General features: G+C 44.2%; 1 long non-coding RNA gene and 1 other non-coding gene across 2 annotated transcripts; both read left to right on the top strand.

The window, feature by feature from the left end:
* The first annotated feature begins 5203 nt into the window (after positions 1-5203).
* Positions 5204-29465, top strand: LOC148139538 (uncharacterized). The gene is made up of 6 exons (XR_015753645.1): positions 5204-5326; positions 5435-5541; positions 8252-8334; positions 10036-10127; positions 11021-11107; positions 29140-29465. It is a non-coding gene; the product is annotated as an uncharacterized LOC148139538 (long non-coding RNA).
* Positions 29466-60679: 31214 nt separating this feature from the next.
* trnah-gug (transfer RNA histidin (anticodon GUG)) lies at positions 60680-60751 on the top strand. The gene has a single exon. It is a non-coding gene; the product is annotated as a tRNA-His (tRNA).
* The last annotated feature ends 11338 nt before the right edge of the window (positions 60752-72089 follow it).

Here is a 72089-nt window from a genome sequence, read left to right on the forward strand (position 1 = left end):
GGTTCCCTTTGGCGACCCAAACCCTAGGGTCTATCTCTGTCAATCGGACTCACTAAGGTATGACATGGTAACGGCTAATTCTTCCTCTTCTCCCACTTCTATTCGTAATCCGAAACGGACTACCAAATCCCGTCCCAACAACCCATAGGGAAGATGGGGGAGGTGACGGAGTTCCACCTGGAGCTCCTCCTCCTCCAGCCGCAAGGGTTGTGGTTCGAATATTTTCGCACTAAAAACCCCACCCTTAACTCCTGAAATGTTTAATGTTTTAGCTTGGAAGCCAACCTCCCTATGATGGAGGGGAATTGAGGACCTCCCGGCGCCTGTGTCAACTAAGAAGGTAACATCTTGTCTAAATGGGTCCACCCGTAAATTTACCAGGGGTTCTTGGTAGGCCCGTGTTCCGATCCTCCCCTGACTTCCCTAATCCATTTGTTCGCGCTCCATTTCATACATCCCTTCTTTTTCCCTTTTAAACTCGGGACAATCCCTTTTGAAGTGTCCCAGTTTCCCGCAATGGTAACATCCGGCCATCTGAGGCCGCTCAATTCCATAAGATCCTCCTCTCTCACTTCTGCCCCGTCTCGCTTCTCTCCCTCTCCAACTTTTCTTCGACGTTCCTCTTTCCACCCCATAACCTCCCTCCCCCATTCCGGTGGACTTACAAGCTTCCCGTACGGCTGCCACCATCATTTTTGTCTTATGTTTCTCCCTTATTACATCCCTCTGAACGTACACCTTTGTGCTTCCCGTAATAATTCTACAACATCTTTTTCAGCCCAATCCTCCACTTTCTGTAATTTCTTTTGAATGTCAGGCCATGACTTAGTCACAAAGTGCACCTTAAGCATGCCCTTGCCTATTTCCCCATCGGGATCTAAACCTGAATACTTCCGCATGGACTCCCGCAAACGGTCTAAAAACTCACTCGGGGATTCATCCTTTTTCTGTCCAACTTCGAATACTTTCGCTAAATTCCGCTGTTTGGGCACGCAGGTTTGGATCCCCCTGATTATAAGGCTTCTGAGATCTGTCATACTGACCCGTCCCCCCGCGTCGTTATGATCCCACCGGGGGTCCTCTAAGGGGTACTTCTGCTCTCCACGCTGAGGGCCGTCCTGATGCTCCCTATCCCAAATGACCATTGCACTATTCCGGATCATAACAATTTCATCGTAATTAAATAGTATTCTCATCATGGCCTGCAGTTCAGCCCATGTGTATATACTGGGACCCAGAAATTAGTCCAGTTGTATTCCCACACTGACGGGGTCGTCCAGTAGACGGGGTAGTTCGTTACGGAGTTGCTGGATATCCCCAGAATTTAAAGGTTGTACTACGAACCCGGTCCGTTCGTTCCCAAACGGCACCTCTCGTAAGGGGTTCAGCTGTTCAATATTGTCACTCCTCCCAGCTCTCAATTCCTCTTCTCGGCCTTTCCGCATCTCGAGTCGGACTGATTTCCTAGTGCCTGGGGTGGGTTCTGCGCCCCCTCCTGTGCCCCCCCCCAGCAGTCCCTTCCTCACTGGTCGTAGCCTGCTGGGAATCGGATTTATCCGTCGCATGAGGGAGGTCCGCGCTGGACGCCTGGTCGTGCGCGGGTGGTATATACGGGGGCGGGGCAGACGGTGGCAAACCGTCGGTGAGGATGTCCCAAGACTTCTGGGGCTTCCTCGGGTCTGTTTGGGGAACCAGAGGATAGAGACGCGTGGGACTCTCGCCGTCGCCCGCCAACCAGGCGGCGGCGTATTTGCTCTCTTCTGGGTCAAACGGTTGTTTTCTGTTAACATATACATTTAGGATTTGACACACCCAGTCTTCATCAGACCCATACTCGGGCCAAACTACCGAGGGGGCGCGGATAGGTTCTTTGGTCCATATAAAACAACAATATTTTATCATGGTCTCTTTCTTTAAGTCCTTCGTTCTACTACTGTCCGTCCATAGACTTAACTTCCGAACTAATGGACTATCGGGGGGTATTTCTTTCCCATTTGCTGTCTTCCCTGACTTCTCCTTAGTAAGTCTAGAAGTCTGATTTCCCATGGTCTATCTTCGGTCCTGGTCTTAAACGCCTAAAACGTTTTCACAGATGACCGTCAAAACCACAATTTCCCGTGGTTTATCTTTGGTCCTGGTCTTAAACGCCCCAAGCGTTTTCACAGATGACCGTCAAAACCACGCGGCCAACAAGGAAGAACAAAAGAAACTCTCTTACCTTGATCCATGCACGGAGTTGTCTGGCCTTTTTAAATGTGTGTACCCCCATGTATAGTCACTAACCGGTCGTCCCAGCACTCGTCCGTGTGTTCCTTTTTCCAGGATTCAAAATTATTTTTAAATGAGCCGGGTCACATCCTCTCTTGGCCGACGGCCGACGGACCAAGCTGATCAGTGAGAAGTATAAATATATACTAGACGCATCTTTGTTGTGATCAGGCATGATCCGTGAGCCGAAGAGACTTCCCCCCCCGGCAATAATTATTTCATCCCGGACGAGCCCCCAATTGTGCAAGATATGCGGCTGTCCGGCCCCATCTCCGGCACTTTTATTTCCCTTCCCAGGAACAAAGACACGGAGGAGTCTGTCCAAAACTTTTCATTCAACTTTGCAAAGTCGGGTGTTGTTCCCGTGGGTACACACACAAGCATAGTAATCTCCACGCATTATATACACGTATATGTGGGCTGGGTCTCCTACTGCTGTCTTGACCAATGAGTGCTAGGGTTTCCCACTGTTTTCCTTATTTGGGTCCTGGCGCCTGCGATTATTTTGTTATTCACCTGGCCAATCAGTGTTCGAGCTCCCCGTTCTTTCCTTATATGGATGATGTTGCACAACTGTGGTTAAGGGCGGTCTCTCAACTATCGAGGAAAGCTGTTACAATTGTTTCATTCATTAAAAACATGGGGAAGGGGAGGTCCGGCAACAGTTTCGAGTGTCTGCTTGTGTTTACTATAAGGTAGAAAAGACTAAAATGCAGCTAACCGTTTAAAAATTACACTACCCCCTACAACCTGCAGTCTGGCTAAATTGCAGCAAACATCTGTCCAATTTTATCTGCAAACTATTGAATGCAAAATCCTCCTTGAACAATAATGAGGCAGCATTTTGGCATGTCATTTTTAAAATATATTATTTTCAAAGTTACTCACAATTAAGACTGATCGCTTGGCGCTGTTTGCATAACACAGTACGTAAAGGAATTAACAGAAAAAAACATTGTAGCCCAAATTCAGAGTCACTAATTTATTGATATTGCATGGGTCCAGCATTGATAAGTAATCGATTTTTAAAAATAAATATAGATACATTTACTAACTACATTGAAATACAGTCAAGTTTCTTACTGAACAGTGACAGGATTGGACAGAGTCCGCATGGATTTAAGAGAGGGGAATCATACTTAGCAAATCTACTGAAAGAATCTACAGAGTCAAATATTAAAGTAAGAAATGGCAGGACATTTAGAAAAGCTTATCATTAAACATGGTAGACTGGGTTTTGTGAAAGAGAAACTATATTTGACAAATTTGCAACAGTTCATTGAGGAGATAACAAGCAGGGCTGATAAAGGGCAATCCAATGATGTTCTGTATTTGGATTTTAAAAATGCAAATGAGAAGGTGCTACATAAAAGTCAATTGCTCAATTTAGGGGCTCATGGTATCGGCGTAATGTATTAGCATGGATTGAGGATTGGTTTACCACATTGGCTGTTGCTGAGTCGTCAATTGCAGTGCTGTATACAATGTTAGCTCCCATATTTAATAAAGGATAAACCAACATTGGAGACCATTCAAAAAAGATTCAATTAGGTGCTTCGAGGACGAAAGTGTTGACCTATCAAGAATAGATAAGCAGGAGTGATCTTATGGAAACAAGATTCTGAGGAGCTTGACAGAGTAGATGTTGACTAGATCTTCTAGCACCAGTGAAGTCTCAAACCAAGGGACATTACATAAGGGAACATTCATTTTAGAAAAAGTAAAGAACTTTTTCTCTGTGAATGGCTAGAATTTCCGCACCCAAACAATTGTGAAAGTTAAATGTGGGAGGGGAATGGTTGGGTTACTCTTCAGAGGGTTGTTCTGGCTTGTTGGGCTGAAGAGCCTGTTTGTTTCCACACAGTAGGGAATCTGTGATTCAATCACAAATTATTTTAAAAGAGGGCAGATAGATTTTTGAAATATTGAGCAGTTGAGGGCTATGCGGATCAGCATAAAAGAGGTGTTGAGGTCTGGTTTGGCCAAGCCATGATCTGATGGAATGGGGGAACAAGCTGAATGCGATGAATACATTACTCCTGCTCCGATTCCTTGAGGCTCTATTTCATTTGTTTTTTTTGTTTCCAAAGAAGAATGTGATACAATGTGCTAAAGATCTCTGATGTTGTGTAAAGGAGTGAAAATGGGGTGTTTATGTACTGATTCAGATGGCATTGATTCATCAATCACAGCTATACAGTCATGAGTAGGAAGGCAATTCCCTCCATGAATAAAGGAAATCTACTGCAGAGCTCACACAAAGGGAATTCTTACCCTCAGTAAACTCTCCCATCACATTACCCAACATATCAGATAAAGCAGGACGCACTGCGCATGTTCTCGCCAACAAAGGGACTCCGGGTGATTGATGGCAGCACCGGACCAATGAAAGGACGGCGGGCGGAGCTGGATGACCTAGCGGGATGTTGGTCCTCCAACCAATCAACGTGAATGAAAGGCGGAGCTAAACTAAACCATGTGATCATCCTCGCGCGCGGCGCAGAGTCGCTTTAATGAATGCTCGGGAAGTTATGGAAAGAAAGGATACGGTAAGGAAAGAAATAAACAGGGAAACAGGAGAAAAACTGTGTTTCTATGAGCGGAGAGGTTTTACAAACAAATTGTCCACGTCAGAAAACACAAATTTGAACGTCCCAGTCCCGTGTTTGCAGTAAATGAGGAATTGCCTCAGCGCGGCTGCAGGCCTGAGTGAGCGCCGCCATCTTTATTCGGGACGATGACTCACTGTACACGTGCGGAGCCGCCATCTTTGTAGGGTCAAGGTGCAGCCAGGCGTATAGAGTCATTGTGATCATAGCAGCCCATACTGCTCTGATTCACCTCTGGGCTCCCTCATGGCCACTTTGTCAATATCTAGCTTCCTTAGTGTCGAACCATGAGTGTATTTTTGGTCTGTTTACTACTGTATTATGACTTTTATAGACCCTTTGCAAATGAGTTTTTCATTGCGGCCCAGCCCCTGACCATGTGCTGCTCGATTATCAGATTACTTTTTTCTTGAATATTTTTGACAGTCAAGAATTCTTTTTTCCAACAAGCAAGTGTATTTTTCTTCCATTTCTGACTATCAAATTCTGCACCATTTTCATTCCCTGTAATCCATTTTGCACTGCATGAAACATCAACTGCGTTTCTCCTTCCACAGATACCAGTGATTAATGCCAAAGCCCTGTTGCCTGTAGAGAGGGTGATGTTTGACTTTCTTGTACAGCTGCAGTTTGTGTGGTGAAGGTGCTCCTACAATGAGGTTGGGTAAGTGGCATTATAGATTATTCATTCAGCAACAATGATGATTTGAAAATAATGTCAAATCAACAACAGTTTGTATTTTTATTATCATGCTTATAATTTCACAAAAATACTATTGAGAACTTTAGACATAAGGCCAGAGATGGAGATATTAGGTCAGGTGACCAAAAGCAGGTTTTGAGGGATGTCTTAAAGGTGGAAAGCAGACCTGTGAGATTTTGGCTGCGAATTTCAGACCATGCTGCTTCAGCAACTGTAGAAACAGCCACACAGATGAAGTAATGAATTAACAAATGGTTGGGAGTCTCAAAGAAAATGGGTTGTCGAGGTCTCAAAGTGTGTGTGGTGCAGGGAGCTAGGGATTATCACAGTCAGGAATTAAATCAAGTGTGAGAAATTTAAATTGAGGGATATTGGCCACATGCTGGTAGGTGAGACTAGATTGGGTTGGGATATCTGGTTGGCATGGACGGGTTGGACCGAAGGGTCTGTTTCCATGCTGTACATCTCTATGACTCTATGTTGTTGCTTATGAATAGGAGGCTTTTGATGAATCAACAAGCAGATAGTTAGATGTTCTTGAGATTACAGGGAAGTTGAATGTGGGAAGCTGGCCAGGGAGTGAGTTTGGATAATGAAGTCTAGAGATAACACAATGTGGATGAAAGTATATGAGCTGAGACAAGGGTGAAATCAGCTAGAAATAGTGATCTTGGAGTGGGACTGAGCTATCACCCTCACCTCACCTCTGGGATTCAGCTGGTTGTCAGGTTGTGAATGAGGGCGGTGACACAATCGGGAGCTGAGTGGCCCTGGTGGAGCCTAAAGTGAGTGTCGCTCAGCTGACTGTTGCAGAGCAGCTGCTGCTTGGTAGCCCTGGTGATGACATCTTCCATCACTTTACTGCTGATCGAGTGTGGACTGATAGATGGAAATTGCCTGGGTTGGATTGTCCTGTGTTTTTGTGTTGAACATCCCTGGGCAATGTTTCGCATTTTTGGTCGATGCCAGTGCTGGAGCGGTACATGGCTCGGTGGGTGGCAAGTTCTGGAGCACAAGCCATCAGTATTATTGCCAGAATATTGGCAGGGCCCGTAACCTTTGCACTACTTAACCATTTCTTGATGTTATTCAAACTGAATCGAACTGCTTAAAACTCACATCTGTGATGTTGGAAACCACTGGAGAAGACTGAGATGGATCATCCCGCTTTGCACGTCTGGCTGAAGATTGCTGCAAATGCTGTCATCTTATCTGGTGCATGGATGTGTGAGGCCCCTCCATCAGTAAAGGTGGGGATATCTGTGATGCTTCCTCCAGTGAGTTGTTTAATTGTCCATCACCGTTCACAACTGGGTGTGGCAGAACTGCAGAGCTCCGATCTGTTCCATTGGATGTTGGATCACTTAGCTCTGTTGCTTGCTGCTGATGCTGTTTGATATGCAGGTAATTCTGTTTGATAGCTTCACTAGATTAGCACTTCACTTTTAGGTCTGCCTGGTGCTGCTCTTGGCAAGCCCTCCTTTACTGTCCATTGTGATGGGTGAGAGCAGGATTTACAACCCCATGAGATTACAGATTGTGCTGGAGTACAGTTCTGCTGCTGTTGATGTCCCACAGTACCTCATAGATACCCTGTTTGAGATCCTACATCTCTTTGAAGTCTGTCCCATTTAGAACGGTGATAGTGCCACTCAACACAGTGGAGGTTTTCTCAACTTTAAGGCAAGGCATTGTCTCCAAAAGGAACATGTGATGGTCGTTCTTACCGATAACTGTCATGGCCAGGCGTATCTGCAGCTTGTCAATTCATAACAATAAGATCAAGTATGTTTTTTTCCCTCTTGTTGGTTCCTTCACCACCCGCTGCAGACTCAGTTGAGCAGCTATGTCCTTTAGGACCTGGCCAGCTCAGTCAGTAATTCTGTTGCAGAGCTAGTCTCGATTGTGGACATTGAAATCCTGTACCCAGAGTACGTTTGACACCATTTTGTTGCCTCAGTGCTTCCTCCAAATGTTGTTCAGCACGAAGGAGAACTGATTCATCAGCCAAGGGAGGACAGTACGTGGTAATCAGCAGGAGCCATGAGACTCCCGGGGCGAATCCTCCCTGTCTGTACACCACTGTGCCACCACCTCTGCCTGGTCTGTGCTGCCGGTGGGACAGGACATATCCAGAGATTTTAGGAGAAATTGAAGACTGCAGATGCTGGAGGTCAGAGTCGAGAGTGTGGTGCTGGAAAAGCACACCAGATCAGACTGATGAAGGGCTGAGGCTCAAAACGTCGATTCTCCTGCTCCTCTGATGCTGCCTGACTGTTGTGCTTTTCCAGCACCACACTCTCAATATCTAAGATGGTGATGGTGGTGTCAGGTCATTGTCTGTAAGGGATGATTCCGTGAATATGACTATGTCAGGCTGCTTCTTGATTAGTCTGAGGTACAGCTCTCCACATTTTGGTACCAAAAACTAGATGTTAGTGAGGAGGACGTTGCACCATCGAGAGGGCTGATTCTGTGGTTGTAATTTCTGGTGCCTTGTTAGATGCCACATGGTCCATCCAGTTTCATTCCTGTGTTGAGACTTTGCAGTGATTAGTACAGTGAATAGCTGGATGGGCTGCTGTCAGGTTGGCAGGATTTTTTTACCATTGACAATGGTTTCATGGAAATCAGGAGATTCCTAATTCCAGTTATTTTTTCGTGAATTCAGATTCCACCATCTGCCAAGACGGGATTCGAACCAGGACTTCAGTCGTTTGTTTTAATATTCTGGATAAAAGCTAAATACATCAGGTTTGTTCACTCATTTTAAATATCACTAACCCTGGATTTGTTTCTTGTAAAACACTGTCCATCATCCTGTCTCCTCTATCCTCCCCTCCAATAACATGAGTGAGGAGCACATGGAGTTTCTCTGTCACCATGACTGAGATAATCCGATCTGCTGCTTCCCTCCCTCCCACTAGCCCACTGAGCCAAACTGCCTCACGTGGTGTTCCTGGTTTTTGTCCTAAACCTACATCGTTCTCCAGTCTCTTGTTAAGCCTTATCAGAGCTCATCTTCACAATTTACCCAAAGCTTGCTAAATCACAGACTTTCCAACACTCTGTCTCCTCCTCCTCCTCACCGATTCACAGATATTGTTCCTTGTTCTGTCTGTCTGTCTTTTCTGGTTATGCCCTTCTCTCCCCTTCTTTGAAAAACTTCCTTTTGACCTCACGGTTTTTGGAAAATCCTGCTCCATTTCCACTCTCTCTTTCCTTTCTGAATTCCTTGCATTTGGTGTCCCTCCAGTATCTATCCTTGCTCTCCCCTGTATCTCAACTACATACTGCCAGGAGTTGACATTGTGAAAAAGCACCATGTTAGGTTTCACATGTACACTGACACTGTCCAGCTCTCCCTCCCCACCATCCCTCTCCATTGTTCCACTGTTACTCAGTTACCAAACTGCTTATCACATTCCCACTACTTGATTAGCTGCAGTTTCCTCCAATGAAACATTGTAACGGTTAAACCCATTGTCTTCAGTTGTTATTCCAAATTCCTTTCTATTAATGCTGAGCCTCTCCCTCTCCCTGGTAACTGTCTGAGGCAGAAATACGTTCTTCACAATATTGCTGTTATATCTGACCCCAAGGTGACCTTCTGATCAGACATCTGCACAATCCCAAACACCAGGAATTCCAATCTCTTAAACATTGTTTGTCTCCTCCTCACCCCAGCTCCATTGCTACTGAAACCCCTTACCCGCCTCTGTGTCGCCTAAAACTTGACGAATCTGAAGGAGAGCCCTTGATTCCGCGACTGACCCGGAATCTGGTTCCAGACTTCCCTCCCAGTATTTACCCTCAGACACATCCATTCAGTATTTATCCTGTCAAACCCCTTAAGAATCCCATCTGTCTCAATGAGATCACCTCTCTTTCTCCAAAATCCAGTGAGTAGAGTCCCAACCTGTTCAGCCTTTATTTAAAAGATAACCTCTCCAAACCAGGGATCATCCCAGTGAATCTTCCCTGCTGAAAAATGTGTTGCTAGAAAAGCACAGCAGGAGAATCAATGTTTCGGGCATAAGCCCTTCTTCAGCTTATGCCCAAAACGTTGATTCTCCTTCAGCTTGGATGCTGCCTGACCTGCTGCGCTTTTCCAGCAACACATTTTTCAGCTCTGATCTCCAGCATCTGCAGTCCGCACTTTCTACTAGTGAATCTTCCCTGAAATGCCTCCAATAAAGTGACACATTTCCTTATCTAAAGGGACCAAAACTGCTCACTTTACTCCAGATATGGTGGTCTCACCACCACTTCCTCACGTTACTCTCAGGTATATACTCCAAACTCTCATACTGAAAACCCTCTAAACAAAACATTCCATTCCCCTTCCTGATGACCTATTGTAACTATGTACAGTAATCCTGCGAAACGAGGAGGGGATGGTGTGAGTTTCTCACTTGAACTGAGAGTGACAGATTTTATAAACTTGTATTACAGGATATTACAGGTGGACATTCAGATGGTAATCTCAGTAAATGTTCTGCCAAACTCTGAATTAATCAGTACATCAGGACCTGGATATTCGCATTGTGAGTATTGCGTTCCAGATCAATCCCATTTGCTGCTTAAAAATTCTCCTTTGAATAATCACATTCTCTCAAAAGGTCTCCCCAAGCCATCATGTGTTATGTAATCCTTTTATAATGATGTGATGAGTGTAAGGTTTATTATTCGAATGTGTAATTTTTGTATAAGGATGCCTCAGAGAGGGAGCAGAATATTCTTAAAGGGGAGAGTAACCATTTTGAGGGGAGGCTGTTGTTTATTGGTATCAATGACATAGGAATAGAAGAGTTCACATTGTTGGATCATTCGAATCTCTTGTGGGGTAGAATTGACCTCCATCAGAAGGATGGATTGTACCTGCACTGAAAGGGAAGAGTTGCTAGTGCTATTCAGGGGGCATTAAACCAGTGAAGGAATGTGGGTAAACCCAGAGAGAGAGTGAGGAAGAGTGAAGTCTGACGCTGGTACAGTTCAGAAGTCAAACAGTCAAGGCAGGCAAGGGCAAGGCACAGAATGAGCAGTTACACTGCATTTATTTCAATGTAGGAGGCCCGATAGGTCGGGCAGAGGAGCTCAGCGTATGGTTTTGAACATGGCACTGGGATATTACAGCAATTACAGAGGTATGACTTAGGAATGGTTAGGACTAGCAGCTTAATGTTCCAAGGTATAGATGCTATAGCAAGGATAGAAAGGGGGCAACAGAGCAGGGGGGTGAGATGGTTTTGATGAGGGGTAACATTATGGCTGGGCTTCAGGAGGATATTCCTGGAAGTACATCCAGGCAAGTTGTGCAGGTGGAACTGAGAAATAAATAGTCAGCGGGGAATTGAGAAGCAAATTTACTAACAGATCACTTATCTGTAAGAATAGTATGATTGTATACAAGACTTGACCTTTTTTAATTCATTCACAGGATGAGGGTGTCACTGGCTGGGCCTCAAGGGCAGTTAAGATTCAACCACATTGCTGTGGGTCTGGAGTCACATGTAGGTCAGACCAGGTAAGGATTGCAGATTCCTTCCCTGAAGGATATTAGTGAATCTCATGGGCTTTTTTTTTTGGCAACAATCAACAATGGATTCATGATCTTTAATAGATTCTTACTTCCACATTTTTATTGAATTCACATTCCACTGTCTGCTGTGACGGGATCCAAACTCTAGGCCCCAGAACGTTATCTGGTTGTCTGGATTATCCATCTAGCGATAGTATCACTAGACCATTGGGCAGGGTGAGTGACTGAGGTATCAGTGGGGCAGCACATCAGTACCAAATATCCCATGGTCTCTGTGGAACATAGAAAGGGCTGGGGAGGGAAATATATCCCTGGTGGTGGGGTCTGACTGTAGGTAGCGGAAATTGCAGAGGTTAATGCGCTGTATCTGGAGATTCGTGGGGTGGCAGGTGAGGACCGGTGGATTATATTCTTATTGTGGTTGGAGGGGTGGGGGGAAGGCGGAGGTACGGGAATGGAGGATATGCATTGGAGGGCATTGTTGATCACGTGGGAGGGAAATGCAGTCCTTGAAATAGGAATCCTTTCTGGGATGTCCTGGAGTAGAATTGCTTCTACTGGGAGCAGATATGGCAGAGGCGGAGGAATTGGGAGTACAGGTTCATGTTTTTACAGGGATATACTCAAGGGAAATCAGATGAGCAAAAAGGGAACATGAAATATCTCTAGGAAATGGTTTAAGTAGAATCCAAAGCGATTCTACAAATATATCAAGGATAAAAGAAAAAACAGACAAAGAATACAACTTCTTAAAGACCAAGAAGGCCATCTGTGGAACAACAGGAGGTGGGAGAGATACTATGCTACTCTTTTCTGGAGAGTTTGGAGAACTTGATAGTTAACAACAGTGATAACTTGAAAAGTGTCCATGTTACAGAGGAGGTGGTACTGGATGTCTTAAATGGCATCAAGGTGGATAAATCCCTGGGTCCTGATCAGGTGTATCCCAGAAATTTGTGGAAAGCTAGGAAAGCAGTGCCCCTCCCTGAGGTATTTATATCATCGTTTGTGACAGGTGAGGTGCTGGAAGACAGGTGTTGTTATTTTAAAAAGGTGGTAAGGAAAGGCCAGGGAACAAGAGAACAGGCAGCCTGAAGTCAGTGGTAGGCAAGTTATTGGAAGGGATTCTGAGGGATAGGATTTACATGTATTTGGAAAGACCAGGAAAGATTAAGGATAGTCAACATGACTTTGTGTGAGTAATTCTCTCTTTCTAACTTGATTGAGTTTTTTTTGAAGATATGACAAAGATGATTGATGAAGGCAGACTGTGGACGTTGTCTATGTGGACACTGAACGATGTTCCACAAAGCAGACTGGTTAGCAAGGTTAGATAACATGGAATGTTGGGAGAACTAGCCATTTGGATACAAAACTGGCTTGAAGGTAGGAGGCAGAGGGTGGTGATGGAGGGTTGCTTTGCGACTGGAGGCGTATGAGCAGCAGTATGCTGCAGGAATGGATATTCGGTCCTCAAATAAATGACTTGGATGTGAATATATGAGATATAGTCAGTGGGTTTACAGAAGACACCAAAATTGGAGGTGTAGTGGACAGCGAAGAAGGTTAGTTCAGAATACAACAGGATCTTGTTCAGATGGAACGAAAAATGGCAGACTGAGTTCAATTTAGATAAATGTGAGCTATTGTATTTTGGAAAGGCAAATCAGGGCAGGACTTATACACGTAATGGTAAAGTCCTTCGCAGTATTGCTGAACAAAGAGACCATGGCGTTCAGATTCATTGTTCATTGAAAGTAGAGTCGCAGATAGGCAGACTAGTGAAGGTGGTGTTTGGTATGCTTATATTTATTGGTCGATGCATTGAATACAGAAGCTGGGACATCATATTGTGGCTGGACAGGACATTGATTAAGCCATTTCAGGAATTCTGTTTTAATTCAAAATCCCCTGTTCTGGGAAGGATGTTCTGAATCTTGAAAGAGTTCAGACAAGATTGACAAAGACTTTGCCAGGGTTGGAGGATTTGGGCAACAGGGAGAGGCTGGGGGTAATTTCCCTGAAGAGTCAAAGACGGAGGTGACTTTATGGAGATTTATAAATCGTGAGGGGCATGGATACGGTGAACAGCCGGGGTCTTCCCCCCCCCCCCCGCCAGGTGAGGTGGGTCCAAAACAAGAGCACATGGGCTTAAGTTGAGAGGGCAAAGATTTAAAAGGGATCTAAGGGGCAACGTTTTGAAGCTGAGTGTGGTGTGTGTGTGGAATGAGCTGCCAGATGAAGAAGTGGAGGCTGATACCATTACAACATTTGAAAGGCATCCGTGAATGGGATGGGTTTTGAGGGATAGGGCCCAATAGCTGGCAAATGGGACTCCAGTAGTTTAGGATTCCGAGTCGGCATGAACGAATTGGACCGAAGGTCTGTTTCTGTGCCGTCCATCTCTATGACACTAATAAATTAAGATGCGTTCCTCCTTTGTGGAGAGCTAGCAGAAGCACAAATAATTGTCCTTGGAGCTGAGACGGTTAAGCAGTGATTTGGACCAGGTGCAGATTTGTTTCCAAACAATTAATTTGCAGAGAGAGAGGAATTGTTAGCACGATCACAATTTTTCGTAACTACTTTCAGGTAACTGGCAAATAATGCAGAGTGAAAATGGGAACATTATTTCACTCAGTAAGTTCTGCACACCTGGAATAGGCTGAACGGCAGCTGGACACAGATTCAGCAGGTGTTCTCAAACAGATTTATAATTTTACTTTTTAAGGAAGGACTTAGTGGGCTTTGGGCAAGTGAGAGGGGAGTTGAGACAGATTTGCAGCATCTCCAGAGGGAGAGAGTACAGCCCCAATGGGCTGAATAGCCCCCAGCCCCTGTGCTCTGTGATACTGCCCCATTCACTGTGAATGATGAAACTCATCACAGGGAAGAGAGAGAGGATCCCACCACTTACCTCACAATGGGGCCCGGCTGATTGATCTCAAACAAGTACACTGTTTCGGAAAACGTCGGAGGTCACACTCTCAGGGGCATATCGCACTGACAAGCAAGGTACTGGTACAGAGACTGGCTCCAGTGTAATGTGAGGTATATGAGGTTCCTGGTCATCGATGGTGATAGGGGATTCTCTGGTATAGGGCACAGACTGCCGTTTCTGCAGCTGACAGTGAGACATCAGAATGGGTGGTACCTCCCTGGTGCCAGGGACAAGGATGTCTCGGAGAGGGAGCAGAGTATTCTCAAAAGGGAGTATGATCAGTGGGAGCTCATTGTACATTAGTACCAATGACATCGGAAGAGGAAAGGATGAGGTCCTGACGAGAGAATATAGCAAATTATCCTGGAGGATAAAAAGTAGGTCTTCGTGGGTAGTAATATCTGGATTACTCTTTGTGCCGCATGCTAGTGAGAGTAGGAACAGCAGGATAGAGCAGATGAATGTGTGGCTAAGGATCTGGTGCAGGGAGAAGGATTGCTATGTTTGGATCATTGGAATCTCTGCTGGGGTAGAATTGACGTGCATAAGAAGGATGGATTGTACCTGAATTGGAAGGTGTCTAATATCCAGGCAGGGAGATTTGCTAGTCCTACTCAGGAGGCATTAAACCAGTGAGGGAGTGGGGGGTAAACCTAAAGAGATAGTGAGAGAAGAGGTATTCTGAGGCTGGTACAGTTGAGAAGTTAGACAGTCAAGGCAGGCAAGGGCAAGGCACAGAACGAGGTGGGACAGAGCAGTTTCACTGCATTTATTTCAGTGCAAGAGGCCCGACAGGGAAGGCAGATGAGCTGAGGATTTGGTTTTGAACATGGGACTTGGATATCATGGATATTACAGAAACGTGGCTCAGTGATGGATGGGTATAGATGCAATGGGAAGGATAGAAAGGGGGACGAGAGGATGCAAAATGGCATTTTGGATTAGGGATACCTTTATGGTTGTGCTCAGGGAGGATATTATTGGGAGTATTTCCAGTGAAGTTATTTGGATGGAACTGGGAAATAAGGAAGGGATGATCACCTTGTTGTGGTTGTCTGCTTGGGTTTCGTCTGGTTGCTCGGGTTTCCTCCCACAGTCCAAAGATGTGTCGGATGGGTGGGTTATCCAGGCTGAATTGCCCATAGTGTTCAGGGGTGTGCTGGCCAGGTGGATTGCTCATTGGAATTGCAACGTTATAGGGGTAGGGTAGAAGGCTCTGATGTTCAGTGTGGATGTGATGGGCTGAATGGTCCGCTTCCACGCTGTCTGGATTCTCTGATAATTCTACTAGCTTTAAAATAGTTACAGAAAATAATAGACTAGATCTAATAGGTAGCCTTCTAAATTGGACAATTTCGATGGCACAAGGTAAGAACTTGCAAAGTTTGTTTGCGGGAGGTTATTTCCAGGGAAAGGGATGGCTGGAAAGGGGGAACATAAGAACATAAGGAAGAGGAGCAGGAGTAAGCAATCTGGCCCCTCAAGCCTGCTCTGCCATTCAGTAAGACCAGAGCTGATCTTTTCATGGCCTCAGCTCCACTTTCCTGCTCTTACTTGTAACCCTTAATTGCTTTCCTGTTCTGAAATCTACCTTTTGCCTTAAAGACATTCAAGATGAAAGCCTCAGCTGCTTTACTCAGCAGCAAATTCCACAGATTCACAACCCTTTAGCTGCAGACGTTGCTCCTGAACTCAGTCCTAAATCTCTCCACATACACTAACCCTCTCAATTCCAGGCCCAAACTAGTGACCCTCATCTGCACTCCCTCCAGTGCCAGTACATCCTTGCAGAAGTAAGGAGACCAAACCTGTACACAGTACTCCAGGTGTGACCTCACCAGCACCCGATGCATTTTTTTTAGAATAAGTGGCATCACGTTTGCAGCTTGCCAATCTGTCGGAACTGTCCCAGAGTCGAACAAATTTTAGTGAATAATCACAAGAGCATTTGCTATTCCCCCCCCCCCCCCCCCATCTCTGGGATGCTTTCTATCAGGGCCAGGAGACCCATCCATCTTTGGGCTCTTAGCTTTTTCAACAGTACCTCTTTACTGAGAATGATTGATTGTTTTGATGTCCACATCTGCCAATGCCTCCATAGGCCTGTGATAATGTGAGTACAGACACAGTATTTTCCTGTTAAGGCCAAGGCTGGTAGGTGTAGAGAATGCTGCATGACTAGAGAAATTGAGACTCTGGTCAAGAAAATGAAGGAGGGATATGGCAGGTATGGAGAGCTGTGTTTGTGTGACTCCCTAGAGGAGTATATTCTCGGGAAACCAGGAGAGCAAAAAGAGGACATGAGATAGCTTGGGAAATTGGTTTCAGGAGAATCCAAAGAGATTCGACAAATATACTATGGACAAAAGAGTAACCAGGCAGAGAATAGCAACCCTCAAAAATCAGTAAGGCTGTCTATGGAACCGCAGGCGGTGGGAGAGATTCTGTAAGTATTTCACATCAGTTTTTACTGAAAAATGATATGGAAGCTAGAGAGTTTGGAGAAATAAACAGTGATAACATGGCAATTGTTCATATTACAGTGGAGGAGGTACTGGATGTCTTAAAAAGCAGAAAGGTGGATAAATCCCAGGAATCTGAGCAGGTGTATCCCAGAACTTTGTGGGAAGCCAGGGAAGTGATTGCTGGGCCCCTCGCTGAGATATTTGTATCATCGATTACCACAGACAAGGTGCTGGAAGATGGGTGCCATTATTTGAGAAAGTTAAAAATCACACACCAGGTTATAGTCAAACAGGTTTATTTGGAAGTGTGCTTCCAATTAAACCGATTGGACTATAACCTGGTGTTGTGTGATTTCTAACTTTGTACACCCCAGTCCAACACAGGCATCTCCAAATCATTATTTGAGAAAGTTAGTAAGGAAAAGCCAGGGAACTATAGACCGGTGAGCCTGAAGTCAGTGGCAGGCAAGTTGTTGGAAGGGATTCTCAGGGACAGAATTTACATGTCATTGGAAAGGCAAGAAAAGATTAGGGATAGTCAGCATGGCTTTGTGCATGGAAGTCATTAACTTGGACTTGAGAAAGACACAAGGTTCCACATAACAGACTGGTTAGCAAGTTCAACACCATAGAATACAGGCGGAACTAGCTATTTGGATACAAAATTGGCTGGAAGATCAAAGAGTCATAGATGTACAACACAGAAGCAGAGACCCTTCGGTCCAACCAGTACATGCTGACCAGATATCCCAACGCAATGTAGTCCCACCTGCCTGCACCCGGCCCATATCCTTCCTATTCATATACCCATCAAGATGCCTTATAAATGTTGCATTCGTCCAACCTCCACCACTTCCTCTGGCAGCTCATTCCATACACGTACCACCCTCTGTGAAAACGTTGCCCCACAAGTCTCTTTAAAGTCTTTCCCCTCTCACCCTAAACTTATGCCCTCTAGTGCTGGGATCCACCACCCCAGGGAAGAGACTTTGTCTATTTATCCTGTCCATGCCCCTCATGATTTTATATACCTCTATAAGCTCACCTCTCAGCTTCCGACGCTCCAGGGAAAATAGCCCCAGTCTAGTCAAAATCTATTCAACCCCCAGCTGAGCGCAAATCCTCCAATCCTGGTAACTTTCTTGTAAATCTTTTCTGAACCCTTTCAAGTTTCACAACAGCCTTCCGATAGGAAGGAGACCAGATTTGTACGCAATATTCCAATAGTGGCCTCACCAATGCCCTGTACAGCCGCAACATGACCTCCCAACTCCTATACTTCATGTTCTAACCATATGCCGCCTTCACTATCCTATCTACCTGTGGCTACACTTTCAAGGAGCTATGAACCCGCACTCCAAGGTCTCTTTGTTCAGTAACACTCCTCAGGACATTACCATTAAGTGTATAAGTCCTGCTAAGATTTGATTTCCCCAAATGCCACTCCTCAGCTCATTCACTCATCTGATCAAGATCCCGTTGTACTCTGAGGTAATTGTTTTCACTGTCCACTACACCTCCAACTTTGGTGTCATCTCACTAACTATGCCTGCTATGTTCACATCCAAGTCATTCATATAAATGACGAAAAGTAGTGGATCCAGCACCGACCCTTGTGGCACTCCACTGGTCACAGGCCTCCAGTCTGAAAATCAATCCTCCACCACCACCCTCTGTCTTCTGCCTTTGAGCGAGTTCTGGATCCCAATTGGCTAGTTCTCCCTGTATTCCATGAGCTCTAACCTTGCTGAGCAGTCAGTGTCTTGGTGGAGGGTGCTTTTAGGACTGGAAACCTGTGGTGAGCAAAATGCTGTCAGGCTGGGTGCTGGGTCCACTGCTTTTTGTCATTTATATCAATGATTGCCATGTGAATATAGGAGCTATGGTTAGTAGGTTTACAGTAGACACCAAAATTTGAGGTGCAGTGGACAGTAAAGTTACCTCAGAGTACAATGAGACTCCGATCAAATGGGCTGAGGAGTGGCAGATGAAGTTTAATTTTGATAAATGTGAGGTTCTGCATTTTGGAAAAGCAAATCAGGGCCGGACTTCTACACTTAATGGGAAGGTCCTGGGCAGTGTTGCTGAACTAAGAGATCTTGGAGTACAGGTTCATAGTTCCTTGAAAGTGGAATCATAGGCAGGGTAGTGAAGAAGGTGTTTAGTATTCTTGCCTTTATCGGTCAGTGTATTGAGTACAGGAGTTGTGATGTCATTTTGCGGCTGTACAGGACATTGATTCAGTCACTTCTGGAATTCTGCTTTCAGTCCTGGTCTCCCCACTATCGGAATGATATTGTGAAACTTGAAAGGATTCAGAAAAGATGTGCAAAGATGTTTCCAGGGTTGAGAGATTGAGCTATAGGGAGAGGCTGAATAGGCTGAGGCTGTTTTCACTGGAGAATCGGATGCTGAGGGGTGACCATAGAGGTTGATAAAATCGTGAGGGGCATGGATAAGGTAAACAGCTCGGGTCTTATTCCTGTTTAGGTGAATCCAAAACTAGAAAGCACAGGCGTGAGGGAAAAGATTGAAAAGGGATATTAGGGGCAGAGTTTCAAGCTGAACGTGATACGAGTATGGAATAAGCTGCCAGAGAAAGTGTGGACGCTGGTATAGTTACAACATTTTAAATTGATCTCATTGGATATGTGATTGGGAAAGGTTTAGAAGGTTATGGGCCAAGTGCTGGCATATGGGACGAGATTAATTTAGGATATCTGGTCGGCATGGACAATTTGGACTGAAGGGTTTGTTTCTGTGTTGTACATCTCTACGACACTAATAAATTAAAATTAAGATGGGTTTCTCTTTTATGGAGAGTTAGCAGAAGGTCAGACAATTCTCCTTGGAGCTGGGAAGGTTAAGCAGTGATTTCGACCAGTAGTTGATATGTTTCCAGGGTATTTCATTTATAGAGAGACAGAGTGAGAAATTTTTAACGTCACAATTTTTAGTAACTACTTTCAGGTAACTGGCAAATAATGCAGGTTAAAAATGTGAAGATTATTTTACTCACTAAGTTCTGAGCATCTGGAACAGTTTGAAAGACCGCTGAATGCAGATTCAGTAGCTATTGTCAAAACAAATTTGAAATTTAACTTTTTAAGGAAGGATTTGGAAGGCTATGTCCAAATGGGAGGTGAGTTGGAACTGACTGGCACTATCTCCAGAGGGAGAGAGTACAGCCCCAATGGGCTGAATAGCTCCCAGCCCCTGTGCTCTGTGATGCTGCCTCATTCACTGTGAATGATGAAGCTCATCACAGGGCAGAGCCGTAGAGGTGTACAGCATGAAAATAAACCCTTTGGTTAAACTGGTCCATGCTGACCAGATATCCCAACCTAATCTAAGTCCCATTTGCCAACACTTGGCACATACACCCTTCCTATTCATATACCCATCCAGATGCCAAATGGTATAATTGTACCAACATCCTCCACTTCCCGACAGAAGATTCCATACACGCACCAACCTCGGTGGGAAAAAAAATTGCCCCTCTGATCCATTTTAAATTCTTCCCCTCTCATCTTAAACCTATGCCCTCTCATTCTGGACTCCCCCACCCCAGGGAAACGACCTTGTCTATTTATCCTACCCATGCCCCTCCTGATTTTATAAACCTCTGTGAGGTCACCCCTCAGCCTCTGATGCACCTGGGAGGATACCACCACTCAGGTCACAATGGGGCCTGGCTGACTGACACAGCTTCAGACCAATAGGAGAGTTGGCGTGATCCTCCAGCCAATGGGAGTGAATGAGGGGTGGGTCCAGCAGGCCAACACATGACCATCAGCTTTGCAGGCGCAGTGTCACTGTGAGGGGGAACTGAATGTGAAGGAGTGGGAGAGGCAGCAGAGACTGGGAGAGAGATGGAGGTGGTGTGGACTGGGAAGGTTGATAAACACTGTTTCAGTCTGCTAGACCTGAATTAGATACTCCGGGTAAATTGAAAGAACTGTGGATGCTGTAAATCACACATAACAACTGAAAGTACTGGAAAATCTCAGCAGATTGTAGGGTTCCCGACTGGGAGATGAGGTGTTGTTCTTCCAGCTTGTGGTGCTGGAAAAGCACAGAAGGTCAGGCAGCATCCAAGGAGCAGGAGAATTGACATATTGGGCATGAAAGCACTTCATCAGAAATGTGGGAGGTGGGAGAAGAGGGCTGAGAGATAAATAGGGAGGGGTGTTTGGGGTTGGGGGGAAGGGAGCTACGAAGAGACTAGGTAGATGTAGATGGGGTAGTGGTGAGAGGGTGGAATGGATAATTGGGAAGGAAGATGGACAGGTGGGACAGTTCAAGAGGCCAGTGCCGAGTTGGAGGGTTGACTCTGTGATAAGGTGGGGGAGAGGAGATGAGGAAACCTTGATGCCGTGTGGTTGAAAGGTTCCAAGGTCGAGGATGAGGTGTTCTTCCTCCAGGCGTCAGGTGGCTTGGATTTGGGGGTGGAGGACACCCAGGACTTGCATGTCCTTGGCAGCGTGGCGGCGGAGGGGATGTAGCTGAAGTGGTCGGCCACAGGGCGGTGGGGTTGGTTGGTGCATGTGTCCCAGAAATATTCCCTGAAATATTCCACAAGTTGGTGTCCTGACTCCCCAGTGTAGAGGAGACCACGTTGAGAGCAAAGGACACAACAGTTGAGGTGTTTGGGTGGGCAGGGAATTCTCTGCTGGATGTGGGAGGATCCTTTGGTGCCTTGGATGGAGGTGAGGGGGAGGTGTGGGCGCAGGTTTTACTCCACATGCAGTGGCAAGCGAAGGTGCTGGGAGTGGAGGATGGGTTGGTGGGGAGCTTGGACCTAACGAGGAAGTCACAGAGGGAATGGTCTCTGTGGAATGCTGAAAGGGGAGGGGAGGGAAACATATCTCTAGTGGGGTCTGATTGTAGGTGGTGGAAATGGCAGAGGATGATGTGTTGTATCTGGGTGGAAGGTGAGGATTGGGGGGATCCCATCCTTGTTGGGGTTGGAAGGGTGGGGTTCAAGGGCAGTGGTGTGGGAAGGGGAGGAGATACACTGGAGGGCATTGTTGACCACATGGGAGGGGAAATTGCAGTCCTTGAAATAGGAAGCCATTTGGTATGTTCTGGAGTGTTCTGCCAGCTTGTATCAAGCTTCACTGGAACACTGCAGTAAGCATGAGACAGAGATGTTGGACAGGGAACAGTCTTGTGTGTTAAAGTGACAGGCAACTTGAAGCTCCGGGACCTTTTTGCAGCCACAATGTAACTCATCAGTCACCATTTCCACCACCGCCACTCAGATGCTACCAGGTTCCTGTCTCCTCCACTAACAGCTTTCCACCCTCCCACCAGATTGTTATTCACTCCTTTGTCTTTCCAAATGTTCCTATCTCTCTTTGCGCTCTGTCCCCACCTATTATTTACTCTTTAACCCCTATCTCCTGTAGTCCAAAGATGTGCAGGTTCGGTGAATTGGCCCAGCTAAGTTTCCCGTAGTGTTCAGGGATGTGCATTAGTCCGGGGAAATGGAGAGTAATAGGGAGGGGAATGGGTCTGGGTGGGATGAACTTCAGAGGGTGGGTGTGGAATTGTTGGGCCGAAGAGCCCGTTTCCACGCTGTCGGGATTCTACTTTTCCCAGCTGTCACTGGTTCCGAGGAAGGGTCACGGAACCCGTGATCACCCTAGGTGTTTGCAGGAGGTGGAAAGGGGAGAGTGGCAGCACAGTGTATCTGTGTAGACTGGGAGGGTTTAGTCATACTCTGTGCAGGTCGTTAATCTGAATTAGAAAATCTTGGTCCCACATTTGCAGCAAAGTGGAAAACAGCTGTGGGCCTCAGGCAGTGAGAGATCCTGGGTTATGGCCGCCATCTATATTTGGGGCAGGGTACAGCAAGGCGCATGCACATGTCCTCATTTGGGGGGGGGGCGATTTGAAGATGAGCGTTTACACATCAAACACATACCAAGAGAAGTGTTCGCCTTCACTATTCACCTTGCACTGATTGTGAGCTTTGTTTTGCGAATTCATTTTCTAGGATATTAATTGAGAATAATTGAGACTGGGATCTCAAAAACAAGTTTCTACAGTCAGCGGAGTCATCAGGATCTGAATATCATTGGCATTTAACTGTGGAATGAGAAAGGTTTGTCTGTTCAGTCTGGGAAAATATCACCAATAGTTTTGTCAAGCAAAAAGCAGAAAGATGTTCAAGTTCATGGTCAGATCACCCTTTGGGTATGTGTTCATTTCTTGGCCCTGCAGCTGTGGAAGGAGGTATTGGCCTGAGAGAGAGCACAGATTTATCCAAATGCCAGATTTAGTCCCAATCACCCACTTCATGATGTTAACCTGTAAACCCCCTACTTCCAATTCCCTGCAAGCTTCTCATTGAAATTCCTTGTGGACTCAAATTCCAGCACTATTTCAGCAGAATCTGGAACATTCCAGATTCTGACAACTGTCTGTTCATTCAGAAACTGCTGAAGTCCATGTTGACTCAGGGGTTACAAAGGGCTGAATTGAAAGATGAGATGCTGTTCCTGAGCTCCCATTGAGATGCATTGGAACTGTACAGGAGGCTGAGGGCAGTGTAGGTGTGAGCAGACAATGAAAATGACAAGGCTGTACTGAGAGTGCTGTTTGGCTCAATGAGAATGTTTTGGAGTTGGGTGTAAATAGTGAGGTGAGACAGGGAGAAGGTGAAGCTGAAACTCAGTTTTAGTTCAGGCCATTCAGTAATTCACGTGGTCCCAATGGGAACAGCCAATTTGTCAGTGATACCTGCAGAGTATTTAAGGTGTTAAAGTATGACATATCTGCTGAAGTAAAGATTTTTTTAATTATAATGTACATGTTTGAAGTGAAGGAAGGTTGCTCACTCGTTTGAATTTTCTTAATGGGAGTAACGAGATGAATGTAGAGAGATGTTGTGATAGGAGACCTCAGACCCGTGGTGTGGTCCTCTTGTACAATGTGGGAAATAAGGGACGCTTCCTGTGTGCCTGACGGCTATGTGTGCTGCAAGTGTGTCCATCTGCAGTTACTGGGAAACTGCTTTTCAGACCTGGAGCTGTGAGTGGACTCACTGTGGAGCATCTGCAATACTGAGAATGTTATGGACAGCACATTTAGTGAGTTAGTCACACTGCAGGTGAGGGCTACACAGGCAGAAAGGGAATGGGTGACCATCAGATCAAGTAAAAGGCTCAGGAAGGGAGTGCAGGAGTCCCCAGTGGTCATCCCCATCTCATACAGATACTGTATCCCGCTTGGGATTCTATTAGGGCGGGAATGGGTGGGGTAGCTTCTCGGGAAATCAGCACCAGCCAGGGTCATGCCACCACAGATAGCTCCGCTGCACAGAGTGGGAGGAAAGAGAGGAAACACGGCTATAGTGACAGGAGATTCAGTGCTCGGTGTTAGGGCGGGCACTGCTGTGACCATAGACGTGAATCCAGGATGGTATGTTACCTCCATAAAGCTAGGATCCGCGATATCATGGAGCGGCTGCAGGACTTTCTGGAGCTGGAGGTTAAGCAGCCCGTGGTGGTAGAACACACAGATACCAACAACATCGCTAAACAGAGGGATGAGGGCCTGAAAGCGAGATATAGGGAGAGCAGAGATGCATTAAAATGTAGCTCCTGAAATGTAATAATGTCAGACTTACTCCCAGTGCCATGTGCTACTGAGAGCAGGAATAAGAGGGTAGATCAGCTGGATGTGTGGCTGGAGAAATGGTGTACCAGAGAAGGGTTTAGATTCTTCAGGCACTGGGACTGTTTCGGATTAGGTGGGACCTATACCAGCCTGACCGGTTACCCCTGGGCAGAGCTGAGACAAATCTGATGGGGGCTTTTGCAGTTCCATTGGTGAGGTTTTAACTAGTCTGGCAGGGGGTTGGGAACTAAAGTGCTGGCTTAGATGGGTCAGATTCAGGTCAGGGAATGGGAGGTAGAATATTAGTGATGTAGTCAGCAGCTCAGAAAGCCAAAGAAAAGGAGGATTAAACGAGGATTGAGTCCCTCTTCAGCCATCAGTCCTGCCATCTCAGAAATGTGAGTCAACAAATATGGAGCTGTATACATATCTATGACTCTATGTGCTTCAGCAAAATGGTGGAAATCTGCAATAAGAACATAAATTGCCGGACATCCTCAGCAAGTCTGTCAGCATCTGAAATGGTGACAGATGCAGGAAACATTGCAGCCTTGAAGAAGTGTTTGGATGATCACACCAGGCACGTGCGCTTGATGACCGGTATGGAGAAGATGGGGGCATTGTATTCAACAGTTTTAGACCAGAAACTCTGACCTCATTTTATTCTGTGTTTCTCTGAGATTCCCTCTTGTGGGAAGCAGTGGGAAATGTAAATGATGTGTGACCTTTGTCGTGAGAGGATTCGAGTACCGGAGCAGGGATCCCTTTCTGGAAGGGCCTTGGTGAGACCACACTTGGAGTACTGCGTGTACCTTTGTTCCCCTTTCCAGATGCTGCCAGACCTGCTGAGGATCTCCAGCACTTTCTGTTTTCTCTGTTGTAGAGTACTGAAAGGGGGGATTTGCAGTTGAGAAATTCAAATTGAATTTCATGTTCAATTTTGATAGTTACTGGATCCGTGCCGATCTGGATATCATTGGCCTTTTCATCTGGAAGGAAAGGTGTGCATTCTGCCTGTGGACGAATATTTCAAATGTCATTGTGGCTGGAAAAAGTACTGAGACAGCGAAGTCCATGTTAGCGGGGACTGTGGAGACAGATTTCATTGGTTTTTGAAAGTCTAAAAATCATGGCAAATTTCCCAGGAACAGTTAAGCCACAGATTGGTCTTGTATGAGGACAATTAACCATGAAACCAGAAAGACAAAAGGATTCCTGCATCATGGAAAAAGCTATGAAAATGGGATTGTTGTAACTGAGTGAATTATCGATCATGGATTGTAATCCATTGGTGTTGTCACGTCGGTTCCAGCACCGTGGGGAAACACGGGAAATGTGATGAGTGCAGTGTAGGTTTCAGTTATTAAACTGGAAAGGTGCAGAAGAAATTTACAAGGATGATGCTAGGTCTCAGGGGTCTGAGTTACAGGGAGAGGTTGGACAAGCGAGGATTTTTTTTGTTTAGAGCAGAGGAAACAGAGGGGGAATATATTAAAGAAGTGTATAAGATCATGAGAGGCCTGGGTAAGGTGAATGCACTCAGTCTTTCTCCCAAGGAACTAAGGACCGGAGGGTATCAGTTTAATGTTAGAGGAGAAAGAATAAAAGGGTAGCTGAGGGGCAACTGTTCTAAACAGAGTGTGGTATGTATATGGAATGAACTGCCAGTGGAAGTGGTTGAGGCAGGTCTGTTAACAACATGTAAAAGACATTTGGACAAATACATGGATAGGAAAGTTTCAGAAGCAGATGAGCCAAGTGCATGGAAATGGGGTTAGCGTGGATGGACATTCTGATCGGTATGGGCCAGTTTGGGCCAAAGGGCCTGTCTCTGCTGTAGGATTCTATGACTCTAAGTGCATTTGCTATTTCTCCCCCTAACTCTGTTGGTATCTTGGGATGTATTCCATCAGGGCAATGAGACTTGTCTACCTTTAGCTCCATTATCTTGCCCAGCTCCAACTCTTTCACGATAATGGTCTCTCTAGGTCTTCACCTTCCTCAGTCTCCTTATCAATTACTGGCATGGTCTTCGTATCCTCCACTGTGAAGTCTGACTGCTGTGTCCTCATATTCCTGAACCCTGCTGAGTAGGAATAACTAGGCACAGAACTCTGAGAGGTCTTCTTTGAGTCTTTATTGATGAGACATGGCAGTTATCTGGATATTTTACGTGCAAAATGCCTTCAGGGAGCATCAGGTAACTCCCCGCCTGTCCGGTGTACGGCTCCCTTTCTTCTACCTTTGTGGTTTGTGGTTTTGAATAGAGACTATCTCTCAGGATTATCTCCAAGGCAACAGCAGTTTTAAAAAGTCTAGTTCAGTTCAGCACTTTGTGGTTAAACCACACACCCCTCCCCCCACGCCCCTTTGGCCCCCTCAAGTATCTGACAGGCACTTCAGTTTCAGTGGGGCTGTCTATCAGGATTCTGATGTGGAGGAGCCGGGGTTGGGGTGGGATGGACAAAGTTAAAAACCACACAGCACCAGGTTATAGTCCAACAGGTTTATTTGGAAATACAAGTTTTTGGAGTGTGCTGTGATTTTTAACTTGATCAGGATTATCTCTATGGTAGCAGTTAAGTGCTTTAACAATTACAGAGGCCATATGTTCCCAACACAACAGGTTCCCCTCCAGCAGTGTAAACTGCTATTCTGGCCCTGGAGATAGCTACTCATTACATTTTATCCCGAATCCCATCAAGCTTTCTGTTGATTTTTGAAGTTTTTCTAATCTCCCAGTTTCTCCTTGGTCTTTACCAATTTGTGTGCCTTCTATTTTAATTTGATAGACTCCCTTATTTCCTTAGCCACCCACAGCAGATTACTCCTTTTCCTAAAGTCCTTCCTTTTCACTGATATATGTTTTTACTGAGCACTTTGAAAAATTGCTTTGATATTCCTCCACTGTCTGTCAACTGTCCCACCGTAAAGTCTTTGCTTCCAGTCTATATTAGCCAACTCCTGCCTCATCCTATTGTCGTCTCCTTTGTTTAAGCACAGGATCTTGGGATTGGATTTAATTTTCCCGTTTTCCATCTGTGTTCTAAATTCAACCAGACTTCTCAAGTCTTTTATCAGATTACGTGGGGAGGCAGTGTTTTGGGTTTCATTGTCAAAGACCTTGGCTTTGTAGTAAAGTATAGGATAGATATTCCCAACAGAGTATTCTGGATGCTGTGAATGTCCTACACAGTCTAAAACCATAAATCACTGTCTCCCCTCAGTTTAAAATTGCAAAGTGATTATCTCCTACTCGCTTCCTCACTATCTAAGTTTGGAACGCTAATCCACCTGAGTATCCTGCATTTTCTGAAGGTGGTGATTTTTGGATTCAGCTTTCCAATTATTACCGTAAGAAGATAAGCACTGGGCACAGGAGAGTCAATGCAGCCCTTCGAACCATCTCCACCATGATTCCCTGCTCCACCTGCTGCCCCTTATTAACCTCCCCACCCCGCAATTGGCTGAATGTATATTCCTTACATCAGAAATCGAGTTTTCTAAGCGGATATCTCAGTAAAACCCAGTGACAGCTCACATGTCCTGTGTGTCTGAATGGGGATCGGATACACAACACCCTCCACCCCACACTTTTCATTCACCATGAATGACCTCACCTTGCTCTCAGCTGGATTTTCCTGCCTGCGCTCTCTCACCCTTCAACTCATTGCAAATTAAACATCTGTATCTTTTCATTAAGTTTGCTCATTGCCCAGGCATCTACTGCATTTTGAATAGGGAATTCCACAGATTCAGAACACATTGAGATAGGTACATTCTTCTTCATGAGAATAGAATAGAATTCCTATAGTGCAGAAACAGGGTATTCATCCATCGAGTCCACGCCAATCCTATAGTGAGCATCCCATTTAGACCCATCCATTCCCTGTAACCCTGCATTTCCTGTTGTTAATTGTCTAACTGGCACATGCGTGGACCCTGTGGGCAATTTAGCATGGCCAATCCATCAAACTTGCACATCTTTGGACTGTGGAAAGAAACCGGAACACCCAGAGGAAACCCACGCAGACATAGGGAGAATGTGTAAACTCCACACAATTGCCTAAGGCTGGTCTCAAACCCGGGTCTCTGACGCTGTGAGGCAGCAGTGCTAGCCACTGAGTCACCTCTCTTAAAATTTGCTGCCCCTTATTAACCTCCCCACCCTGCAATTGGCTGAATGTATATTCCTTACATCAGAAATCGAGTTTTCTAAGCGGATATCTCAGTAAAACCCAGTGACAGCTTACATGTCCTGTGTGTCTGAATGGGGATCGGATACACAACACCCTCCACCCCACACTTTTCATTCACTTTCCAGCAACAGGTCTCCAGAGGCTTCATGGGGACTATAACTCACACAATCCCTGAGGCAGGGATCACACGTGTGCAGGGAAACCTGGTACTGTAAATGTACAGAATGTGGATGGGTTTTGGGGCATGTGTTTTGGGTAACCAGCAGAAAGCATTCACACTGTGATTTGGTGGAGAAGGGGCACATCTGTTTATAGTATTGATCAGTTGGGGGGTGGGGTTAAAGTGCCATCACACTCACGTGGAACCAAGTTCCATCCCCAACTTGTTGTAATGCTGGGAATCGACCTCTGAGAACAAAGAAGGATCTGACCCATTCTCCCAGCCTGAAGGTTCCTCTACTGTCCAGGATCTGCCACCTCCCTGTCTGTTTCCTTTTGTTTCATTCTGCTGTTACATTATTGACTTGCAGCAACTGAAGGGAAAGGAAGTGAACCCAGAAAGGGTGCAGCGTCTAACCAGGGGCGGAAGTGGTGGCATGGATCTGTTTATCAACAACTCCATGAGAATGCGGAGGGTGTACATTCTGGGGTAGCAGAGTCAGAATGGTGGGAGAGAGGAAGTGGGCTGCAGGGTTACAGATTTGGGGGAAGAAAGGGGAAAAATATTCCAGAAAAATTAGAATTATCTGTTCTGAATTTCTAACCTGTACATATTCCTTTATACAGGGTGATTGATGGTGAAGATTTGCAGACTGAAATCTCAAAATTATGTGCAGATTGTGATTAAGTTTAACAGCATTTGAAGAACCAAAGATGGAGAATCACTCGGCCAAAATCCTGCAACACTCTCCCTCCCAGCATTATCGGTCTATCTGCACCAAATGGACTGCGAATGGTTCAAGATAGCAGCTCACTACCGTCTTCTCAAGGGTAACGAGAGATGGGGAATAAATGCTGGCCGAGACAGTGATGCCCATATCCTAGAAATGGTTTCTATCTCGAGTTGCTGAAACCTGGTTGATGTTACTGCAGGATGACGAGGGACGCTGAGTGCATCCTCTAGGAAGAGCACCATCATATTACCCCTGCCTATACCCACACAGTAACACAGCAACGTCACTGGAACAAAAGGCAGTGAAACCAAAGGAGGACTTAGATATAGTTCTTCGAGGTAAAGCCATCAAAGGGGATTGGAGCACAGTAGGAACAGGAGACTGAGCTGGATGGTCAGCTGTTTCCCATTGAATGGTGGAGCAGCATTGAAAGCCTGAATGGCCTCCTGCTGCTATCTCCCAGGTATGTATATAGCCATGGAGCCCGGGTAGGAAGGAGTCGGCAGGGATTCTCCAGGAGATTGCACTTCCACAACAGTTTTCAGTGAGGGATGGTTTGATGGATTTTATTGAACATTTGTCTTTAACACAAGGTTTGTACATTTTGGCTATAAAGTGTTGTAAAAGTTTTTTGCACAGCAAATAAAATTAAAGAAAATAAATTGAACTGTCTGAATATAACAGTTTTAAAGCTTTCAACCTCCTGTAAAACAAAATCCTGTCTAGTCCCAGACACCATCACTTTCCAGTTACTCAAACTCCAGGGAAATATTCCCTCCCTGTCTGAACCTTTGGTTTGATTTAACTGCTTTTCAGTTCTCGTTCTGTGAGCTGTGAAGCGTTCTTTTTCCCCCATTTCCCTGATCACAGCAACCTTCCCACCATCAAAATCATCATTCCGCCATTTTGCTTTTGGCTAACATATAATCACCAGCAGTGCAAAAGTGAGGACTGCAGATGCTGGAAACCAGAGCCTAGATTAGAGTGGTGCTGGAAAAGGGCTTTTGCCAAAACATTGATTTTCTGGCTCCTCGGATCCTGCCTGACCTGCTGTGCTTTTCCAGCACCACTCTAATCTAGACATATAATCACCAGCAGTAAACCATTTGTGTTACCAATTGAATATTTATAAACAAAGCCCATTACGGGCCAAGCAAACCATTACAAATGACAGAATGAGAAGAGACAAAATCAAGGTAGAGTTGTGGGGAGGGGGGCAATGGTAGAGATAAAGCACTATATCTCCTGTGATGCCCACCTCGAAAGGCATCGAGAGCACTGATACACATCACATGTTCCTTCTCCAAGGACACCCTGCTGTGTAGCCTTTATCCTCAATCATAGAATAAAATCCCTGCAGTGTGGAAGGAGAGCATTGGCCCATCAAACCCCACCGACCATCTGAAGAACATCACGCCCAGAGCACTCTATCACTATAACACTGCATTTCCCATGGCTGATCCACCTAGTCTGCACAATCCTGGATCCTGTGGTCAATTTAGCAAGACTGATCCACCTAACCTGCACATCTTTGGACTGTGGGAGGAAACCAGAGCAGCTGGAGGGGACCCACACTATCATGGGGAGAATGTGGGAAATCCACACAGGCTGTTGGCCAAGGCTGGACTCCAAGGCTGTGAAGCAGCCATGCTACAATCACAATTTAAATCAAAACAAATGATCCCTGCTCCTTGTCACATTGCTGTTTGTGCAGACTTACTACCCAGAGAGGCATCCTGAGGTTCTGAAAGTGGCAATGTAAGTTCAGTCATCTCCAGCCCAGTTAATATGGTTAACAACAACAACATCAATACTCCAACAGTGTCATCATGTACAAGGTCCACTCCTGACTCTGATGGACAGTAACATCAGAATGAGAGTCCTGCAGTCCACACGGTGTAGGTGTATGACCACTTCCCTGTGTGCTCTCACTGGTCTCTCAATCGTGTTGAAGATGCAGCAAATCCCTTGTCACACAGAGGGGTGAACAGCTCCTACCCAGAGTAAACCCGATGGAGTCTCTGGGGCAGGGATAATCACTGAATCCCTTCTCCCACACTAAGCAACTGAATGGCCTCTCCTCAGTGTGGGTTCCTTGGAGTCTCAGCAGGAGCTTCTCCCACACTGAGCATCTGAATGAGCTCTCCCGCGGTTTGGGCTCACTGGGGTCTCAGTGGGCAGGATGAATCACTGAATCCCCTCTCACACACTGACCATCTGAATGGCCTCTCCCCCTGTGTGGGCTCACTGGGGTCTCAGTGGGCAGGATGAATCACTGAATCCCTTCTCCCACACTGACCATCTGAATGGCCTCTCCCCCTGTGTGGGCTCACTGGAGACTCCACAGGTGCTGCATTTGAGTGAATCTCCCCCCACACAGGGAACAAGTGAATGACCTTTCCCCAGAGTGAGCTCGCTGGTGTTTAAGCAGGTCAGAGCACTGAGTGAATGCTTTCCCACACACTGAGCAGGTGAATGGTCTCTCCCCAGTGGGAATGCACTAATGTCTCCGCAGGTGAGAGATTTGAATGAATCCTTTCTCACACATGGAGGAGGTGACGGGTCTAAATCCACTGTGCTATCTCTGGTGCCTCAGCAGATTGTAAGATGGAGTAAATCCCTTCCCATATGTGAGGCAGGTGAACGGCCTCTCCGCAGTGTGACTTTGTCGGTGTGTGTCCCACTGGGAGGGGTAAGTGAATTCCTAATTCTGATTGAGTACATCCTCCTATTTTCTCAGTTGTTATTGACAATCTCATTCCCCTCGAACCAGAACCTGTTCCAGTGTTACAGAAACAGCAGAATGGTCAGCTGCAGCTGGTCACCGGACTGGTCACTGGACACGAACGGTTCACTCTCCACCGATGCTGCCAGACCTACTGAATTTTTCCAGCAATTTCTGATTTTGTTTCTGATGTCCCAGCATTTGCAGATGTTTAGTTTTACAATACTCATCTTGTGTGTTGCACAGGAGTTTATTGATGAAATTAGAGGGTTTTGAAAGTTGTACGTTAGGTCACACATCAGCTATGATCATCATGAATGGCAGAGCAGGGTTGAGGGGCTGAATGGCCTCCTCCTGTTCCAATGCAAGTTATCCATCGGCAGCTTGTGGTAACATTCCCCCTCACTGTTCACTTAACCTCCATGTCGAACACACTGTTACTGACTGAACAAACCTCCTGTGTTTGAACTAACCCTGCTAATGTTCAGTGGCTCCCTGTCTTGCCACCCGGGTTTAACTCTCATCCTGGAATGCTGTCTTGTATTACTGCGGGAATGCCCACAAAGGACTCAGCCTGGAGTCTGTTTCCCCTGGGATCCACAATCACCGTTTATTTTCTTCTTTCTATTTCATTCTGGCTATTAAACTCTCGGTTTCAATCCATTCTCCTGTCATGCTCTTCAACATGCCCATGTGGGTGGACTAGAGGCAGCTGGGATTTAATGAAGGGAAGTCGGGGTTAGGCGGAAGCACGAGGAGCGGTGACAGCAAAAACAGTTCTCATTGTAACAGCAGAGTTTCTCTGTGACCCAGTGAGTGGTGAGGCACCTGAGTTTGTAGGGGGAGACATTCAATCAGGGATTTGGTAAGACACTCAGACATTGACCTGTCAATCTGATTGTTAACTCAGACAGATAGAAAGAAAGATGCACATTTAGATAGCACCTTTGATGATCTGGGGCAATGAAACATGCTTCCAACCCAATGATTTCAACCACAAATCTCTGAAAACACACACACAAAGCTTTCTACTTGTACCAGGCTGTCTCTGAGCCTCCCCTTTTCTTGCAAAAAGCGTTTTCAGCTGTTCAGCCTTTCCTGGTAATTATAACCGCTATGTTCCTGTAAGATTTGTGACTGAACCTTTATTTTCCTGTTCCTTGTGAGTGATGAAAGTAGCAGAAACAGGTCCTGACCTGTGAGGGGTTTCGGTTGGAGTATTTATATTTACAAATCCATTCCCACCTTCACGTACAGTGTGAAATTGATGTAAAACTTAAGGGAAGGAGTGAGTGAGCACCCTCAGAATCATATGTATCTGAGTTGAATGAACCTGGCATGAGGAAAATGTGACAACAATCACAACTAGTTAGAATCACAGAATCCAGTGGGTGCAGAAAGAGTCTATTTGGCCCATCGAGTCTACAATGACCTGCTCACCCACCCTATCCCCATAACCCCACATTACCCATGGCTAGCCCAACCCACCTATATTGCACACTGCGGCCATGTCAGCATGGCAAATCCAGTAACGTTACACATCTTTGGGAGGGTCACAAATTACACCCAAATGGCCGGAATTGTGGATGAAGCCTCACAAATACTTGACTCTGACACAAATGCTCTGCTTTTCAAAATAAAATATGGGAGTAACTGCAACCGGAAAGATATCTGATTATCTCAGGAGGAAGAGAATTCAAAACTCGCGCCATTGACCCAGGGGGCGCAGTGATAGTTACAGATGTCTGGGAACTATCAGAAATGTCACAAGTTGTGAGCAAGGTGGGGGTGAGACAAGGACAAAAAGACAGTCTGTCACACGGGGGAAAGCAGGAGAGATTAAACAGCAAAATGGTCGTCCCGCAAGGCCACGGGGAATGGAGTAAGGGCTGGGAAAGAAACAAGGAAACAAGGTGTGCAGCTGTCAAAGAAATACATTTATAAAACAGATTATAAAAGCATATTGGGCAGAGTTCACAGTCTGAAATTGTTACTTTCAATGGTGAGTACAAAAAGCTGTAAAGCCTAGGGAGTTCTATTACAGTCAACACATATGGGATGGGCCAAGTGGCCTCGATCTGTGCTTTAACTTCCTGATTTTTTTTTCCTGACATTTGTAGTTCAAGTCTGATGACGCTAATAACTTTTCAAATTGTACTGGAGTTTAATATTCTGGAGAAATGTTAAATAAATCACACTGATCACATTCTGCCAATCTTAGTCCATAACCCTGCATGTCCCAGCATTTCAGTTACATCCATGTCCTGCCGGTGGGACAGGACATACAGGGATGGTGACGGTGGTGTCTAGGACATTGTAAGCTAAAATTCTGTGCGTATGACTGTGTCAGGTTGTTCCTTGACTAGTCTGCATTCCAACTCACCCAATAAGATGTTGGCAGGGTGAGACACTACAGTTGGAGCTCCTCTGCTCGCCAGTTCCTTTTCTTTCTGTTTTTTTAAAATTTCTTTCTCTCTCACTCTCCCCTTTGCAGACTCTGACACAAGTGTCTCAACATTGAATCATGACAATTAAAAAAAAATGTCTCTACAAGAAAACCAATGGAGGAAAATATATTATTCTTGCATCAATTGCATTTTTAAACAAAAACAATCCTTTTCAATAAACACTGTCTCATTTTTTCCCTCAATTCTATCAAGCGAGCTATTATATTTTGTCTCTCAGTTTACGGATCTTAATAAATATCAAATCAATTTCAGAGCAACAGGCTGACAAATTATTGAACCAATGTATCTGTTTAGGATTTAGCATTAGTTATTAAGTCATTACCATTACAATAATTTGCATAATAATTGGTCTGGGTAACAAGTATACTGAGATTCACAATTTAATTTATTGAATGTTTGAAAAATGGTGCAATATATATTTTTTTCAGAATTCTAACAGTAATTATTAAGGCATTTGCATGATAATAATTATTATATGCTTTAGTTTAGTCTTGCTAACACAGCAGTGAAGTTTATATCTGAATTTAATCCAATATTCCCCAGTTCCTATACAGTAATATAAAAATCAATTTTATTTCCAATCAATGCACCTACAAAAGAATCCACTTTTTTTCTGCTGAAACTCGCACTGTTAAAAATATGACTTTTGCTCATTTGAATGATCTGTGTAATCCCAGCCTTGTAAATTTAGAAAAGCCTAATTACTTTTCCCTGCAATAATTCCTGGTCATTTTTGCAGATAGCACAGTCAAATAGCAAGATGAAATTTATCATTATTCTTAAGTATGCTAATAGTGTTTTGAAAATCTATATGTTGCTAATATGTAATAATTGTTCATTTCAGTCCATAGAATATAGAACAGTACAGCACAGTACAGGCCCTTTGGCCACGATGTTGTTCCGTTCTTTTATCCTACTCTAAGATCAAACTAACCAACATGCCCTTCAGTTACTATCATCCATGTGCCTATCCAAGAGTCGCTTAGATGTCCCTGATGGATCTGAATCTACTACCACCACTAGCAGTGCATTCCACGCACCCACCACTATCTATAAAGAAACTATCTCTGACATCTCCACACAACTTTCCCAATTCACCTTAAAATTATGCCACTTTGTGGGGAAAAGTCTTTCATCATCCACTCTATCTATGCCTCTCATCATCTTACACAAAGCTATCAAGTAAGCTCTCACCCTCTTTCACTGCAATGAGCAAAGCCCCAGCTCCCTCAATATTTCTTCAGAAGACATGCCTTCCAGTCCAGGCAACATCTTGATAAATCTCATCTGCACCTTCTCTAAAGCTTCCGCATCCTATGTATAATGAGGTGATCAGAATCGAACACAATATTCTAAGTGTAGTCTCACCACTGATCCATAGAGCTGCAGCATAACCTCGTGGCTCTTAGACTCAATCTCCCTGCTAATGAAAGCCAACACACCATTCACCGTCTTAATAACCCTATCACCTCGGATGTCAGCTATGAGGGATATATGGACGTGCACCCCACGATCCCTCTTTTCCACCACATTGTCTAGAATCCTGCATTTAATCTGAAAATATGCACTCAAATTTGAAATTCCAAAATGAATGACTTCACATTTTCCCAGGTAGAATTCCATCTGCCACTTCTCAGCCCAGCTCTGCATCCTGTCAATGTCCTCTAGCAGCCTACAAAGGCTCTCCACACTATCCACAACTCCACCAACTCTCGCGTCATTGGAAACTTCCTAACCCACCCTTTCACTTCCTCATCCAAGTCATTTATAAAAGATCACAAAGAGCAGAGACCCCAGAACTAATCCCTTCAGAACACCATTGGTCACCGTGCTCCAAGCTGAAAACTATCCATTTAATCTCACCCTATCTTCTATGGGCCAGCCAATTTATTATTTAACCAGGCAGGTTTCCCTGTATCCCAGACCTGATTACTTTCTAAATGAGCTACCATGTGGAACCTAATCAAACACCTTGCTAAAGTCCAGACATACCACATCCACTACTCTGTCCTCACCAATGTGTTTGTCACATCCTCAAATAATTCAATAAGGTTTGTGAGGCATAACCTGCCGCTCACAAAGCCATGCTGGCCATCTCTAATTAATCTATCCTTTTCCAAATAATCATAAATCCTATCTCTCAGAATCCTCTCCAATAATTTGCCCACAACTGATGTAAGACTGACTCATCGATGATTCCCAGGAATGTCTCAGTTGTCTTTCTTGAATAACGGAATGACGTTTGCCACCCTCCAATCATCTGGTATGACTCCAGTGGACAGTGAGGATGCAAAGATCATCGCCAAAACGAAGTAATCCTTTGCCTCCCTTCCCATAACAACCTAAGTTATATCCTTTCTGGCCCGGGGACTTATCTATCCCCATGATTTTTCAATATTTTCAGCACATTCTCCATCTTAATATCGACCTGTTCGACCATATCAGCCTGTTTCACATTGTTCTCACAAAGAACAAGGTCCCACTCACTCGTGAATACTTAAGCAAAGTACTCATTCAGGACCTCCCCTACCCCCTCTGACTCCTGGCACAAGTTTGCTTCACTATAAGGGGTATAAATGTGGAATTATGTCTCAGCACTGAATTAAAGATATTGCAGTGTACAATCACTCGATTACCTTGAATATTGAACTGTATTTTAACTGAGAAAGCACAGTTAAATTGATTTGATTATATTTCACTTCATGCTCACATTTATTGTATTTCGAACCACAATAAGTTTCCTTTTTACGTATATAAAACTTACTTAAAATTAATCGCATGTTTATGTAAAGAAAATCGAATTACCATCTGTTTGTTCCTTCCTTTTTCAATGCCTGTTCATTTTGAATTTGTGAAAGTTGTACGTTGTTGAAAGGAAGGGAAATTGTCTTCAGCTGAATATTCACATTGAGTGACTGATGCATATTAGAAATCAAAGTACAATGATCACACAGTTTTGTCAATTTGTCTTCCAAAGAATTGTCATGAGATTCCTGTTTATTTAAGTTTATCATTCCTTTATTCCATTGTTATTGTAAAATATTGTTTAATTTCCAGTCCATTACACACAGAAACGACCTAATTAATTCCCATCCAAATTACTGCAATAAACAGCTGATTAGTTTTGATTTGAGTTACCACATTAAACATAATATTGCAGTCCTGCCGTCCTGAGTGGGAACATTATGAAAGGAGCTTGTGGAGCTGTGGCAGGGTCTCTATTACTAGACCCGAGGGAAGGTTTCACATCACACCTTCAACAGAAATATATCAGGAGCTGCTCTGAATGGTGATTAGAGAGCACACAAGCACAGATTGAATTGCTTTTCAATCCAACATTAGATCTGCTTTTATCTATTATAAGAATAATCACAAAATCTGATACTTATTTGTGTCAGGTTATCAAGAACTATGTGTACACGTATCCCCCACTTTTGGAAAGTTTGCTTTAGCCACTTTGCTTTTACAAAAGACTTACATCTGTCCCTGCTTTCTCTAACTGAAAGAAATCTGAAGAGGATTTTCACTTTTATGAAAAAAACGGAAAAAGATTAAAGCTTCTTCGATTTACGCCTTTTCAGCTTATGTAAGGTTTAATAATAACGCTCTACTTTCAGATATTGGGGATACCTGTATCTAATTCTGTTGCTTATAAGTTCCTGGAGAATATTTGAAAATGTTGCAGAATTAAAGATTACGATGAGATTGATCCTTTATTTTGTTGCAAAGGGGCAAGTTCAAACAATTGATACACATTAAACATTATTCTGTCGTGCTATAAATTGGAAATAAAGTTGATATCTTCTTCAGGAAACTAACAAATGCTCCCACCTATTACTTGTCAGTCAGCTAGTTACCTACTATGTAACTAAATGTTGTGATTCACCTAAATATTACTCTGTCCTTTGATGAAAGTGAATATGTAATTGTTGTTCAGTTTATGAAATTTTTCCATTCACCTGTTCATTTTGACCGTAAGATTAAAATGCTTTGAAAATATTGGAGTTGTTCATTTAAAAATAAGGTTTGCACATCTCTCACATATCTCATTTCTTGTATTATGATTCAAGAATGTTTTCTGGTGGGATTCTAGTAAATACCAAACATTTGTTGGCTTCAAATAAGGTCTTTAACACCCAGTTATCAATCTGTTGTTAATGTTTCAGCTGTTACATTGACATTGATTAGGTGCTCATTCAGAGAGATCAACTGACAATTATAAACTACTTGCAGGATTATTGAATTGAGAAATCGATACAGACGTGGAAACATTTTTTAGAAGGAATTGCTTTTTCATTCAAATGTGTAGGCTGTTCAAGAATTCTATATCGCCTTCCATTGGTTTTCTTGTCGAGAATGTAAATTTATAATTCATGTGAATTTTATTGTGTTCTGTATTTTGAAATTTGTATCAGATTTAAGAAGAAAAAGAGGAGCAATTAACATGAAAACTTCAGTGAATAGAAAGCGCAGTAAATTAAATTGAAAGAGGTAACTTCTGGTATTGTCTCTGAATGTTCAGTCAAATATTTCTAATAGCAAGAGCGTTGTGCCGGTAAAGCACAGCAGGTCAGGCAGCATTCAAGGAGAAGCAGAATCAACGTTTTGTGCATAAGCCCTTCATCAGGAATCTTTTCGATACTCCTGCTCTTTGAATGTGCCTGCACTTTTCCAACACCACAGCTTTCCTCACTTTCTCCAAATATGCTTAATGAACATGAACTGAAAATGTTAGCATCAGCAGTTGAACAAGACCAAATAAACACTTTTTTTGCAATATTTATAGTGAAAACTTGTTTGAGAACATACAACAAATCAGATCGAACAACATCTCTTGCCGTTAGAACCCTTGGCCCTTCATAATAAAGAATAACCATGCTTTGACCAACCAGTATGGTGTATAACTACTGAACTGAAATGCCAGAGGGACAATGATTGCATTTATTGAAGGGAATTATAACCAAATCCTTACTGTGATAGTGGTGATTGATCTCAGGAACAATAAGATATTTACTGTGATTATTCCACTGAATAGTGATTAGATGGTCATGAAGATCTTTGTGTGGCTTTATGTGCAGTGTTTTGTTTGAACATTGATTTCTGTAGCATTGAGATATTTTACAAGATTGACAATTGACAGTTAAAGATAAGGTTTAAATGCAACATTTAAAAAAAATGTCTGTTTTGTTTAGCGAAACACAATTCTAAGTTTATGGAATCCCTACTGTGTGGAAACAGGCCATTTGGCCCAACAAGCCTACACTGACCTTCCAAAGAATAATCCACTCTGCAGCATTCTGCTCTCAGATTGCTGGACATTTACCCCTGACTAATGCACATAACCTACACATCCCTATACAGACCGTGCAGATTAGCATGGCCAATGTACCGAACCTGCATATCTTTGGATTGTGGGAGAAAACCAGAACATGCAAACTCCACACAAACATGTGGCCAAGGATGGAATCAAACCCAAGGGCATAACACTGTAAGACACAAGTGCTAACCACTGATCCTCTGTTCTCAATGCCCAGCCCCCATGTTCAAGAGATCTATGTAGCTGTTCATTGTTTCTCTTGTCCAGATACTAATTTATAATTCACATCGCTTTTATTGTGCCCGGAATTTTGAGATTTGTCTCAAAGTTAAGAAGAAAACGAGGGCAATTAATATGAGAAGTTGAGAGAATAGAAAGCACAGTAAATTTAAATTAAAGACTGTGAGAAACAAAGCTCACTTCCTTCAATAATTTCAGCCCAAGACAAGATCTGAAGCAATCAGTTTGTTTATTAGACGCTTGCAAGCGTGGTGCCTGGAATAAGGCACACAGAGTTTCGCAAATACATATCTTATATAGGATTCACTACTCCAAACCCGGTGCCCATTACTATTATTTCTCTCTTGCCTTATCCGGCCTTGTGCATAACAAAGTACAAGTTTTACTTGGCCATTTCACCACATCCTGCTGTGGCCCATTGTTAGGTATATCCTCCATCGCTACTATCTAAATCCCCCACTTGTGACATTTGCTCCCTTTCCCTAACCATATTGATCCTTTTGATCTTTTAATTGGGGTTTGTTTTTGTGTTTTTACAAAAGTGGGAAACAGATGCTTATAACTACTGCTTGTACAAGCATATCTGGCTTAACCTGCGTTCTCACAGCATCTTATCTATTTGTCTGTAACATCTACCATTGTCTGCAGGCACGTTTCATTCTTGCATGCACATTTTAGCTAATACAAAAACAATTAAATATTTCCTTCACATAGTTTTCATTCTTGATGAGTAGTGCTGGAAGAGCACAGCAGTTCAGGCAGCATCCAAGTAGCTTCGAAATCGACGTTTCGGGCAAATGCCAGAAACGTCGATTTCGAAGCTACTTGGATGCTGCCTGAAATGCTGTGCTCTTCCAGAACCACGAATCCAGTATCTGGTTTCCAGCATCTGCAGTCATTGTTCTTATCTAGTTTTCATTCTTGTTGACTCAGCTCTTGGTTGAAACCATTATACACTGGTGTGAGTGCATAAACCTTGCATAAATAATTATGTTGCAGAAGTGACACTACTTTACCTATATCCCAAATTTCACCCTTTTTCTTTAATTGCCATTTCTTATCTTCTGCATTTTTCTTTTATGCATTGCCCCCAAAATTCGCAAGCATCATTCTGGAGATTTCATCCATCTTGGTCTCACTCATCCCCTCATTATTTAATCGACAAAGTTCCTCTGCCTGATTCCATTTTAGGGGTATCTATTTTATTAAGGCTGTCTGAATCAGTCTTTGGGTGAGTCCTCGTATACAGGGCATGATACAACAGCCAATGGCTACCAATACCCCGGCTACTACTATCAGGGAAGTAAGGATGGAAACCACCACCCCCTTCCATTTTCCAAACCAGGATTCACGCCATCCCGTGAGAGATGTGTCTACTCCTGAATTCTCAGCCAGTTCGTCTGCTAAAGTAGTCAATCCCCGTAAAGCCCGAGTAATTGAACCATCAGGCGCAGTGTTATTAGGAATAAAGGTGCAACAGCTTCCTCCTAACATCACACATACACACCCTTTTTCTGCTAAAATCATATCAAGGGCCATTCTGTTTTCCCATGCCATCCTGTTTGTCACATCAAGCTGTTCTGATGTTCCTTTAACCGCATCTCTTGTATAATTTATAAATCGCTGTTGATTATAGAAAATATAATTTATCCAATCTACATTTTTATTAATTGTTACCCACCAAAAGAGAGCTGACTCAAAGCCTTCTGCAATCTGATTTCGAGCCTTGAATTCATCAGGTACCCTCCTAGGGACTCCTACAGAATCGAGATAAATCCTGTCATCGAAAGAAGTGTCTAACAGTGATCTCTTACTCTTTTCCTTTTTCCCCACGATCATTTCCTTCTCAAATGCCAGGGTAAATGGAATTGCCAATTGTACAATTGCACATATCCCTCTCCAATCCGGAGGGAAGGTGGGTATCAATATTTTGCCTCCACAGTACCACCACAGATCCGCTCGGGGAGCTTTTGCTGCTGAGTAGTTCCCTCCCTTCTCCGTTTCGGTGACATTCTTAATCTCTGTACATACTTTCAGCTCCCCCAAATCTCTAGACCGATTTGTACCACGTGTGATTTCCAACTGCGGCTGAAAACATAGGGGGGCTTTTGAATCTTTCTTCTCCAAGGGAGCAAACATCAGAGATAGGGAGGTACAATTCCTATCATTCCATGCAGTCTTACCCTGATACAGGGCTATCATAAATTTCATGCCCTTCCTGTCTCGCTTACACCCGAGCAGAAAGGGAACCACCTGGGCCACTGGCCTACGGGAGGCACATGCATAGCAATTACTCTTGTTCAGACTTTTTGCAGTATACTTTACCCATCCAACCCAGGCATTTGCATCCCCGTATCCATTTTCTATTTCGATGGTCTGTTTCAAGTCCTTCATCTCTATAATTTTTACTACTTGAGGATCATCGGGAGGGGTGAAAAGTTGTACCTTATTATCCAATAGTTCTGCCCGTTTTCCCTGTCCTACGCTAATTTGAAAACAACATCCGGAGAAATCCTTCCCGTTTGCTTACATTTCTATCCCAAATGTTTCATTTAATTGTATTTCATAGGTGACCCCCCCCTCCCAGAATTGCTTTGAGCCATGTGGTTTTCTTTATCATTAGGTATATTGGGTTACACTTTTTATCGGGACAATCGCGAGCTGGTCGGAAGGGGGCCCGGTGTACTGTGACGAGACCATTATACCAAGTACCATCCCCAAAGGATTTAAGATGTATCTCTGAGCTGCGGTACTGTCTCTGATTATCTACATCTCCACAATTTACTAAGCTACATGCATCAGGTCTATTACTTGCGGATTATCAGACTTAGGGACCGCTAATAACACATATGAAAATTATATTTGACAAAATCCCAATACTAAGAGAGCTAGCATCATAACTCTAAGCATCCCCCGCATTCTAAAAATTGTGCTGAAGCACAAAAAAACTTAATATACAATCCTACAGAAATAATCCCGCGCTCACGTCACCACTGTATAATCAGTTACTCTAAGTCTCTTCAGCCTGAGTTTCAGCGGGTCTTGCGTTGATTCGGCTGTCCAGACTTCTTCCTCAACTGGAGATTTCACTGGCCCTTTGATCCGAGTGTAGTCAGTCCAGCCTTTCTCCGCTGTTCTTATTGTTGTTTCGGTAATCAAAGGATCCTGATACAGCCCTTTCCAGTCCGGCTGCAATTTAGTCTCTGTCCATGATTTTACTAAGCCCCAATCTCCTGGCCGGATGGGATGGGCGGTGAATTCAAGGGGGGCGGAGTCTGTGCCAATAAACTCTGTTTCCTGAGGAGAGACAAAGATGCGAACAAGCCCAGTTTATATTTCTTTAGAACAAGTCTTTAGTTTCAGGAATTGTCAATTCTCCTATCTTTCCCAGATAAGGTAATCCAAATATGATTTCATAGGAGGATTGTCCCAAATCTTTCCTTGGGGCTGTTCGTACTCGCAAGAGAGCTATAGGTAAACATTTGGCCCAAGGGAGTCTGGTTTCTATTATCAATTTAGAGAGCTGTCGTTTGAGTGTTTGGTTCATTCTCTCAAACCTTCCTGATGATGGTGGGTGCCATGGAGCATGGAACTCCCAGGAAATTCCCAACCCTTTCATTACCCCCTGTAACACTTTAGAGTAAAAAGAGTTCCTTGGTAGGAATCTATACGGTTCACTCGCCCATATCGGGGAATTATGTGCTCTAATATTGTTTTAGACACCACACTCGCAGTGGCAGTAGCTAGGGGGTATGCCTCAACCCAACCAAATAGATGATCTACTATGACCAGCATATATTTTAGTCTTCCTACTCTGGGTAGTTCAGTATAATCTACTTGTATACTCTGGAAGGGTCTCAATCCCGGGTCTCTTCCTCCCGGGGTCGGTTTTCTCAAGACTTCCTTATTTACCTTTCTGCATATTATACATCCCTCACATATTTGTTTAGCAATTGTATATATTCCTTTACATCCATATTCCCTAAAAAATAAATCACACATTGCTTGTACTCCCCAATGGTTGCCTTGATGTAGGACAGCCATAATCTCTCGCGTCATCATTTGGTTTAACATTTCCCTTCCATCAGGTAACACCCATTGCCCATCTGCTATTTTTTGCAGCCCCCAAATCTTTCAATTCTTTTTCTTCTCCTTCAGTAAGTATAGAAGCTTCCGGGGATCAGGGACAGTAGGTATTAGGGAATGAATTAGCACTCCTTGTGGGTCCAGGCCTGCTTCCTTAGCCACTTCATCGGCTAATCTATTCCCCCTAACTTCTGGTTCATTTCCTTTCTGATGACCATTTACATGCACTACCACTATTTCATGGGGGAGTAATAGGGACGCCAAGACCCGTTTAATCAACTCCTCATGTGCTAATTCCTTCCCCCGGCTATTGACCAGTCCTCTTTCCTGCCATATCTTTCCAACAGTGTGCACAACACCAAATGCATATTTAGAGTCAGTGTATGCTGCTCCCTTTTTATTTTCTAACCCCCTAAGGGCTCTTTCCAATGCATACAGTTCGCAGGTCTGAGCTGACCACCCATTTGGCAACCTTCCTGCCTCCACCACACTACCTTTTGTCCCCTCTACGACTGCATACCCATTATGTCTTTTCCCTTCACTCACTCGGGATGATCCGTCTATAAAAAGTCAGGCTCCTGCATGAAGCAGAACATCTCTCAGGTCCATGCAGACCTTAGTTTGGTATTCTATAACGTCAAGGCAGTCGTTCTCTGGATTCTGAGGACATTCTCCTTCCCCTTTCCAAAGAAAGGCAGCTGGATTTAAACAATTGCCCGTGACCAACACTAGATCATCCTTTTCTATTAATATTGCCTCATATTTCAGAACCCGCGAGTCTGTCAACCATCGCCCAGCTTTTTGGTTTAGGATCGTTCTCACTTGGTGTGGGGTGCTTACTATTAGGGCTCCCCCAAATGTAAGCTTCCTGCTTTCCTCCACCAACAGTGCAGTGGCAGCCACGGCCTGCACACTTTCAGGCCTTCCCCGGGATACTGGATCCAAGAGCATCGAAAGATATGCTACTGGCTGTTACATTCCTCCCCATCTCTGGGTTAGTACTCCCAAAGCCGCTCCCTTATCTCCAGTAGCAAAGAGCTGGAAAGGTTTATCTCGAGAAGGTAAGGCTAACATGGGGGCATGGATCAGATCTCTTTTGAATTACTTGAATAGTTATTTTTCCTCTTCTTCCCAACTCAGACACTTTGGTTCCTCCTCTATTAGTTTGAGACATAATTTATTCGTCTTTTGAGCATAAGAATTAATCCACAATCTGCAATATCCCGTTAAACCCCCAAAAATTATGTAATTCCCATTTAGTCCTGGGCAGCGGAATCCCCACTATTCCCTCCAACCATTCCGGGCTGATCTTTCGCTTTCCCTCACTAACTAAATGTCCCAAGTATTGCACTTCTCGCTCCACATATTGTATTTTGTTCTTAGATACTCGCAGTCCCTGCTGACCCAGGAAATTCAATATTCTTTTAGTGGCTTCTATTACTCTTTCTCTTCTCTTTCCTGTTACTAAGAGGTCGTCTACATACTGCAACAGGGTCGTTCCCTTGGGGCTGCTAAATTTCTCCAATATTTGTTCTAACATCTGTCCAAATAAATTCGGGGATTCCGTTAACCCCTGGGGGAGCACGATCCACCGGTATTCCTGTTTCCGTCCTGTCTTGGGATCTTCCCATTCCCTACTTTTCTCCCCCAAGGGACAAGCCCAAAAGGCGTATTTTAAATCTATCACACTAAACCATTTGTGGTCATGAGAGATCTTACTTAATAACGTATAGGGGTTTGGCACCACTGGGTGCCTGACCTGTTCTACTCGATTCAATATTCTCAAATCCTACACCAGTCGATACGTTCCATCGAATTTTCACACTGGTAGAATTAGGATATTATAAGGAGGCATACATGGCTCCAACAGTCCATCTCTCGTCCCTCAATTACTGGCTGCAGTCTTCGTTTGCCTTCTATGGAAATGGGATATTGTCGCTCATAAACAACGTCCACTTTCTTTTTTAAACTTATTTATAGGGGACCGATCTGTATTTTTCACGATTGCCTTCTCTCGCCCATATAATAGAGTCTATCTCTCTCTCCACAACTTCTGTCAACATTGCCATTTGTGCAACCAGTTCTTTTTCCTGAATTCAAATCTCGAGTCCTAAGAGGATAATTAAATCTCTCCCTAGTAAGTTACTTCCTATATCAGGGATATACAACAGTTCCCCTGTAACTGTATCCTTCGGACCTTCTATCATCATAGGTTCAAATACTGGAACAGTAAATCCTTCCCCTTTTACCCCGGAAACAGTAATTGACCGTGTTGACATTCCTACTTTCTTTGATTTAAAATTCAGCGATGATGGTGCTGCCCCGGTATCTACTCGGAAGACTACCTCTTCCCCACAGGGTCCCACCTTCAAGTTGATCAAGAGTTCCTGGTGGCTCCCCGGGAGCAGGAACCCCTGACACCCCTATTCTACATCAAAATTCATAAGCGGAATTGCCCTTTCTTCCCTTTGTAGATCAGGACACTCCCGCTTAAAATGCCCGAGTTTCTGCAATAACAGCATCCTGCCTGTGGAGACTTCCATCTCTGCCCCTGTCGCCCGAACCACTTATCAAATGCTCCCCTTTTCCTCTCCCTCTCCCTCTCCCTCTCCCTCTCCCTCTCCCTCTCTGTTCTACATGCTGCCACCCACCACTCCGGTTGCTCACTATTGGTTCCATAATTTTCTTAACTACTTCATCAACCATAGCTACCACCATTTTCACCTTCTTTTTTTGTCTCTCATTCTCTCTCTTTGCAAACACTTTCTGTGCCTCTCTTAACAATTCATCTAATGGTGGTTCACTCCTCCCTTCTATCTTCAGTATCTTTCTCTGTGTCTGACCATGCCTTTGTCACAAAATATACTTTCAAAAGACCCTGTGCCACTGGGTCCTCAGGGTTCATCCCAGAGTATATCCGCATTGAGTCTCTTAATCTTTGCAAGAAAGCTGACGGAGTCTCATCTTTCTCCTCTTTAACTTTAAAGGCTTTAGTCAAATTCTGCGACTTTGGAACTGCCTCTCTTATTCCTTTTAGAATCAGGTCTTTCAATTCCATCATTTGTTCCCAAGCTCCGGGTTTTGATTTTCCCACTTGGTGTCTCTGAAGGGAAACTCTGTCTCTCCCTGTCCAGTATCCCCACCGCCAATGGGAAGTTCCCTGTCCCATATTTTAATGGTTGCTCCTGGTATAAGTCCCCTTTCTTCCCCTGTAAATAGTATATTCAAATTAGATATTAACTCAGTCCACGTATACAGACTGGGCCCCAAGAATTGATCAATTTGTTCAGTTACCCCTATCGGATCCTCAACCAGGACCTTCATCTCCTTTTTAAATGTTCTGACCTCCCCACTGGTGAGGGGGGCATTTACAAACCCAATCACTTTGTCCCCTATTGGTACCTCCCGAAGGGGATAAGTCATATATTCTTCCCCTTTTTTGTTTTGTTTTTTCCCCTTAGGCTTTCGTTTAGATGCTCCAGAGGCCTCCCCTACAGCTACTTTATCCTCCCTTTCTTTTGTTGCGGATTAATGGTCGGGAACAACAACATCCCCGTCCACCGCCCCTTCGTCCTCCTCTTGTGGATCATCCGTTCCCTGCCCCTGTCTGTCTGTCTCTCCTCCTCCCCCAATTTCACCTAATCTGATTTTATGGTACGGGGGGGGGGGGGGGGGGGGGGGGCGGGGGGGTGTGAGTGCAAACAGGCAAAAGGATCCCAGGGACTGGGTGGGGCAGAGGGGGAATCCTTTGGCTTTACTACCATCATTCCCAAACTGCCCTTCCAACAGGACGCATAGTCCGCCTCCTCTTGACTAAAAGGTTGTTTTTTATTCACATACAATTCTAAGTACTGACATACCAATCCTCATCCGAATCATACTTTGACCAGAAGACAGCTGGATGAAGGATTGGTTCTTTGGTCCATACTAAACAACAATATTTAATCATTTTCTTTTTATCTTTTTCCCTTGCACAAGTGTTACTTGTCCATTCCCTCAACATCCTTCCCAACGGACTTTCAGGAGGAATGTTACCAGGGACTTTTTCTTCCTTTACTCCGTGACAGTTCGACTTATTCTGCCTACCCCCCCCCCCCCCCCCCCCCCCCACCCCACCCCCTCATTTCTCGGGGCCCTCACCAGCCCCTCAGCGATTAAATACCCCTTTTCCCGGCCACCAAGTTAATACTTAAAAGTCAGCTTTCTGACGTTGGTCTGTGCACAGAGTTGCCTGGCCCCTTTTTTTTCCATATTTTTTATCGACCTCCTTTCACTGTCTGATTCAGATGTCTCTCTTGTGGGATTCGTACCAGTCGCCCAAGGGAGCTGACAAAACTGGGACAAGAAACCGCTCCTCAATTGTGAATGGGAGGCATCTTCCCAGTGTCCAGGGCCAGCCACTCCCCCCCGGCGATGGAAGAATATCCTGGACGATCCCCCAATTGTGAGAAACTAAGCCCACTCACTTCAATAATTTCAGTGCGAGACAAGATCTGAAGCAATCAGTATGTTTATTATACGCTTGCAAGCGTGGTGGCTGAAATAGACACGCAGTGTTTAGCAAGTACATAGGTTTCACTACTCCAAGCCCAGTGCCCATTGCTATTGTTTCTCCATTGCCTTATCCGGCCTTGTGTATAACAAAGTGCAGGTTTTACTTGGCCTTTTCACCATATCCTGGCTGTGATCAACTGTTCGGTATATCCTCCTTCACTGCGATCTATTTCCCCCACTTGTGACATTTCCTCCCTTTCCCCAACCATATTGAACCTTACTGCCTTTTAATTGGGGTTTGTTTTCTGTTTTTGCAGAAATGGGAAACAAATGCTTATAACTACTGCTTGTACAAGCATATCTGGCTTAACCTACATCCTCACAGCACCTTATCTATTTGTCTGTACCACCTACCATTGTTTGCAGACACCTTTCATTCTTGTATGCACATTTTAGCTAATATGAAAACAATTATATACTTCCTTCACATAGGTTTCATTCTTGTTGACTCACCTCTTGGTTGAAACAATTGTACACTGGTGTGAGTTCATTTACCTTGCATAAGTAATTATGATTGCAGAAGTAACACTACTTCACCTGTAAACCACAGTTGGTAGTGTAGTGAACAAAGAAGAACAAAAAATACAGAAAATGTGCAGCCCAGGAACAGGCCCTTTGGACGGCCGAGTCTGAGCCGGTCCAAATCAACTATCTAAACATGTCGCCCAATTTCTAAGCATCCGTATCCCTCTGCTTCTCACTTACTCATGCATCTGTCCAGGCGCACCTGAAATGAATCAACCATGCCTGCCTCTACTACCTCTGCTGGCAACGCATTCCAGCACCTACCACCCTCTTTCCATGTCTATCTCCCTTAAACGTTTCACCTCTCCCATTGAACGCGTGACCTCTCATTATTGGATCCCTCATCTTGGGAAAAAGCTTATCTCTATCCACCCTGTCTGCACCCTTCATGATATTGTAGACCTTAATTAGGTCCTCTCAATCTCGTTTTTTCTAATGAAAGCAGAAGTAACCTACTCAAACTCTCTTCAGAGCTTGCATCTTCCATACCAAGCAACATCTGCGTAAACCTTCTCTGCAGTCTCTCCTAAACGTCCACATAATTTTGGTAATTTGGCGACCAGAACTGTACAGAGTATTCTAAACGCGGCCAAACCCAAACTCTTGTACAATTTTAGCAGGACTTGCCTACTCTTCTACTCAATGCCCTATCCGGTGAATGCAAGCATGCCATATACCTTCTTGACCACTCTATCAACCTGTGCAGTCACCTTCAGGGTACAAAGGACCTGAACTCCCAGATCTCTCTTCTCATCAAGTTTACCCAAGGCTCTTCCGTTTACTATATACTTGGCTCTGGAATTAGACTTCCCCAAATCATCATCTCACATATGCTTGGATGGAACACCATTTGCCAATTCTCCGCTCAACTCTTCTGTCTATCTATGTTCCCCTTCATTCTTTGACAGTCTCCTATGTTTTCTGGCTACTCCACCAATCTTTGTGTCATCTGCAAATGTAGTGGTGAGATACTGGGCTGGAAACCGTTGGAGATTGGAACATGGCAGTTGTTCATCCCATGCAGCAAGGAACCATGTTTGGATGCTTGTTCCCAGTGAAGTACCACTGTTTCCTGATGTAGATCAATAATTCAAACTTTTTTATTAGGAGTCATGATTTAGAAGTTTACTGACGATACATCGTCGTGTAGTTGACTATGATGAATAATGTCAGGGACTGCAGGGATGTATCCATCAGGTGGAAAGGAAAAAATGGTGAATGGAATTGAATCCAGACCAATGAGTGGTGGTGAATTTGGGGAGTTGTAACAATAACAGTGAGGATTCTGAGTGGTGTGCAGGAACAAAGAGATCTTGGAATGGACATTTACAGATCCCTGAAGATTGTTGGACAGGGAGATCAGTTGTTCGAGAGGGTTTTGGATATTTTCTATTGTTGACCACAGACTGTGGATGATATTCGATCTTTAGCAATCTCCAGTTTAAGAAACAACTAAAGGAATGAGCACAAGTTTGGTCCATGCCATAATCTACATTTTTAAAAATTGAAAGATGAAAGATAGAGGGCTGAAGTATAAATCTTTGCCCATCAACCTACTTCACCATTCAATGAATTTACCACTGATTCCTCTCTAGGTCATGCTGGTATGTGCCTTGGAGGGTAATTTGCAAATGGTGAAGGTTCAGTGCATCTTCAACCTTGTCCTTATACTCGGTACAATTTTTGAGCTTTGAAGGTTCTGTCAATAAAGCCTGGATGACTTACTCCAGTGAATCTTCTAGGTGGTGCGCTCTGCTGCAATTGTGCCTTAGCAGTTCAGTGAATAACTATTCAGGCGTTGAACAATATACAGTTAAGTGACTGCATTGTCGTGGAGGGTGCCCAGTTCCTTCAGTGGCATTGAAGCTGCACCCACCGCGGCCAATGGAGAGAGTTCTGTTAAACATCTAATTTGTGCGTTGCGGACGATGTAGGCTTCACGGAGACAGGAGTTGAGTTAATAACAAACAGAGTCGACCCACGGACAGTTTTCTGTCGTCAACTTATTTATATGGGCGGTCAGGTTCTATTTTTCCTAAATACTAGCTCCCAGGACGATTACACGGAGTAATTCAGTTACATTGAAGACAGTGAATTTCAATCGAATATGATTAGATTCACATTTGTCAGAGTTATCTTCGCTGTATTTGGTCCTTCTGTGGGTCAATCCGATTCTAATCGCTTTCTGATTTCAAGTTCCAATTCCCGTCTGCGCCTGAAATTTCAACCCGTTTCCTCACCGAAATTTCTCACATGCCTTAATAATCTTACAGGACGCTGTAAGAGACAGTGCAGACTTATTAACATGCTGCTAACTCTGTATACAGTAGAACTTCGTGGAATGATTGGTTAGGCTGGGATTACTCTCCTTGAAACAAAGGAGGAGGAGGGGAACGCTATAATCACATAATAACAATTATAAACGTTCAATATTCGTGGAATCTTGACAGGGTAGATACGGGCAGGTGGCTTGCCCTATGGTCTCAGGAGAGAACCAGAGGACATAATCTCAGAATTAGATATTGCCCATTTAATTCAGGAATGAGGAGCAATTTCTTTGCTCAGGGATCAAACAATCTGTGGCATTTTCCAGGAACCGCTGTTGAGATTGTGTGGTTGGGTATTTTCAAACTGTGCCAGATAGTTAATAAGAAAGATGATGAAACTTTGTCGAGCTAATTGAGCAGAAAGGAATTCAAGATTATCAGATCAACTATGTTAAAAATCACACAACACCAGGTTTTGGTCCAACAGGTTTAATTGGAAGCACACTAGCTTTCGGAGCGACGCTCCTTCATGAGGTGCTAGTCAGGTGACTATCACCTGATGAAGGAGTATCGCTCCGAAAGCTCGTGTGCTTCCAATTAAACATGTTAGACTATAACCTGGTGTTGTGTGATTTTTAACTTTGTACACCCCAGTCCAACACCGGCATCTCCAAATCAGATCATCCATGAGTTCGTTGAATGGTTAAGCAGACTCCATGGGCTGAATAGTATACGTCTACTTGGTTTAACATTTCGTCTAACGCCTTATTTTATTCATAAGTTCAGAATTGTGAGGGGATGGGATGAAGTGACAGAAAGGTTTATTAAACAGATCAGACAGATCAGGAACAAAGCTCATAAACTCAGGAAGAAGAAATGTGCTGTGACCTGGGGGCAACAAATGACACTGGGCACAGCACAGGTGGCTGTGCACTGAAGCTGTGAATGCTGAAGGAAGTTGCTAGATCTTATACATTGGGCAGTCAGTGATCACGTTGGATGATGGATCGTTGTATGATTCGCACACAGCAGAAATTTGTGAAAGGATGAAATGTTTGTTTCATTGGAGAAATTTTCTGTGGTTCCAATTCCGAGTGACTGTTTGAAATACTGATCAGATCTTTGTGTGAAGTGTTAGGTTGAAATACTCATGAACAACCCCAATGGATAAACTTGTGCTCCCGATCTCTTGTTACTTTTTTCTCTTTCTTTCGATGTAAATTTATAGAAAAACAAGATGGAATGTAGGGCTGAAAGAAAATTGCGTTCCTTCTCATTATACCAATTTAATCTACAATTGAATAAAATTACTGCTCTCACTCTTAATTTCGACTTTAATGAGGTGTCGATTATTTGTGAACCTCCCGTGCAGTGAATGGCAAGAACAAGATTCTCGATCCAGTGTATACCAGAGTGTGAGGTGCAAAGGAAAACTGCAAAAGCGGTGCGTAAAGTTAGCAACCAGAGTGTGACTCGAAACCGTGAATGTGGAGCACAGTGGTATAATAACCCGCCACCATAATCTCTCGGTCTCCTCTTCACATTTTGTAGTGTGGTGACATGTGACCTCATCAGGTTACATGTGGTGAAAGTCATGGATGAGAAAGTTCCAGAGCGGAATCGAATCCACACCATTGTGTTTCTGCTTTCACTAGAATTATAATAACAGCAAATTCCAATAAATAGCCATGCTCGTCAGAATGAATAGCTGTCAGTAGTACATTCTGAGTCAGAACTGTGGCAGAATTAAACAGGACAAGAATTTTCCTTCATATTTACACCTACGTTTCACTCATAATTTCTTCAGTCACTTTCTCTCTCACGTGAAGAAGCAGCCATGGTGAGTGAAATAAAGGCGATGTTGTCGCTCTATGGCCTTTCTCATATGGCTGAAGCTGAATTGGATTAAATCGCAAGAAATGCTGATTTGTACATTTCATTTTAATTTTGCTGAGACCTCACAATGTCAATTGTAATAATCAGAAGTGAATTAGATATATCTCATTGGAACGATTAATGTTGTATTCAAATTTGCTCCGACTTTATTTCAGCTTAAGGAAAATACTGCTTAGAAAAACAGAGGGTTAAAGTGCAAAAGAAAACCCACCAGTTTTGTTGCTCGTTGCTTTGGCAGATTTCACTGAGTATTAAATGGACCAAACATCATGGTGTTTGTTCTCACATCTTTAACGCATGTGATGAAAGCAGGAAGTCGATCTTCAAACAACTGGTCACTTCCCATTCATTATTTAATATCTTCCCTTCACAATAAATAAAAATCCACTCAGTTCCATTTACAATGCTTTAGGTGGAATATTATTCCAAATCTTTCAAACTGCAGAGTTTTGGAACCGAACCTTATTCAGCTGCACACATTAAAGAAATGTCTTTACATTGAAAGTCAACCAACTTAGACATTGTTTCCCCGCAACTTCCGACTGACTACACCCCACCTCTGCACCTTTACCTAGCCACACGCTGTCTCTCTCCTTATGAAATTTATTCCTTGTATGTCACCAAATGTGCCTTTCCAAATATTTTGAGAAACAGATTCTCGGAGTGACAGCGATTCTGTTCTCATAATTTCTTTGTCCTTCAAAGGTTTTATCAAAGGTTTTGAATGTCTAGCGTCTCGATGTTTACTTATTTGAAAGAGGGAACTTTCCACCTATTTACTCTGTCCCAACATTTTATAACCTGAAAGAAAAACCATTAAGTCTTCCTTGGTTCAGGGATAACTGTTCTCAATTTTCCAAGAAGACAAGTGAATAAAATCTCATCCTCAGTACACCCCCATCAGCATCTTCTCTAATGACTTTACACCCCAGTAGACACCGTCATTATCAATTCATAGAATCACATAATCCTACAGTGTAGAAAGAGCATTTCAGTCAATCGAGCCGGTGTCGACTCTCTGAAGTGCATCTCACCCAGACCTAGCTCCCCTCCCTATTTCCTTATATTTCACCTGAAGAAGGGGAATCCCTCCCCCTTATGATTTCAAATAAACCTGTTGGAGTATAACTTGACGTCCTGTGACTTCTGACCTTATCGCCGTGGTACCCAGGGCTAATTCACCTAACTTACTTAATTCACTCCCTGGACACGAGAGGGCAATTTAACTTTGCCAATCAACCTATCCCTCCCTCTGAAGAGCAGTGCGAATTACTGAGACAATGTTCCATCATACTGATCAAATGCTGTATCATTTTTAATGGTTTTATACCCTGGTAACAACCTCATCAAAACAAATGAACCCAAATTCAATGTATCGAAACGCTACTCTGTCCTTTACAATTTCATTCGTGCTGAGGGAAATGTTTCTGCACTCATATTTGAATACGTTTATACTGTTTCTTCCTCAGCTTCCTGCTTCTAGTAAACACTTCAATCCGGAACAAGTGTGTCAAATGCTTTTCATTCCAACACAGTCACAAGCTGAAGTTTGCAGAAGTCACGTGTTTGCACTTTCACTGACACTGCCTCCCTGAGAGCTGCAGTCCTTCCCCACCTTTATTCAGGCAGCACTGTCCTTCCTGTGACATTCCCCATCGAGAATGGAAGGACAGGTATCAATACACGCACTTGGGAATGGAGCGACAGTTTTAAAACGTTTACACTGTCCCCAGCGGAAAATTGAGCCCTGTAACAGGCGGGGACACTAACCACTATACCACCGAGGACAAGAGTGTCAAAGGAGGCCCTTCAATCAAATGTGGCCACACTTGTCAAAAACAACTGCCTAATGAACTGAATCCCATTTCCCAATGCTTACCCCACAGTCTTAAATGTCTTGGCATCAAAAGTTCACATTTGAATATTTATTCAGGTTATAAGGGTTTCTGCCGCTCTGAACAATGCAGACAGTGTATTCCAAATTCTAACCACCCACTGGCTGATAAAGCTTTTTTGCACATTTTCTCAAACCTTTCTATCTTTCTCCTTAAGTCTCTGGCCCCTGCTGATCGATCCCTCCATCAATGGGAAACTCGTTCAGTCAACCCTGTCCGTACCCTAACTCAGTCATGTCTTGTCTACATCTCCTTTGCTCTGTGACAAACACTCCACTCTGTCCTGTCTTTCTTCACAACTAAAACTCTTCAGCCCAGACAGTATCCTAGTAAATATCTCCTGCAAATTTCTCAGTGTGATCACATCCCTGCTACAATGTGACTTGCAAAACTGCACACAACACACTTGCTTGAGCATAATGAGCATTTGTTTTAAAATATCTGGATTAGTATGAGGGCGATTCTGGCTAAGCAGAATTTATTACCCATTCCGAATTGCCCAGAGGGCAGTCGAGACTCAACCATGTTGCTATGTATCTGAAGTCACATGCAGGCCAGACCAAGTAAGGATAGCAAATTCCATCCGGAATCGACATCAGTGGAACAGATTCTTTTTTCTACAATTGTCAGTGGATCTATAGTAGTCATTAGATTCTTCCTTGCAGACATTTTTTGAATCCAAATTTGACAATCATGGCATGGTGGTATTCAAGCCCGATTACCCAGAGTATTACCTCGGTCTCTGGATTATCAGTCCTATGAAATTATCACAAGACCAACGCAGAAAGACATAAAAGTTGATCTTTTCCAATAAAATGTCTTTTCACTAAAACTGCCCTGGGTATTTTCCATGAGTCTGACGCTCCAGTTGTCTCTGGCCAATGTCAGTAAAAGCTGCTACATGGGGATTGATTTCACAACCGCGGTATCCAAATGGATCGACTTGTTTGAAGGTCCCGATTGTGTATTGGGGCACGTTCACCCAACAACAGTCACCGCAGCAGCAGCACAGACAGAACAGTATGAATTGAGAGAGAGTGATAGATGGTGCATTGCCTCAGAGAAATAGGAGGAGGGACGGAAAGGAGGTTTAATGATCGTCGGAAGGAGAGAAATCTCTGACAAGGGGTGTGTTTGAATCCTGATATATTTTACTCAGAGATGTGTGAGAGCGGAATTTGAAGGGAAAACAATTAATTTCTTAGCATGTGTCACAAAAAGGACAACGGAGAGAACACTTAGTGCCGTGATTTGGTTTCAAATCGAGTTTGCTGTGGTCACAATGCAAAATACCGACAACCACGATCACAGTAACCACAGAACAGGATGTTTGCAAGCAGGAATAAGTATACTAACAGAGGAAATATTCGGAAGAACAGCAAATGTACAATATCAGTACCCGGCGAACAGTGCCAGATATGTGGGAACTGAGAATGAGCTGAATCTTTCAGTTCGATGTCCTCAGAGGCTGTAGAGATCCCTTGAATGAGAATGTTGAAAACTGAGATTGACCGATTTCGACAAAACATCAAAGACTCGGGAGACAGTACAGGATATTGTTGAAATGTATGCTTCAATAGCATTTTAGCTTCACATCGGCACAGCCGTCCAGATCCAACCGTAAATGGGCATGGGAATGAGTGCATGGAGTTACTCTCTGGCTCCAGTGATGCAACAGGTGAGCATCCTGTCCATCTGTGATGGTATTGAGGCGCAAGAAAATTCCTCAGTTGAGTGTGCTACTGCTCAAGGGAATGGTTGTCCCCGTTTATACTATCATAGCCATTTCCGGTGCATCTTTCTAAGACAGCTGAGTGGCACATGTGGAGCGTGTTGAGCCCTTAACTTTGCAGTGGTGGGTTTAAAAGATGATTTTGCTATTTGGATCTGTGTTTCTGACACTGGCGGTGGCAGCTACATTTGCTCGCATCAGCTCTGTATCAGTTTCTTCTACACAGTCAAGACTTCAACCTGGAGAAGGTGGTGTTGGGGTGATATTTTAAACTATTCTTCCTTGGCGACTGGAACAGGGAAAGGGTGATGTTTACATTCGACGAATAAAACCTGAAATGCAAGCCTGACCTCAGAAAAAGAGATAATAACTTTAATTTCCTGCAATCTCATTCATTCATGTCCCTTATGCAGGGGATTCTACCATATTCACCCAGTCCTGCCTCCGAGAGACTCCAGGACCAGAAAAAACATGAGCTGACCCTTAATTCAGGAATCCCCATCATGTGGGGAAGCAGGCTAGTCGGGCCTTCCAGTCCACACGGTACATCAGAAGCGCATCCCACCAGACCCAGGGTATTCCCTGTCCCATAATCCTGCATTTCCCATTGTTGATCACTGTAACTGGCACATCTTTGGTCAGAGGGAGAAATAAAAACGCAAGCACACAGAGAATGTGCAGACTGCCCATAGACAGAGACCCGAGGCTGGGATCGCACCCGGGTTTGTGGTGTAGCCAGACAGCAACGAACGAGGGGCAAATAACAAATGGTGTCCTGACTCGTCATACTCACACCCTGTGGGTGAATGAGAAACAATGAAAACACATTCACAACATGGAAAACGGGATTTGTATCTGTGTGGACACAATGTGAAAGGATCGTTCACCCTGGGTAGAACAAAAGACGCTGATACACAGAGAAAGCAGGGCAATGTGGGAACTGCTGGAAGGGATTCAATTAACCACAGAAATGGAAACTCATTTAATCAGTAACACTGGCGACAAGCCGTTCACCAGTCCCGTGTGTGGGAAGGGGTCACTGAGCAAAACAACCTCCGGACACTCCAGCAGGATTACATATCCCATCAGGTGTTCGATTATGCTGTCAATGCTGCTGTTAATCCCAGCCAGCTATTTGTTCCAAAGCGTCAATCATAGAGTCATACAGCATGAAAACAGTCCAACCAATCCATGCTGAACATACTGCCAAAATAATGTAGTCCCATCTGCCTCCTCCTGTAGCTGTTAAATGGTTATAATGCCCTTGTAGTTTTATTACTGTGCTGTTAATCCAAAAAACCAGGTAATATTTTGTGGACAAAGGGTTCAGGTCCTGGAATGACAGATAGTGGAGTTTGAATTAAATAAGCACCTGGAATTGAAGAGTCTCGTGATGACCTGAATCCGTTGTGTGGAAAATCCCATCTGATTCACTCATGCCAGTTCGGGAAGCAAACTGTCATATACATCTGCTCTGTCCCACAGGAGACTCCAGATGGATAATACCGTGGTTGACTCTTTTAATTTATTTTAAAAATCCCACTTTCCCATTTATGTTTGGAATCAATTGTCCATTAAATGTTCCAAACGTACCCTCATCCATCACTTCCTCAGCAAGTTAATTGCACACGTAAAACACCTTGCTTAAAAAATGCCTCACATGACCTTTTCAAAAAACGTCTCTCTCTTTTCATCTGAAACAGATGCCCTCTCGTCTTGAAATCCCCATCCTCGGAAAAGGCAGCTATCGTTAACTCTAACTTGCCTCTCAATAATTCATAAACTTCTGTCAGGTCACCGTTCAAACCCCTAACTTAGAGTGAAAATAGTCGCAACTAGGAGACAGTGAGAACTGCAGATGAGAGATCAGAGTCGAGAGTGTTGTGCTGGGAAAGCACAGCAGGTCAGCAGCATTTGAGGAGCTGGAGCATCGACGTTTCGGGGAAGAGCCTGATGAAGAACACTTGCACGAAAAAAATATTCTCCTGCTCCTGGGATGTTGCCTTACCTGTTGTGGTTTCCCAGCACCCCGATCTCGAATCTGAAAATAGTCTCAGCCGATCCAGCCTTTCATTATAACACAAACCTTCTACACACGGCAACATACGTGCATACTTTTCTGAACCTGCTCCAGCTGAATAATATCATTCCGACAACTGGGCGACCAGAACTGGACATAATATTCCAGAAGAGGCCTCATCAATGTCCTGCAAAGCTTCAACATAACGTCCCAATCCTATACACAAAGGAGTGAACAATGAAGGGAAGTATGTTATCTACCTTTGAACCACCTTGTCTGTAGGTGATGCAAATTACAAGGAATTATGCACCTGCACCCCTAGCTTCTGGGCGCCTAGCTTTGTGGGCGGCACGGTGGCCCAGTGGTTAGCACTGCTGCCTCACAGCGCCTGTAGACCCGGGTTCAATTCCCGACTCAGGCGACTGACTGTGTGGAGTTTGCACATTCTCCCCGTGTCTGAGTGGGTTTCCTCCGGGTGCTCCGGTTTCCTCCCACAGTCCAAAAGATGTGCGGGTCAGGTGAATTGGCCATGCTAAATTGCCCGTAGTGTTAGGTTAAAGGGGTGGATGTAGGGGTATGGGTGGGTTGCGCTTCGGCGGGTCGGTGTGGACTTGTTGGGCCGAAGGGCCTGTTTCCACACTGTAAGTAATCTAATCTAATCTATCTCTGGATCTTCTGTGTTCTCCAATACTACGCAACTTGTTGTTGTACCAAAATGCAATCTATTCCATTTATCCAGATTGAACTCCATGTTACATTTTTGTGTCCAACGACTTATTGGATTAAGATCCTTTAGAAACTTAGATAATCTTCCTCACTGTCTACAATTCTGGCATCGCCTGCAAACCGACAAAGCATGCCTGCAGTGAGTTCCACTGTTTTCTCATAAATATCAATGATTCATATTTATTTGTAGTGGCCGTGATTTAGCAGTGTGCAGATCATACAACAGTTAGTCATGCAATTAACCATGAGGAAGAAAGCTGCAGACTGCAGGGAGATATTAAACAATTGGAAATGAAAATGGTGAAAGCAATTCATTCCAGGCAAGTTGGTGATAGTGAAGCAAGTTCAAACTTCAAACCTGACGCCCTCGCTCCAGTTGTGGCACTCAGCTGTCTCAGCAAGATGCACTGTAGATTGCTATAAACGGGAAAAAAAAGTCCCTTCTGCTCCGCCTTTGACTCGGAGCACTCCCAACCTCGGAATTGCTTGCGCCTCTAAACCGTCATAGAAATGCTGTGCATTCACCGGTTGTGTCCCTGGAGTCCTCGAATATCTCTGCGACCTCATTCCTATCCCGACTTCCAGTTGGATCTTCGCGACTGCGCCACTCAGTTCCTCTGATTCTGGGGCTGGGAATTAGGACTATGTGGCAGCAGTGGTTACTGCCTTTTTGGGGGGGTGGAACTGGAAAAGTAGCCGATGTTAAACTGCATTACTATTGAATCAAACATGTCAACAACACCTGCACTGTCCCCGGAGTTTTTGATGTTTTGGAGAAATCTATTTATCTCAGCCTTCCCCATATTAATGATGGAATCACCACAGCCACTGGGGGAACCGATATTAAACGGTCAGCCCATTCTGAGTTCCCACGTATCTGCCACTGTTCGCTTAGCACTGATATTGTGCATTTGATGCGCTGCCTAACATTTCCTATGATACTGTACTTATTGCGCGCTGCCAGTGTGCTCGTCTGTGGGATGCCGTGATCGTATAGTGGTTAGTACGCTGCGTTGTGGCCGCAGCAACCTCGGTTCGAATCCGAGTCACGGCAGTAATCGCTCTAACTGTCCCAGTTTTTGTGAAACACAAAGGAATCAGTTGCTTTAACATGGTAATTTTCTCCAAAGGTGATTATCTTTTCCCTTCAAATTCTGCTCGCTCACATCTCTGTGTTTCATATGTCCGAATTCAAATCCACCCGTTCTCAGAGATTTCTCTCCCTCCTTCGATCACTAACCGAACTTTCCGTCCCACACCCCCATTTTATTAATTTAGAGATGCCAGTGTTGGACTATGGTGTACAAAGTTAAAAATCACACAACACCAGGTTAGAGTCTAACAGGTTTAACTGGGCACTAGTTTTGGGAGCGCTGCTCTTGCATCATGTGATTGTGGAGTCATTTCCTATTTCATTAAGGCACTGCAGAATCTAACACCGACTCTCACATTGATATCATTCAGCCTCTGCTGTTGCGGTCACTGTTGCTGGCTGAACGTGCCCCAACCCCACCATAGGGACCTGCAGACCAGTTGCTTCATTTGCTTACCGCTGTTGTGAGGCCAATCCTCAGGTAAGAGCTTTTACTGATATGGACTTGCAATTATTGGGAGTCAAGCTCAGGAAAATGACACAGGACAATATCGAGGAAAAGTGACTTCATTGAGAAAGATTAAATTCACGGGTTTTCTGCAATGGCCGAGCGCTATTACCACTGGACTGTTAAGTCAGACACCATGCAAATGGAGTAGGGACCCGGCTTTGACTCCAACCATGCCAGGTGTTAGAATTGAGATTCAATAAATATCTGGAATTACGAATCTAATAACACCTATAAATCCACGGTCAATTGTTGAAAAAACAAAACCATCGGGTTCAATGACGTCCTTTGAGGAAGGAACCTGCCATTCTTACCTGGTCGGGCCTCGATGTGACTCCAGACTCACTGTAATATGGTTGAGTCTCAACTGCCCGCTGTGTAATTAGGGATCGCAATCAATACTGCCGAGCCAGCGCCGCCCTCATACTGTAACAGAATAGAACAAAAACGTTAATTCGGCTCTAGCTAGATTACTGTGTGCAGTTCTGCAATTCACAGTATAGCAATGATGTGATCGCACTGGGAACGTTGCTGGACAGATTCAATGGAATAGTGTCTGGGCTAAAGAGTTTCAGTTATGAGGAGAGATTGGACAGACTATGGTTGTTTGTCGCCGAGCAGAGGGGATTGGAGAAGACATGACCGAGATGTACAAAATACTGAGAGATATGGATAAGATAGACTGAAAGAAGCTTTTGTTATTGACGGAGGGATCGAACACTGGGGCCAAGAGATTTCGGGAAAAGGCAGAAAGTTTTGAGTAGATGTGCGGAAAGGGTCAGAGAGGTGGAAACCCTTCCAACCTGAAAAAAATTGAGATGTTAATTTGTGATGCCAAAACATATAAGACTATAGGCTAAACAATGGAAAACTTGATTCAGGTCGGTAAGCCACAACAGGCTGAAGGGCTGGACAAGTGCAGCCACAACAGGCTGAAGGGCTTCCTTCGATGTTGTTGTCCTCCACAGTATCGTGGTTAGTGTCCCCTCCTGTCACAGGGCTCAATTCTCCGCTGGGGGCATCGTAAAAGTTTTAAACCTGTGGCTCTGTTCCCCAGTGAAGGTTATTAATGCTTGGCCTTCCATTTTCGATTGGATATGTCACAGGAAGGACAGTGCTGTCTGAATCAGCTGGAGAAGGACTGCAGCTCCTGGGGCAGAGAATGTCAGTGAAAGTGCAAGCACGTAATTCTGCAAACTGCACATTGTGTTTGTGTTGCAATGAAAGCCATTATATAGAGTTGTTCCTGACTGATGTGTTTACTTAAAGCAGGAATCTGAGTAAGAAAAAAGAGTACACCCATTCAGATCCGAGTGCAGAAACATTTCCAGCAGCACTAATGAGGTTGTACAGCGTAGAACCGCGTTTGAATGCATTGAATTCGGGTTGACGGGGCAGCTTGCTTTCACTAGGCGGAGTTACCAGTGTGCAAAGCCATTACACATGATACAGATAGTGTTCAATGTGATGGCACATTTGCTCAGTGGTTCCCACTGCTGTTAAGTCTATAGGTTAGGTGGATTGGCAATACTAAATTGCGCTGATGTGTCCAGGGAGTGAATTCAGTAAGTTAAGTGAATTAGCCATGGGTAACGCAGTGATAAGGTCAGCAGTCACACGATGCCAGGTCTTATTGCAGCAGGTTTATTTGAAATCACAAGCCAGACGCCTGCGGTGGTAGAGAGGGGAGCTAGGTCTGGTTGAGATGCATGTTCAGAGTGACCCTGCAGACTCCTTTGGCTGAATTGTACTTTCTGCCTTGTAGGGAATCTGCCAGCTTTTACTGGGGAGCTAAGGCATTAGAGATGATGCTGACGGCGTTTAGTGGGGATGGCATTTTAGTTATTTGTGTTTTGGAAAACTTGAAACTGAACCAAGGAAAACCGAATGCAAGTTTTCCAGGGTATGTGAGGTTTGGAGAGAGTAAATTTGTGGTAAATTCACAATTTCAACTTCGAAAATTACTGAACGTCAAGGTTTGAAAACCATCGATGTAGGACAAAGAAATGATGGGAGCAGAATTTCCGTCACTCAGAGAATCCGTTTCCAAAATATTTGGAAAGGCACATTTAGAGACACACAAGTAGTGAGTTTTACCAGGAGAGAGACAGCCTGTGGCTGGGTAAAAGTGTAAAAGTGGGATGTGGGGGGTGGAAGGTGCGAGGAAACAATGTCTAATTTGGACGACTTCAGATGTGAAGAAATATCGCAAACGCATGCAGCTGAGTAAGATTCAGCAAAAAAAAAAACACCTTAGAGTTTTGAAAGATTTCTAGTAATATTTCACATGAAGCATTATAAATGGAACTGAGCAGATTTTGTATATTGTCAAGGGAAGAATGAATAGGAAGTGACCCGTCTCTTAGAGATCGATTTCGTGCTTTAATCCCATGGTTTAAAGGTGGGAGGACAATCGCCATGATATTGGGTTCATTTGATACCCACTGAAATCTGCCAAAGTAACTGAGCATCAAAACTGGCATCTTGTTTTGTAATTTAACCTTCTGTTTTCTCATCAGTATTTTCTTTAAGCTGGAAAAAATTGCAATACAACATTAAACATTTCAATCAAATAAATGCAATTCACTTCCGATGATTGCAGTGAACAAAGTGAAGTTGCAGCAAAATTAATAAAATGAAACGAACAACACCGCATTTCCGGGAATTTTATCCACTTCAGGTTCATCCATTTGAGAAAGTCCATCGATCTAAAACATCACCTTCACTTCTCTCTCCGTATATACTTCTTCACGTGAGAGAGAAACTGTCTGAAGAAATTATGCGTCAAGACTAAATGTATGAATGTGACGGGAATTACATGTTTGCTGGTTCATTCTGAGACAGTACCGACTCGGAATAAATCAAGGACAGGGTATTCCTTCCAAGGACGAGGTCAATTCCTTGATTTTGCTGATATTATTATTCCGCTGAAAGAAGAAACATAATGGTGTGGATTCGATTCTGCTCAGGGAATTTCTTCTCCCCGAGGTGCACCATATGTAATCTTGATGTGGTTATATGTGAGCCCCTTTTCCATGGACTTAAGTGGCCCAGAGTTTAACGCGACAGGTTGCTCTTTCATTGTGCATGTGTGGATTTGAATCCTACTCTGGCTGTTACTTCTATCAAACGCAGCTGTGGTTTCCCTTTGTACCTCGCATCTTTAGGATACACTTGATGGAGAATCTTGCTCTTGTCCTTCATTGCATTGGAGATTTGTGATAAATTGATACCTCATCAAAGTCGAAATAAAGCAATTTGATTCTGTTGTAAGTTAAATTGGGATAAGGAAAAGGAGTGCAAACGTTTCTTTCCTCCTTTCATTCCATCTTGACGTTCTATGAATTTACTTCAAATGAAAGTGAAACAAATAAGGAGAGATTGTGTGCAATAGTTTATCCAGTGGGATTGTGAATTTTAATGTAACATTCCACACAACTTTCTGATCAGTATTTCAAACAGTCAATTGGAATTGGAACCACAGAAAACTTTTCCAATGAAACGAAACTTTCATTCTTTCACAACCTTTTGCTGTGTGAATCATACCGCGATCCATCATCCAGCATGATCACCAAGTTGGCAACAATATAAGATCCACCAATTTTCTTTAGCAAACACAACTTCTGCACATACCCATCTGCGGTGTGCCCAATGCCATTTGTGGTTTTCAGGCCACAGCACATTTCTTGGTCATGAGCTTATGAGCCTAGTTCCTGATCTGTCTGATCAGTTTGGAAACCTTTTCTATCACTTCATCCCATCCCCTCAGAATTCTAAATTTATCAATAAAGTAAGGCGTTAGACAAAATGATGTAGGATTGGAAGTGGGCCATTCAACCCATCGAGTCTGCTCCACCATTCAATGAACTCATGGCTGATCTGATAATCCTCAACTCCATTCTCCTGCATTGCCCCCACAAAGCTTCATCGCCTTTCTGGTTAAATATCTGTCTTTCACAGTTGGAAATACACAGCAACTCGGCCTCAACAACAGTTTTGGTCAGGAGTTCCACGGATTCACTGCCCCTGAGCAAAGAAATTACTCCCCATTTCTGAATTAAATTGGAAATATCTAATTCTGAGTTCATGTCCTCTGGTGCTCTCCTCAGACCAGAGAGTAAACCGCCTGCCCGTAACTACTCTGTCAAGATTCCATGAATATTGAACGTGTATAAATGTTATTACGTGATTATAGAGCTGCACTCCGCCTCCTTTGTTTCAAGGAGAATAATCCCAGCCTAACCAATCATTCCACGAAGCTCCATTTTCTCCTGTGTTGACAACATGTTCATTAATCTCTGCTGTCCCCTGCAGAATCCTGACATATTATTAAGGCAGGTGGAAACATTTATGCGAAGAAACGTTTGAAATTTCAAGCACGGACGGGAATTCGAACTTGAAATCAGACAGCGACTGGAATCAGATTGGTCTACACAAGGACGAAATAGAGTAATGATAACTCTGGCAAATGAGGATCTAATCATATCCCACTGACATTCAATGGCTTTATTGTAACCAAATTATCCCGTGTAATTGTCCACAGAGCTAGTATTTAGAAAAATAATCAGATAGAAACTGGCTATATAAACAATTTGACAACAAAAACATGTCCTTTGGTAGTCATTTTTTGATTGTAAACTCAACTTGTGTCTCCGTGAATCGTAAATCGTTTGCAAGGCACAAATGAGAGGTGGAACATAACTCTCTGCACTTGCCTCAATGGGTGTAACTTCAGTAACACTTAAGGAACTGGACACGGTCCACGACAATGCAGTCACTTGATTTTACCCTCTTCAATACCTGCAATATTCATTCTCTTCATTCGAGGCACAATTGCCACAGTGTGCACCAACTACTGGATGCACTGGAGTAAGTCACTTGGGCATATTTGACAGAACCTTCAAAGCTCAACAGCTGTACTGACTATAAGGACAAGGTTGGAAAATGCAACGAAACGCCACCATTTGCAAGTTCCCCTCCAAGGCCCATAGCACTCTGACCTGGAAAGGAATCAGTTATAAACTCATTGGTGAAACAGTCTTGATGGGCAAAGTTGCATACTTCAGCCTTCCATGTTTTATCTTACAATTTAAAAAAAAAATGTTTATGTGGTGACCTGACTTGTGCTCAGTCCTTTAGCTGTTCCCGAAACTGGTAGTTGCTAAAGTGGTCAACAATAGAAAATATCTGAAAACCCTCTCAATCAACTGATTCCCCTCAAGATTAGAGTGGTGTTGGAGATGCACAGCAGGACCGGCAGCATCTGTGGAGCACAAAAAATGAACATTTCAAGCAAAAGCCCTTCATCAGGAATGAGACTGGGAGCATATTGGATGGAGAGATAAATGGGAGTGGGGCGGGGCTGGGAAGAAAGTAGCTGAGAGTGCAGTAAGTGGATGGAGGTGGAGGGTGAACATGATATTTCAGAGATGAAGGTTTGGTGGATAGGTGGGAATGAAGATGCAGAGGTGTGACAGGTCAGGAGTATGGTGATGAGCTGGAAGGTGGGAACTGGGGTAAGGTAGGGGGAGGGGAAGTGAGGAAACTAGTGATGTCCCAATTGATGCCATGGGGTTGAAGAGTCCCGAGGCGGAAGAGGAGGATTTCTTCCTCCTAGCATCGGGTGGTGAGGCAGTGGCAATGGAGGAGGCCCAAGACCTGCATGCCCTCGGGAGAGTGGGAGGGGGAGATGAAATGTTTGGCCATGAGTCCACTGGGATTGATTCTTGTGGGTGTCCTGTAGATATTCTCTGAAGTGCTCTGTGAGAAGACATCCGGTCTCCCCAATTTAGAGTAGACCGCATCGGGAGCAAGGCACACAAGAAACGACATGTGTGGAAGTGCAGGTGAAACCTTGATGGATGTTGGAGCCTTGGACAGAGATGAGGGGGTAGATGTGGGCGCAGGTTTTGCAATTCCTGCGGTGGCAGAGGAAGGTGCCGGGAGGGAAGGGTGGGACATTGGAGGGCGTGGACTTGACTAGGTAGTGACAGAGCGAATGGTCTTGGCAGAAAGTGGATAGGGCTGGGGAGGAGAAACTATCCCTGGTGGTGGGATCTTTTTCGAGATGGCGAAAATGCCAGCGGATGATGTGATTTATGCAGAGGTTGGTGGGAGAGAAGGTGAGGACCTGGGGGGTTCTGTCATTGTTATGGTTGGAGGTTTGGGGTTCATGAGTGGAGGTACGGAACATGGATGAGATGCGTTGGAGGGGAACTTCAACCACATAGATTGGGAAGTTCCGGTCTTTAAAGACGGAGGCCATCTGGTGTGTTCTGTGGTGGAACTTGTCCTTTGGGAGCAGAGTGTAAAAACAATGACTGCAGATGCTGGAAACCAGAATTTAGATTAGAATGGTGCTGGAAAAGCACAGCAATTCATGCAAAATCCGATGAGTAGAAAAATCGAAGTTTCGGACAAAAGCCCTTCATCAGGAATACAGGCAGAGTGCCTGAAGGATGGAGAGATAAATGAGAGTAGGGTGGGGGTGGGGAGAAAGTAGCATAGAGTATAAAACACACCCGATGACCTCCTTGTTTAGAGACCGCAATTTCCCTTCCTACGTGGTTAAAGATGCCCTCCAATGCATCTCGTCCACATCCTGAACCTCCGCCCTTCCACAAAGACTGTTCCTTCCGTGACTACCTGGTCAGGTCCACGCCCCCAACAACCCATCCTCCCATCCTGGCACCTTCCCCTGCCACCGCAATAATTGCAAAATCTGCGTCCACACCTGCTCCCTCGCCTCTATCCAAGTCCCCAAAGGAGCCTTCCACAGCCATCAAAGCTTTACCTGCACATCCACCAATATAATTTATTGTATCCGTTGCTCCCGATGCGGTCTCCTCTACATTGGGGAGACTGGGCAGTTCGCTTTATGGAACATCTCTGGGCCACCCGCACCACCCTGTGGCCCAACATTTCAACTCCCCCTCCCACTGTGCCGAGGGCATGGAGGTCCTGGGCCTCCTACACCGCCACTCCCTCACAACCGACGCCTGGAGGAAGAACGCCTCATCTTCTGCCTCAGATCACTGCAACCCCAGGGCATCAATGTAGACTTCACCAGTTTCCTCATTTACCCTTCCACCAACTCACCCCAGCTCCAAACTTCCAGCTCAGCAATGTCCCCATGACTTGTCTTACCTGCCTATCTTCCTTTCCACCTATCCACTCCACCCTCCTCCCTGACCCATCACCTTCATCCCCTTTCCCACTCACCTATTGTACTCTATGCTACATTCTCCCCACCCCAAACCTCCTCTCATTTACTTCTACAGCCTTCAGGCTCTCTGACTGTATTCCTGATGAAGGGCTTTTGCCCGAATCGTCGATTTTAGTATTCCTCGGATGCTGCCTGAACCGCTGTGCTTCTCCTTTGGGAGCAGATGCGATGGAGGTGGAGGAATTGGCAATATAGGATCACATTTGCGCAAGAGATGAGGTGGGAGGAGGTATAATCCAGACAGCTGTGGGAGTCAGTGGGTTTGTAAAAAGTGTCAGTAACACTGAACTCGAGGGATATATTCCCCCCCACCCCTATCCTCTTTTCACATAGACTGTTTACTGCACGACTACCAACTCAATTCCACGCCCTCCAATGACCCACCCTCCCCTCCCGGCATCATCCCTTGCCACCACAGGAATTTCAAAACCTGCACACACATCTTCCCCATCGCAACCTTCCAAGGCTCCAATAGATCCTTCCACATCAATCAAATGTGCATCTGCACTGCCACACATGTCATTTATTGCATCTGTTGGTCTCCTCTACATTGGGGCCAACAGACAACTTCTCGCAGAGCGCTTCAATTAACATTTCCAGTACACCCACAACATTCAACCCCAACTCCCCATAACCAAACACATCATCTCCCCCCCTCCCAACCCTACTCTTCCATGGACATGCAGTTCCTGGGCGAGCTCCACTGCCATTCCCTCAACACCCGCCACCTCATCTTCCACCTTGGGACCCTTCAACCCCAGGGCATCAATGTGGTCTTCACCAGCTTCCTCATCTCTCCACGCCCACCTTATCCGAGTTCCAACCTTCTAGATTGGCACCATCCTATTGACCTGTCCCACCTATCTATCTTCCTTCCCACCTATCCGCTCCACCCTCTCCTCCGACCTATTACCTTTAAGCCCACCTCTATCCACCTATTGCACTCTCAGCTAAATTCTTCCCAGACCTATTCGTCCCGTTTATCTCTGGAGAGGCTCGCAGCTTTATTCCTAATGAAGGGCTTTTGACCGAAACGTCATTTTTTTCTGCAACTGGGATGCTGCCTGACCTGCATTGCTTCTTCAGCACCACTCTAATATTGATTCTGATTACCAAAATCTGCAGTACGTACTTCTGTCCAAATGATTCCCTGTCCATTGATCTTTAGCGATCGTGAATTCCCACTCCATGATCTCTTTGTCCGTCTACACCACACAGAATACTCACGGTTATTATTTCTTCTCCCCAAATTCATTAACATTCATCGATCTGGATTCAATCCCATTCAGCATTTTACATTTCCACCTGATTGATACATCCCTGCAATCCCTAGCATTCTTCACCATCGTCAACTACACGACCAATTGTTGCATCATCAGCAAAGTTCTAAATCATGGCTTCTACAACTAAGTCTAAACCATTTATCTACATCAGAATACAGTGGCACTCCACTGAAAATACGCATGCAAACAGGGTTCATTGCTGGTTGGGATTAACAACTGCAATAACAGCGGAATCGAACTCCTGCTGTCATTTGTAAAGATGCTGGTGACTCTGCCAGTTGTTGTCATGAGGGATCACTTCTCACATATAGGAGTGGTGAATGACCTATGCATACTGTGACTGAGTAAATGAGTTTACACCTCAGACGGCAATTGAATTCCTTCCTGCAGTCATCCCATGGCCCTGACCTCGTTGCGCTGTGGGTATCCTTGTGTCTATTTAGTTTGATAATCAGTTGAATTCGCTTCCACACAGGCACGATTCCCACTTCGCCTAATGTCCATGCATTTTTATTCTTCCTTATTCTCCCACGGAATGTGGCTATCATTGGTCTGAAGAACATTTATTGTTCATTCTAATTCACCTCGAACTGAGTCAGAGGGCATTCATGGCTGAACCACATTGTTGTGAGTCTGGACTCACATGTTTACAGGACTCATTACAGTCGGCAGATTTCCCTTTCGAAGGGACATGAATGAATGAGTTTTCAGCAATATAAAGTTATTGTCTCTGTTCCTGAGATTGGGTTTACTTTCCAAATTTTATTCATCGAATTTAACGAACAACAGCTGCCACGTTCCAGTCTCCAACGATTACTAGCCCAATAGGTCACCGCTGCACTAACAACTCCCTGCTGCATTTCTCCATTCAAAGAATGACATTGTCAATTCAGATTATCCCAGATGGAGCGAGAGGAGGACGCGTTTCTGTGTTGGAATGGAAGCAATGTACGCTCGATTGGAGTGTTTTTTGGAGCAAGAGACTGATGTGGGGACGATGTGAGCAAAAGCAGTTCTTACTGTCAAAGGAACAAAATACCACTTTGTTAAGGAAAATCTCTTAGAATGCTTTCGATACATCGACCTCTCACTTGAAGCTCCAGCACGCTTCCTCTGAGCCAATTGACCAGAAACACTCCCAGCCTCAGCATTTCACGCTCTTGGATAAGTAGACAAAGTCTTTTCCCTGGGGTCGGGAGTCCAGAACGAGAGGGCATAGATTTAGATTGAGAAGAAAAAGATATAAAAGAGGCCTCAGGGGTAACTTTTTCAAACACAGGGTGGTGCGTGTTTTGAATAAGCTGCCAGAGGAAGTGGTGGAGGCTGGCACAATTGCAACATTTCAATGGCATTTGGTTGGGTATATGAATAGGAAGGGTTTGAATGGATATGGACCGGGCTGACAGGCGGGACTAGTTTGGGTTGGAATATCTGGTCGGCATGGACCAAAGAGTCTGCTTCCATACTGTATATCTCTATGACTCCATGACGGAGCCTTTACCAATCATGTCACTGGTGCCACAGAATAGCTTCACGTGCTCATTTCCAGCCCCACTTCCAGTTTGGTATTCGCGGCTGCGCCACGAAGTTTGTCTGATTCCGGTTCTAGGAACGAGGGTCATGTGACTGACGGCAGTAATGGGTGCTTCCTTGTGTGGGGAAGTTGGTGAAGAAACTGTTATTAACACATTGCTAATAACACATTGTTATTGAAACATACATTACACCAATATCACGCCTTATCCCCTGAACCTTTTGTTTTCTAGAAATCTATCAAACTCAGTCTTCAACATGCAGTCCTCGATGGAATCACCACAGCGTCTGGGGATATCAAATTTAAAGATTCAGCTAATTCTGAATTCCCACATATCTGCTATCGCGCGCCTGATATTCCTGTTGTGCATCTGCTACTCTTCCTAACATCTCCTCAGTCACTGTAATGATTGCTGTTTTTAAATGTTTTTCTCTGCATGATGGTTTGAATGTTAAAATATTCTGCATTGTGGCCGCAGGAAGCTCGTTCGAATCCGAGTCACTGCATTTTACTCCTTGTGACTCATGCTGAAGAAACACAGAAAGGCATCAGTTGATTTTACATGAAAGCATTCTCAGAGATTACTTTTTTCCCATCAAACCCCTCTCTCTCTCACATCTCTGCGAGTCATATATCAGGATTGAGACTCACCCATTCTCGGAGAATTCCCTCCCTCCCGTAATCACTTAACTCCTTTAAGTTCCCCCTCCCATTTCCCTTACAATCACTTTCACATTGATCTCCTTCAG

Source organism: Chiloscyllium plagiosum, unplaced genomic scaffold (genome assembly GCF_037043375.1).
Source record: "Chiloscyllium plagiosum isolate Xiang-an unplaced genomic scaffold, Cpla_swu_hap1 HiC_scaffold_38, whole genome shotgun sequence".
NCBI lineage: Eukaryota > Metazoa > Chordata > Chondrichthyes > Orectolobiformes > Hemiscylliidae > Chiloscyllium > Chiloscyllium plagiosum.